Source organism: Arachis ipaensis, chromosome B10 (assembly GCF_059453495.1).
Source record: "Arachis ipaensis isolate K30076 ecotype BB chromosome B10, ASM5945349v1, whole genome shotgun sequence".
Classification (NCBI taxonomy): domain Eukaryota; kingdom Viridiplantae; phylum Streptophyta; class Magnoliopsida; order Fabales; family Fabaceae; genus Arachis; species Arachis ipaensis.
In genome coordinates, this window is record NC_142435.1 from 72,317,940 (window position 1) to 72,390,028 (window position 72,089).

The 72,089-nt window shown below is 37.4% G+C and overlaps 1 non-coding gene across 1 annotated transcript; it reads left to right on the forward strand.

Moving 5' to 3' along the window:
- Positions 1–6,547: 6,547 nt before the first annotated feature.
- On the forward strand, positions 6,548–6,651 carry LOC148580398 (small nucleolar RNA R71). The gene has a single exon (XR_015896882.1). It is a non-coding gene; the product is annotated as a small nucleolar RNA R71 (small nucleolar RNA).
- The last annotated feature ends 65,438 nt before the right edge of the window (positions 6,652–72,089 follow it).

Here is a 72,089-nt window from a genome sequence, read left to right on the forward strand (position 1 = left end):
ACTCAAGTCAGGTGGAACGTCATCAAAAGATAGAACATCATCTGCTACTCCTCTGCACAATCAGACTTTTCCACAGGACGTCTCTCTGGTACCTCATGAAGTAGCCACACAACAGGAATCTCGTTCACAGGATTTAGGTTAAAGTGCGCATACGAACGGGGTGCAGATGTTGGCTGGTCTCACAGTATATACATATAAATAGAAATAGAGTTCACTCTAGACTCAAAAGGCTACCTAGAGCGGAATCCTTTTTTGCGTACGATCGTCAGCGAATTATGGAAGGGAACTCGTGCTTCCATCTGAAGGGGGAAGGGAGAGAGAAGGGGTGAGAATTGGGGAGTTCTTAGTAGGGTCAGGGTTATTAGTTACGTTCATTAATTCTATGTTGTTTAACAGACTATTAGCAGAATACAAAGAAGCAGTAATTAGAAAACACAGATAAGTAGAGAAGATAGAGAAAACAAATAGCAGAACACAAATAGAAGAATACAAGAAAATAACACAAGCACAGAGAATGGAATACAAACAAGGTAAGCATACATTCATACCACAATCATAACAAAGGAAATCGCAACCAAGTATGATGCATGTCTAGCTCTAGCGCAGGTAATGAGCTCATCTGTCGGTTTCTACCCGCTCCCAACGTAACCCAAAGCAGCTGAAACGGGTATAGTTTTCCAGTCAGCATAGGTATAGTTCTCACTAACCGACGTATGCGTCATATCCTCTGTAAGCAAACTCTGCCTTACAGGTGGCGGCATTCCAGCCGTGTATGAAATCATATTCTCTGTAAGCAATCCTTGCCTTACAGGTGCGGCATTCTAGCCGTGTATGAATTAATATCCTCTGCAAGTGATCCCAGGTTATCAGTTGCAGGTACAACTCTCAATAGTTGTGTAACACTGGAAAATGTTCTGTGGTCGTACCACTATCTATCTGACTGCCTTCACGCAGCAGATCATTACATAATCATTCTCATTATCATCATTCATCATCATTCTCATTATTCATCATCATTTTCACATTCTTATGCAGTACCTCTTTCTTTCTCTGTTCAATCATACTGTACAAACTTTACATCTTTCACTTTTAAAATATCCTGGCTCAGACCATTTCTCTTTATCATATTATTCTTTTCTCTTTGTATCTCTTTACTTTACTCTGGTTACTCTGTGCTCTGTGTTACTTTATTCTGCTTTGATTTCTCTATTTAACATGTGTATTTAAAGCTTATGTAAATTTCAGTATGAATAGTTAGCCTGTCCCAGGTATAGGTTCATTAAGTCTATACTGAAACAGTTTAACTTTTCAAATAACACCTAACCCTAGTCGCAACTCAAGTACTAACTAAGTTGCCTTAGTTCGTTCACTAGTCTCTGTCTGTTTTTCTGTCATTAAAATTTTACAGACTTTTTCTTTGGTTTTTATCTTTTCTTTAACTTTTTATCTTTTCTTTATCTTTGCCTCACTATCATGTTATTACCACTCCCTAAGTGTTTTATGAAGGTAATTATGAGATTCAGCACTTAAAGTTATCTTTCTAAAGCTTTTACAGAAAACTGCCTTTTCTGCATTATTTTATTATTTTTATTAAAATATTATTTTTAATTAAATATTATTATTTAATATTTTATTATTATTTATTATTTTAATACTAAATTTTCGAAAATTAACTTATCTTTTACTTTTAACCTTTAAAATTCACTTTTTACCACCCGTAACTTTTAATATTTCTACTTTTACCACCCTAACTTCTAGAAATTACCATATAACCCCTTAAACACCAAAAATTTTACTTCCTTGCCCTTTTAAGGATCTAAAGCCTGTTCTTCATTGTTCTTCATCACACTCAAAGTGTTCTTGATGTTCTTCATAAATTCTTCAGATTCTTTCTCTGTTTTTACCTGTTTTTCAGTCTTTTCAGTAACCAATTTTTACCAAAATTCAAAATAAATTTCCAGCCACTAAAACCCCATCTTTTCTACATAATTTTAACACAAATTGAACCTCAATTTATGCTCTAGGATTTCGTTTTTCCAGCTGTCCCAAGAACATGAACTTTAAAGCTTGAATTTCATCAAATTTCATCAAAATTTCACCAAATTTTCACCAAGAATCAATCATATATGCAACCAATTTTTAGCACAGCCAATTTATACAACATTCAAACAACTCAAACACAAATAATCAAGATTAATTTCGTGACACCCTACCTTGATTTGCTGCTCCAAATCCGGTTACTCTTTGAAGTGTTCTTAAAGCACTTTTTCCTCCTAAAACACATCAAGAACAACTTTAAATCCAAAAACTCTCAACTGACCAAATCTTACTCAGTATGTTAGGAAGAGATATATCACCTTAGACTTGCTGGAAATTCATGTTTCCTGGCCCTCAAGTCAAGTTAAGCATGATTCCTAAGGAAGAACATCAAGAAAATACCTGTTTTGCATGGTTTTCCTTGAAAACCGAATTTAAATGGGAGGGAGACAGCCATCTCACCTTATTTACATCCTTGATAAGTTACATGGTTATGTAGAGGAAGAAGAGAGGATCATTTTGGTGAAATTAGAGTTTTGATTTGAGTTTTAGTTCAGAAGAAATCAAGCTTTGAAGATTAAGTGTTCATGAAAGTTTCTCTCTTTTCTCTCTTGTTATTTTCGGCCAAAATGATGAAATGAGACAGCCTTGGAGGTCTTGGGGGTGTAAGGTGAGTTGTGATTGGTTGGCTTGGAGGTGGGTTAAAATAATATTAAAATATCTCAGGTGTATAACCACTAAAACTAGATGTATCGGAACACTCGTAAAAACATCTCTAAAAATTATTTTCTGAGCTACTAGCATAAATGACACTAGTAAAATATTCATTATGAGAATAGAACATGTATAATGAGGCCTTAGCATTGCTAAATTCATCAGAGAGTGCTGGTGCTAAGCTGCACTAGTAAACCGTAAACCCGGTTAAACCGATTTTCTATTTTTAACTAAAACAGACCAGGTAATCTTATAATATCATTCAAGCATATTCTAATACTAATATAATGATAATATTATACTATTATCTCTCTTCTCTCATGAATCGAGTCCGGTTCGTCAAATTGAGACTACTTACGAAAAACCGAATCAAAACTCCTAACCGATACGGTTCAAAAACTGGGTTTTTCGTGACTACGTTATTGAGCGTGCCTCAGAAAAAGTTTTAGCTTAAGGATGACATAATGACAATGAGTATCGAGATACTTGTTGATATAGAAGAGGTGTTCTCTTTACTGATCTTCCAGAGAAATCCGTGCCTTTAGAAATGATCTCGCGTACTCGAAAATCAGGGTTGTTACATCTTGCCTCCTGGAGAGTAATTCTCCTGGGTTCTGCCATGTCACCTGCACGTGAATCAACTGAATCAGTAGTAAATGAGCTTGTCTCGCTCTCAGATGGCGGTTCCGATTCGCCCTCAGATGAGACTGGTGAATCGATAACAATCACTTCACCACCCTCAGAGGCTAACCGACGTCGAGTTCATCTAATATGTGAAAGAGTTCTTTCACTTTCAGGGTCAAACGGGACTAAACTCGGATCAGGCAATGAACGCGACATTCAATGAGAAAGACATGAAGCTCATGGTAACAAAGCAAAAATAAAATATGCAATTAAAAATAAAATATGTACACTAATCAATAATTTAGCACACTATTGCAACTCCCCGGCAACGGCACCAAAAATTGATGCATGGCAGAAGTTAACCAATTAAGAGATTCCAAATAAGAGAATAGCGTTGCACGTATAGCTCTTAACCAGCTAAGATCTGCCTCACCAATTTAAAAAAGGTTGTCACAAATTTTTGAAATAAAAATGCTGGGAGTATAAGTCCCAGGTGGTCTCCCAACGAGTTACAGGGAAGAGTACTAATTTATTAATCAGAAAATTTCCAGAAAGTTTAAGTTGGATTATGAGTAATTAAAAGTAATTGTAAATTAAAGCAATTACCTAAGAATTATTATTAATATTAAAAGGTCTTGACTTGGGGAATAATTAATTGGAAGTTCTATCCTTGTTGGAATCTTCTCAAGTATAGTGTAAAGAGGTTGGTGTTTCACTTGGTTAACCCTTACTGAATAAGGAAAAGTATAGTGATTGAACTAACTCTTACCCGTAATTCCTAGTCCTTTCCCTTAGGGAGGTCTAGTGTTAGTAGGTATATAATTAGCCTACAACATCCAATTCAACTAATCACTTGAGCATTCCAACTCAAGTGTCTCCTCTTAATCAACCCCCATGTCAAGTGGAGAGTCTACTCTATTCACATGGAATTAATAATCATAAAAATATAAGAAGACATAATTAAATAAAATTAAATAGAGAATTAAAATCAATTAAAAATAAAAATAACTCTATATATTAATAAACTCAAAATGTAACATACTTAATTGAATAGAGTCAATAATCAACTGAAAGGAGTAAAGGATAAAGGAACAAACTAAAGTAGTGTCTTCACGGAGGTAATGGCTCTTCAACATCGACAATGCAAAACAAAAGCATAAACTATCGACGTAACACTAATCTCGATTCAGATCTAAAATTAAAGTAATCCTAATGTGATGAATCTCAATGTGTGTGGATGTGTGTTGAATCTCTGCATGTTCTCTCGTTTTATTCTGTGTTTCTGGGCCGAAAATTAGGTTAAAATGCGACCCAAAATCACCCCAGCGTATTCTATAATTTTTGCAGATCGCACATGTCACGCGTATGCGTCGTTCAACAATTTTTCTTGTCACGCGTTCACGTCGTCCACGCGCTCGCGTCATTCGTGCAGATTCTAATCCACGCGTTTGCGTCAGGCACGCATTCGCATCAATACGATTTCTCCAATTCGCGTGGTCGCGTGAGCCATGCGCTTGCGTCAGTGTTTGCTGGTCATCTCCTTAGTTTCTTATGTTCCTTCCATTTTTCAAGCTTTCTCTCCATTCTCTAAGCCATTCCTGCCCTATGAAGCCTGAAACACTTAACACACAGATCACGGCATCAAATGGTATAAAGGAGGTTAAAAATACATAATTAAAAGATCTCTAGGAATCAAGTTTTCAACCATGGAACAATTTTGGGAAGGAGTTGTAAATACATGCTAATCATATGAATAAGTGGGTAAAGACTTGATAAAACCACACAATTAAACACAATATAAATCATAAAATAATGGTTTATCAACATCATATATATACAATGGCATAATACTGTGCACACCCCCAATGGTACAGTTAACCATGCATGGACTTGGATCACTACATTTTTCAGGTATACCTCCCATCAAAGCAGATATAGAACTACCTAAAGGAATAGTTTTTAATTCATTAATTTTATCTTTATGTATGCATAAATATTTCAGAAACTTTGCATATTTAGGTACTTGTTGAATCACATCAAAAAAGGGAACAATTACCTCAACCTTTTTGAAGATTTCTATCATTTTGGGATCAAGTTCCATCTGCTTCCTGGACTTCCTTGCAAGGTTTGGAAATGGAATAGGAATTGTGCCACTTGCAGCTTCTGCATCCTTTGGTGCTCCATTCCTTGGCTGAGCTACTTCTTCTTCAACCATGTCTTGTACTTCCTCTTCCTCTTCAGCATCTTCCACTTCAACTATGTCTTCAACTGGGGTGTGTTTTTCTGGGCTTGGATCCTCCAGATTCCTCTCTTGCAGTGTGATTCTAGATCTCAAAGTGATGGCATTGATGCCACCCTTGGGGTTGGGTAAGGGTTGAGAAGAAATTCCACTGGAGCTTGAAGGCTGATTATTGGAAGTATTCATTGATCCAATCTGTGAGGCAAGAGCTTGTACAGCAGAGGTCAGACCATTCAAGGTGGAGCTAAGTGTGTTCTCTATGGCCTTTTGTATTTGCTCAATAGATTGAAGCATTTCGTCATGAGAAGAAGATGAAGGGTAAGTGATCTGAGGAGCCTGCTATTGGTGGTTCTGAGGTGCTTGGGATTTCCTTAAGTGAGGTGTTTTGTAGGGCTGGTTTTGGTTCTGCTGTCTGTTGTTGTTATTCCACCTCTGATTTCTATTGTTGCCTCTGCCTCCTCTGTTGTAGTTGTCCCTCCAACCTTGGTTGGAATTATCTCTCCATCCCTGGTTGGAATGGTCTTGCCAACCTTGGTTGTAGTTTCCACCTTGGTTGTAATTGCCGCCTTGTTGATTGTACCCATGATTCGGGCGGTCATAGAAATTGTGAGTAGCTGCCAAGGTGTTATCTTCTTATTGGAGCTGCGGACACTCATCAGTGTAATGACTATAATCAGCACATATTCCGCATACTCTCTGAGGAACCAACTGTTGACTTTGTTGTGGTAGGGGAGGCTGAGGTTGTTGTTGAATCAGCTGCATCTCCTTCAATAGGTTGGTCATCTCACATATAGCCTGTGTGAAATCAGTTGCCACGCTTCATTTGCGGTCTTGTACTTTTTTAGAGAACCATTACTTGCACCATCTAATGTAGTGTTATCCCAAGGCTTTATGCCTTGAATGAAGTAGCTGATCAATATAAACTTGTCAATCATGTGATGGGGGCATGCGTCCAGAAGGTTCTTGAAGCGCTCCCAGTACTCATAGAGAGTCTCCGATTCACCTTGAATAATACAGGAGATCTTTTTCCTCAATCTATCTATAACTTCAGCTGGAAATTATTTTTCCAAGAATTTTCTCTTAATCGTATCCCAGTTGGTAACAGTTGCTTCAGGTTGGGAGTACTACCACTCCCTCGCCTTTCCCTCAAGAGAAAACGGGAAGGCGGTTTAGCAGAATAGAAGTTTCATTTGCACCGTGACGCCTAACAGTAGAACAGGCTGTCTGAAAATCCCTGAGGTGCTTGATAGGCTCTTGAGCAGGTAAGCCATGAAACTTGGGCATTAAGTTGATTAGCGTAGTCTTCAGTTCAAAATCTGTAGCCAGATTTGGATGACGCACTTGATACGGTTGCTTTGTAAGATCTGGGGCTCTAGCTTCCTGGAGAGTAATCCTCCTGGTGCTGCCATATTATCTGCACGTGAATCAACTGAATCAGTAGTAGAGGAGCTTGTTTCTCCCTCAGATGGCAGTTCAGATTCGCCCTCAGATGAGACTGGTGAATCGATAACAATCACTTCACCACCCTCAGAGGCTAACCGACGTCAAGCTCACCTAATACGTGAAAGAGTTCTTTCAATTTCAGGATAAAATGCGGCTAAGCTCGGATCAGCAATGAATGCGTCATTCAATGAGAGAAACGTATAGCTCATGGTAATAAAATAAAATAAAATACGCGAAAATAAAAAATATGTACACCAACTAATAATTTAGCGCGCTATTACAACTCCTCGGAAACGGTGCCAAAAATTGATGGGTGGCGTAAATTGGCCGATTAAGAAATTAATATGGAAATACGTTGTGAGTATAGTTCTTAACCAGCAAAATTCTGCTCATTAATTTAGAAAGGTTGTCACAAAATTAGAATAAAATTACTGGGAGTATGAATCCCAGGTCATCTCCCAACGAGTTGACAAAAGGGTGCTATCTTATTAATTAGGAGTTTTCTGAGAAAATTTGAGAGTTGAAAGACAGAAAATAAATAACTGTAAATTAGAGCAATGAAAATTAAAAGAGATTATATATATTCAAACTAATTTATTAATTGGAAGTTCTATCCTTGTTGGAATTCTCTCAAGTGTAGTATAAAGAGGTTGTTATTTTCACTTAGTTAACCCTTACTAAATAAAGGAATGTCAAGTGAATGAGCTAACTCTTATTCGCAAATCCTAGTCCTCTCCCTTGGGAAGGACTAGCGTTAGTAAATAGAGAATTAGCCAACAACTTCCAATTTAACTAATCACTTGAGCATTCCCACTCAAGTGTCTCCATTTAATCAACCCCCAAGTCAAGTTGGGAGTCTACTCTATCAACATGAATACCATCTTCGTTGTTTTATAAGAGAAGTAAAAAGGGAACATAATAATTAAAATCAATTAGAAGCAATTAAACAAATAATAAGATTTAAATAGAAAAGTACCTCTTCCATTAATAAATTCTAAAAACAATCCAATTGTAACTCTAAACAAGAATTAAGAATATGGAAGATTAAGGGAATAAGAAAACAAACTAGAATAATAACTTCAACGGAGGTGATGACTCTTCTCAATATCCAAAAGCAAAAGCATAAAACTAGAAATATATGAATGTAAAGAAAACCTAGAAGAAGAGTAATTTTTCTCTCTAGATTCAGATCTAAAACTAAAACTATGCTAATGAGAATGTGTGTTGAGTCTCTGCATGTTCCCTAGCTCTAGTCTGTGTTTCTGGGCCGAAAACTGGGACAAAACTCGGCCCGAAATCGCCCTCAACATTTTCTGTTATTTCTGCAGATCGCGCATGTCACGCGTACGTGTCAGTCATGCGTATGCGTCGCTGGTCATCTTTGCGTGTCACGCATACGCGTCATGCACGCGCACGCATCGTCTTGCAGAACTCCAATCCAAGCGTACGCGTCAGGTACGCGCACGCGTCGCTGTAAAATCTCCAGATCACACGCACGCGTGAGCCATGCATGTGCGTCAATGCTCGCTGGTTGTCTCCTTTATTTCTTATGCTCCTTCCATTTTTTGCAAGCTTCCTCTCCATCCTCTAAGCCATTCCTACCCTATAAAGCCTAAAAACACTGAACACACAGATCACGGTATCGAATGGTATAAAGAAGGATTTAAAATACACAAATTAAAGGCTTAGGAAGCAAGTTTTCAATTATGGAACAAAATTAGGAAGGAATTGTAAAATCATGCAATTTGTATGAATAAGTGGGCAAAGACTTGATGAAACTACTCAATTGAGCACAAGATAAACCATAAAATAGTAGTTTATCACCTCCTCCATAGGAACAGTTGTTCTGCACCAGAGTAATAAGTTGAGGCTTCAACTCAAAATTGTTTGCATGAACATTGGGAGTTAGTATGCTGCTCCCACATTTTTTTGGATTGGGGAAGGTGTAGGAAGCTATAATTCTCCTTTGAGGTGGGCCATTGTTGTTAGCCACATCCTCAAGTGGATTTTGGATGTTATCCTCCATCTCTTGATCCTTTTCTTCTGATGCTTCTTCTCCAATAATTCCCTTTCCTCTTGCTTCTCTTGTTCTTCTCAGTAATGTTCTCTCTGGCTCAGAATCAAAGGAATTGGATTCACCTCTCCTTCCTCCTGGCATAGAACATAAACAAACACCAGAAACCAAGAATAAAACACTCTACTGCTAGAGTGTGGTTAAGGTCAGTTTAAACTAAGAAATCTCAAATAGTTAGTATAAAATAAAGAAAAATTGCTTAATCTAGATTATCACCTACTTAATCATTATCAATCTAAATCAATCCTCGACAATGGTGCCAAAAACTTGATGAGGGAAAAATGATTACACAAAATCACCGGCAAGTGTACCGCGTTGCATCAAGTAGTAATTACTCATAAGAGTGAGGTCGATCCCACAGGGATTGATGGATTGAGCAACTTTAGTATGGTGATGAATTTAGTTAAGCGAATATTTGATGATTTGAGTGAAATTTAATTAACAGAAGTGAAATTGCAAGTAAACTAAAGAGCAGAAAGGAAATTGCAGAATCTTAAATGCAGAAGAAGTAAAATTGCAGAAACTTAAAGTGCAAGAAATCAAAAGAGCTAAAACTTAAATTGCAAGAAAAGTAAATAACTGAAACTTAAAGTGCAAGTAATGTAAATTGCTGAATCTAAACTGCTGGGAAACTTAAATTGCATGAATAGTAAAGGAATTTGGGTATTGGGAATCAAAATAGAACTAGAAATGTAAATTGCAGTGAACTAAAGAATGCTCAGAGGAAGAAATTCAAAAACAGATCAGTTAGGATTTTAGTACCAAAACAGAAATTGAAACAGACGAGTTAAAGCAGAATGAAAATTTAGGCCGATTCTACAATTATAAAAGAGAAATTGACAATTGTAGAAGAATAACAAAAACAGAAAAAAATGTAGATCTCAATTGCTTTCTTAACAAAACAGAAAATAGGAAATTACAAATGAAATAAAAATGGGAGGAAAGCTAAGATCAGATCTCCAATTCTTCAAAATACAAAAAGGGAAGGTAAAAGATGACTTCAGATTGAAGGAATTCAGAAGAATTATTCAATCCAAGTTCCAGATCCAAAACAAAAAGTAAAAGGTTGTAGAAGAGAGAAAGTGAAAACAGAAAGGAAAATTTCAGATCTCCTTTACCATCTAAAATTCTAAAATTGAAAACTAAAAGAGAGAGCTCCCTTTGAAATTAAATTCCTATCTATATATACACTTTCTATTTCAGGTCTTCAACACTTGGAGTGGGCTTTTTAGTCTTGCATGAAGTGGATCAAAATGGCCATTGGTTGCAGCTTCAGGTGAACGTAGCATTCTTTCACCGACACGTGCGCGTCCTTAGTGCATGCGCGTCCCTTGCGCTTTTCCCCATCGACGCGGGTGCGTGCTGTGCACTAGCACGCCCTTGAGCAGCGTTCATTAACTGAATGCTCTGTTCGCACCATGCACGCTACGTCCGCGTGCGTGCCTTCTGCGCTTGCACGTGTATAGCAACATATCATTTCTGCGTTCCAGCGTCTTGTACGCGTCTGCGTCCATCACCACTTTTATTTCATCGGCGCGGGCGCGGCATGTGCGCGTGTGCGTTCACTTAGACTGAACGTAGAATTCGTTATGGGTGAACGCTAATCCTTAATGCGTGCGGGCGCGCCATTTGCGCGTGCGCGCGGATCTCCAAACTTGCTACGTCTCGCGGGGGTGGCTAGTGCGTGTATGCGCCCTTGTGAACGTAGCGTTCATTGAGTGAATGCAGTGTTCTCCTGCACGTTGCTTTTCTCTTTGTTTCTTCTTCTCATTTCTTCACCTGTAATCAATTAAACATGCCATCAAAGTCTCACCAAAATTATAAGGTTTTGCATCATCTATAATAATCAAATAAATTGTACATAAATCTCATGATTTTATACAAAAATCAACAATGTTTAATTGAGTCTAGGCAACATGAAATTCTACTCCAATCACTTACTTATTGTGCAAGAAAGTGCATAAAACCTAATTAAACAAATGAAAAATGCTTGTGAAACTAGAATAAGATGACTTGTCATCAATACAATAACCAATAACATAACACCATTGCAATCCCCAGCAACGGCGCCATTTTGATGAATTAGTAAATTGATGGTATAGAATTTCACAATAAGTTCTCGTTGCAAGTATAGTTTCTAAACCAACAATAATCCTTTCATACAAAAATTTGGTTGTCACAAGTAGCAAACCCATGAAATAATAACCGAAATATTCAAACCTCAGGTCGTTCTCCCTAGGAATTCCAATAAAGTGTTCTTGTTATTGGTTATGGAGTATCTTTTGGGGTTTTGGAATAGAAACAAGAAAAGTAAATTTAAAGGAAATCAAATGACAAAAAGAGGTCTTGGCAAGGTTTGGTGGTCAAGGATCTCTATCCTTATCACTAACCACAACATGATAATTGCAAGGATCAATCTCATTAAGTCATCCTCTAACAAGTAAAGGAAAGTCAAATGAGCTATATCAATCCAAGTCCATAAGTCCTAGCCACTCACTAATTGAATTAATGAAAGCTAGAGTCAATGGCTACCAACTATCAATCACTTGGACATTAGTAACTCAAGAATTCCTAAGTTACCTTCCCAAGCCAAGAACATAAAATTCTACTCTAACATCCTTCCAAACATTTTATCAAACACTTGGAAGGCATAAAAGGAAAACAAAATCAAATTGCAAGAAATATAAATCTACACTATCAATTACAAGGAATTAAACAACAACAAAGCAATTCAATAATAAAGGAACATGAATCAAAAATTGCATTAAAGAGAAATAGAAGAAACAAAAGTGCATCAACATAAAAGTAGAGGATTACAAGAATTAAATGCTAAACTAGAAAGAGGAGATGTAGAAGAACAAGAATTACAAAAGGAAAAGTAAATCAAAGCATGAAATTAACCTAGATCTAAGAAATCTTAATCTACCTCTAACCTAATTCTAGAGAGAAAAGAGAGCTTCTCTCTCTAGAAACTAACTTTCCCTCCAAAACTAAAACTAAACTAACTAGTTGACTAGATGATTGATCCCTCTTCATTCCTTGGGTTAAATAGCATCAGAAATGAGTTGGATCTGGGCCTGGGAAGCCCAGAAATTGCCCCCAGTGGATTCAATTTAAGTGGGTCACGTGCGAGCACCGACGCGTGCGCGTGGATCATGCGTACGCGTCGCTTGACAAATTGCTATCCACACGTACGCGTCATGTATGCGTACCGTCACCTTGCGACGTCACTTTCCACGCATGCGCGTCTTCTGCGTGTGTGTATCGATCTCAGCATCCCAAATCCTTGTTTCTTCATGAGTTCTCCACTTGCATGCTTTTCCTCTCCATTCCTTTGATCCATTTCTAGCCTTTCCAATCTGAATTCACTAACAAACATATCAAGGCATCTAGTGGAATCAAAGGTGAATCAAAATTAACCAATTAAGGGCTTAAAAAGCATGTTTTCACTCTTAAGCGCAAATTAGGGAGAATATATAAAACCATGCTATTCTAGTTCATAAATGTGGGAAAAGGATGAAAAAATCCCCTAAATTCAACATAGGATGCACCCCCAAATAGCGGTGCATCAAACTTTCTATTTCCATGCCAAATAACATTCTTCTCTTCACCATCCACTACTCCAAGAAAGGTTTGAAGTTGACAATCCGTCTCCAAGACGGCATATTTTTTTCGGGCCTAGAAAGCTTGTTGGAGAAGTCTTCACCCGCTCAATTCATTCTTGCACAACTATCTTTACTTTTTGGTGAATAGAATCTTCCTCAACCTCCTCTAAAGCTTCCTCATCATCACTCAAGTCAAAAATTGGAGGCTGTGTGAAGTCCACATCAACACCTCCTTCCAAATCCAATAAGGGAGGCTCGTGAAGGTCATTGGCGGGGTTGACCAAGTTGGACAAAATATCTTGAATGATAGAATCCTCTTGATCACTTTCCCACAATTCTTCATTTGTTTCCTCTTGTGCTTCGTGTTGTGACTTGATATCTTCCACTTGATTTTGCAATTCTTCGCTTACTCCACACTTTTCAAGAGGGTTCTACACCTTCATCCACTAGAATTTCTTGGTCATGGCATGAACGCAATGAAGCTAACCGGTCAAGAGTTTCCGCTACTGTAGACATGACTTGCTCTTGCTTCTTCCAGAACTCTTGTTGTTCTTGAATGAGCATAAAAGGTATTTCTTGTGTGGCTTGATTCATATGTGAAGATGAAGATTGAGGTGATGAATATTGACAATCAAACTCATGAGGGTAAGGGTTATGGTTTTGTATGTAGTGAGGTGATGGTGTATAGAATTGGTGACTAGAAAGGTAAGTGTTTGGGTTCCAGTGGGGTTCATTGTGGTAATAGTGTGAAAAAGTACTATTTACACTATTAACATATTCACAACAACTAAAAGATATAACACCGTTTGCAGTCCACGGCAACGGTGCCAAAAACTTGATGAGTTAAGATTTGCACTAGTTTGAAATTTCTCAAAGGAAGAAGAAGCGATTCGTTGCAAGTATATCCCAAACCGGCAATTCAATCCCAAACATCAAAGTTTAATTCAAATCAAATATAAACCAAGAGTCTTTCAACCTCAGGTTGTTCTCCCTAGGACGCAATTGAGAGTGTTTCTCTTTCGGTTGTTAAGGGGACAAAAGGGGTTTCACAATCAAAGAACAAAAGATTAAGAGAACTTAAGAAATCAAAGAACCAAGAGATGATCAAAATTGAGATTAATGCAATTAAAGAGAAGATGAGGTCAAAACTAGTAAAAGTGCTAAGATATGCATAAAAGAGCCTTGACTTGGGAATGAGGGTCCAAGGAATCCTATCATCGCCATAACCACAACTATGGTAATTATGATGAGTCAATCTTGCCTAGTTAAACCCTTACATCGAGGAGTAAGTCAAGAAAGCATAATTGACCTTAATCCATAAGTCTTAGCTGACTCACCAAACTAGTTGATAAAAAGCTTGCGTCAATGGAAACAAGAGTCAACTAACTACCCAAGAATTACCACTAAATGTCAGACATTATGACTTTAGTACCCTAGGAACTCAAATCCCAAGCCAAGGTGTAAAAATCTACTCAAAACTCATAATTGGCATTTTCACAAACACCTTGTGTGCATAAAAGTAAAACATGAAAAATTGTAAGGGAAAAAGGAAAACTATAACCAACCATTCATAAAATCAAATATAAACAAGCAATGAAACATAAAGAGAGCATAAAGCATTAAATTCATCAATCAAAACTTCAAGAAACTCAAAATTGCAATTATGAACAAGTAACTTGAACCAAAAGGAAATGAAAGTAAGAGTGCTATAATTTAAGAAGAAATTGAGAGTACTTACAATCAAAGAAGCAAAATCCAAAATCAAACTTGCTATAAAATGCTACATGAAGATGGAAATGAAACCCTAAGAGAGCAATTCTACTCTACTCCTACTACTACTCCTATGGAAGCTTCCTAAGCTGATTCTACCTAATGAAAACCTAATCATACCTAATGTGTTGTTATCCCCTTCATATAGCACTGCAATTCAGCATTGGAGCCTCCAAAATTGGGCCAAAAGCCCTCAGAAATCACGCAGCATGTGTTTCATTAATGAAATCACGTGCAGGGTCCTATGCGTACGAACAGATGTGTGCGTATGCACACTTTGCTGAAAGTCCTCCTATGCGTATGCACAGGTGCTTATGCGCACGCACACATACAAATTTCCTCTTGTGCGTACGCACGCAAAATTGTGCATATGCACACTTGTCTGTGTGTGCTTTTCCTTGTTTTCTTCATGTTTTCTCCTTTAGAAATGCTTTCTTCCACTTTTGGCTATCCATTCTTGCCTCTAAGGCCTGAAATCACTCAACGAACATGTCATGGAATCAAATGGAATAAAAGTGGAATTAAATTGCTCATTTCAAGCACAAAATTGCATGTTTTCACATTTAGGATCAAATTGGGGACAAAACACAAAAGTATGCTATTTTGATGCTTAAGTGTGAGTTCATGTGCTAGAATCTATTCAAATTGAGTCGAAATATATCATCAAATATGGACTCATCATGGGCATGAAATTGGAGCACGAACAATAGGCATCTTTAAGCCCCAAAAACACCAAGACCAAGTCAACCTAGAAGCAATTTTCTTTTGGGGGTTGGAAACGCCACCAATGTTGCCCAATAACGCCAAGTCAATCCGAAACCTCAATTTGGATCAAATATTTCACTCCAAGTCCACTTAAAACTTAAGCAAGCAAGCCCACAATTACCAATAAATAAAGGCCACAAGAATCATCTAGAATAGTTAATTTTCATTTGATTGTAATTTTCTTTCAATTTCATTTGAATTGTAATTTAGGAGAGCCTATATAAAGGCCTTAGTTTCTACATTCAAGGCATTCTAAATTGGAGGGGGAGTCCGGAATCACACACATACATCCCCTGGCACACACCACTGGGAGTGGGCCTTTAGACCCATCCCTTCCACACTTTTCCTCTCTTCTATTTCTTCCATAACTTTGTAAATATTTTAGTTACTAACTCTTTCCATTTGGAGAAGGAGCTCTATCATAATTCAATGGGTTGATTATTTTCATTCTTCTTCTTCTCTTCATATCTCTTTGATTTACTAGAAAGATTTCAATCTTCATTCAAGCATTCAACTATCTTGGGAAAGAGGTTTAATGTACATGGATCCCATTTAAGCCTTGGAAGAGGAATAATGGGATCTTACAAGAAATCCTTTCTTATGCTAGACTAGATTGGGGGTTGGACGGATATAGTGACATGTAATTCTCCCAATACATTGATCTAAAAAGGTATGTGGTATAATCAGTGACCACTCTTCATCTCTTTTCATGAGCAACTAGATCAAGAAATTAGCAATTATTCAAGTCTAGAGATAGTGAATTGCCAAGGAATTGGAATTCACTCACTCTTTATTGCCAAGAGATTAATGGGTTGCATCATTGAAGATGACATGAAAGCAATTGATCCGGAGAATTCAATATCTCTTTGTCCCAATGCTTATTTTATCTTTAGTTCTTCTATTTACTTTATAGTCATTTAATTTTTTGCACTTTACTTTCCCATACTTTACTTTTCTTGTCATTTACTTTCCTGCACTTTATTGCTTTCTTTACTTTTATGTTGTTTACATTTTTTGTTGATTATCTCTCCTTAATGTTTGTCTAACTAGAATAATCAATCAACTATTGTTTGCTTAATCCGTCAATCTCTGTGGGATTTGACCTCACTCTATTGTGAGTTTTTACTTGACGACACATCGGTATACTTGCCGAAGGGAGATTGTAGAGATACAAAATTTCACGTACCAAGTTTATGGCGCCGTTGCCGGGGATTAATCGTGATTAACAAACTACCGGTTGATTGATTACCTAGATTAGACATTTTTTATTTTGTTTCTATTACTTTCATTCCTTTATTTTCTCTTGCCAATCAACAGTTTGTGTTAATGCCTCACTAAGAATTCCTTGGTGACAAAAGGAAATTATCTGCTTCTTGGTGATTGTGTTATTGACACATCACAGTTTCTTTATTTGCTTAGTTTACTTTTAAATAAATTGAGATGAAATTGCATAAGATAAGTTTGGTGATGCCTTGCAACAATTTATTTCCAATCTTTACTGGGTACTTGCATCAATTCCAATTGAAAGTGTCACACTAAGTTTGGTGTGCCACTCATCTTCCATGCAGAGTATCATGCACACCCCACTTGTTTATGCAATCACAATGTCTCTATTTCTTGTGCCTTTATGGTATCCTTAATTTTGCTTGCCTAACCACATGCATTACTCACAATCTATTGTTTTAAGACATTCATGACCCATCATGAACCTCATCACTGCTGTTTTATTTGTTGCTTGAAGACAAGGAATCATCCTAAATTGGTGTGTGAAGGGGAAGAATAGAAGGAAAGTGACAACAAAAAGGAAGATGAACTACAAGGTGATAAACTTCCTTTCCTCTTATTTATTCCTAGTATATTCTATTGCATGAGTATCTTCTATTTTCTTGTATATGCATGTGCGTTGTGAATAAGCATAGCTTGATTACTGAATTGTAACATGTTGCTATGATATCATGATTATCATCTTGAGTTTTGTGAGTTCAAAGTAATTAAGCATCATGATCATAAACAAACAAGGTAACTCAAGAAGAAGTTAGCATGAGCTTATAAGTATTGGAAAACTAGCATGACTATTGTTGCTCAATTGCATTGGAATTTATTTAATTGAAGTTTTCATCTAGGACATTTTATGAAATTTTTTAAATCATGAGAACCTTGAAGAAGCAAATGCAAATAAGGCAAGAAAAGAAAAAGGGAAAGAATGAGAAAGCTGAAGGCTCTGAGTACCAATGACAATTCATTTGTCAAGTACTTGTGGTGTTTATGTATCAAGCAAAAATCTTGAAAACAAAACACTTAGAGTCAAGGTTAGGCTCAAACGCAAAAGCACTCCCTCAAAACTCAAGGCTCTGAGCATCAATGATTAGAGAGTAAAGAAAAGAAATAAAGGAGCTTAAAGAAGTCCTCTAATCAAATGCTTGTAGTGCTTATGTATCAAGTGGTAATACTTGAAAACAAAGTATTTAGAGTCGTAGCTTTCAACTCATGATGCAAAGTACCCAAAAAAAATAAGCCAAGAAGAGAATAAAAAGCTTGTTTCAAGGAAGGAATATAAATAAAATATTTCATAAAGTGAGCTAGATAGAAACATCAATTATTTGAATTTCTTTTGTGATTGTTGCATGCATAGAAAACTAGCTAACCATGAATACTAATCATGTTTTATTTGGCGTTGTGATGATTGTGCATCATGTTTTATTTTTCTATGCTTTTTAACCTTTAATTTTCACTAATCATGCTTAATTATTGAATACTTTTGTGCTTAAATCATAGATTACATTCAATTCTTTGATTTGGTTTGAATTTATAGAAATTGGTGGAAAAGGAAGTAAAAAGCACAAAACAAGCATGAAAGAAGAAAGGAGCTTAAAAGGTGAAGCAAAGAAGAGAAGAAGCAATGATAAGGCAGCATTCATGGCACCAACGCTAGCATCAACGCCAATCAGGGTAGCGTTAGTGGCACTAACGCCAGAGGAGCAAGAATTTGTGGCGTTAGTGGCAACATCAGCCACAGTAACGCCAGCGCTAACGCCGGCCAAGGAAGATTTATGGCATTAGTGGCAGCGTTAACCACACTGACGCCAGTAATAACACTGAGCCAAGGATGAATTGTGGTGTTAGTGGCAGCGTTAGCCACACTAACGCTAGCACCTGGTAGCGTGACCGTGTCTTCTTCAAACACGAATAACTTGAGCTACAAAGCTCCAAATGAAGTGATTTCAGTGGCATTGGAAAATAGGAATCTAGAGCTTTCCAAGAATATATGGCGCTACGTGATGGACATCAAATTTGAAGGAGAAAACTTACCCCAAAAGTGCAAAGATGAATATAGTATCAACCTATAGTAAGGCTAGCTGACCTCTTCATCTTCCATGGAGTATAACTCGATCTGTAAAGCTTTAAATGATGCGCTTCAAAAAACATTAGAAAGTAGACATTCAGGGCTTTCCACCAATATATAATAGGATGGGGTGGACATTAAGTTTGAGCTTCAGAATCTGGCGTCATTAATGCCACTAACGCTGCCAACACCAGGTCTTAGCGTTAGTAACGCTGGTAACGCCAGCAATAACACCTGGGACCCTCGCAGGCTGACCTTGTCCCCTTCAAAGGAGCATAACCTGAGTTATGGAGGCAAATTGAGGTGCTTCCAGTTGCGTTAGAAAGCTGACATTCAGAGCTTTCCAACGATGTATAATAGTTAATAGTGGGCATAAAATTGGAGCACGAACAATAGGCATCTTTAAGCCCCAAAAACTCCAAGACCAAGTCAACCTGGAAGCAATTTTCTTTTGGGTGTTGGCAACGCCACCAATGCTGCCCAATAACGCCAAGTCAATCTGGAACATCAATTTGGATCAAATATTTCACTCCAAGTCTACTTAAAACTCAAGCAAGCAAGCCCACAATTACCAATCAATAAAGGCCACAAGAATCATCTAGAATAGTTAATTTTCATTTGATTGCAATTTTCTTTTAATTTCATTTGAATTGTAATTTAGGAGAGCCTATATAAAGGCCTTAGTTTCTACATTCAAGGCATTCTAAATTGGAGGGGGAGTCTGGAATCACACACACACACATCCCCTGACACACACCACTGGGAGTGGGCCATTAGACCCCTCCCTTCCACACTTTTCCTCTCTTCTATTTCTTCCATCACTTTGTAAATATTTTAGTTACTAACTCTTTCCATTTGGAGAAAGATCTCTATCACAATTCAATGGGTTGATTATTTTCATTCTTCTTCTTCTCTTCATCTCTCTTTGATTTACTAGAAAGATTTTAATCTTCATTCAAGCATTCAACCATCTTGGGAAAGAGGTTGAATGTACATGGATCCCATTTGAGCCTTGGAAGAGGAATAATGGGATCATGCAAGAAATCGTTTCTCATGCTAGACTAGATTGGGGGTTGGTCGGATATAGTGATATGTAATTCTCCCAATAATTTGATCTAGAAAGGTATGTGGTATAATCAGTGACCACTCTTCATCTCTTTTCATGAGCAATTAGATCAATAAATTGGAAATTGTTCAAGTCTAGAGAGAGTGAATTGCCAAGGAATTGGGATTCACTCACTCTTGATTGCCAAGAGATTTATGGGTTGCATGATTGAAGATGACATGAAAGCAATTGATCTGGAGAATTCAATATCTCTTTATCCCAATGCTTATTTTATCTTTAGTTCTTCTATTTACTTTATAGTCATTTAATTTTTTGTACTTTAGTTTCTCGTACTTTACTTTTCTTGTCATTTACTTTCCTGCACTTTATTGCTTTCTTTACTTTTATGTCGTTTACATTTCTTGTTGATTATCTCTCCTTAATGTTTGTCTAACTAGAATAATTATTCAACTATTGTTTGCTTAATCCTTTAATCTCTATGGTATTCAACCTCACTCTATTGTGAGTTTTTACTTGACGACACATCGGTATACTTGCCGAAAGAAGATTGTAGAGATATAAAATTCCACGTATCAGGTGGTGGGAGAAGGGAAAAAGAAAGTGTGGATGGTGAAAAGGAAGGAAGAAGGATAGAAGAGTATGAATGTGTTGAAAATGGAGGAAGATGGGGTAATTATAGGTGTGGGTCATGGTTTCGTTTATGGGGAGGGGTGACGGGAAAGTGAAATTTGAATTTGGTTTGTTGGAAGGAGAGATAGATGGGATTAATGAGAGGTGATTGGGTAGAGTGAGAGTTGGGTTGAGGGAATCTAGGGGAGTGTTGGTTGATGGAATGGATAAATGTGGATGGAAAAGTGGGTGAAAGAGGAGAGAGAATGGATAAAGTTTGAATGGGTAAAAGGTGGTTGGGAAGTGGGGTAAACCATTGGCCAAAATCAAGCTCCCATTCTTGAGACCCCCATGGGCATTAAACACTGGTCCAGCGATCAACCCCAGCAGGGGGGTATACCCTCTTTTTTTTTTCTCGGCGTTTAATGCCACTAATGGGTGTTAAACGCCCTAGGGAGAGCAAAAATTTTATTGGTGAGCTCCCTTTTGGACGTTAACCGTCCAAACCAAGAATCCCTCTCTCGGCACTAAAGGCCCTCCCTGGCGTTTAGCGCCTGCAATATGTCCTCTCCAGGGTGAGCTGTTTTCTCACCCAAGTGTTCCAGTTCTTATTCTAAGTGCTATACATGATCACAAACATAAAAAAAACTAGGAAAACTACGAAAATCAATGAGAGATAAAATGATAGAAATTCAAAACAGAAATAACATAAAAGTAAACTAAATGATACTAATGGCTGGGTTGCCTCCCAGCAAGCACTTTTTTACGGTCATTAGCTTGACGGGAAGCTCCTCTAAAGAGGAGGATCATAGGGTCTCAGGTCTTCACCCCTCATGGTGAACTTCTTTCATGTGCTCTCATGAATAAGTTCAACATGCTCTAGAGACAGGATTCTGTTCACAGTGTGTGATATAACGGGACTCTGAGTGAAGACTACTCTCATGTCAGGTGAGAAGTCCTCAGTAGGAATCTTCTTATTACTCCAGTCTTTGGGTACTTTCTTCTTAGGGCCTCCTCCATTAATGTTGGGTGGTGAATTCCCAACACCAAACTTAGGTTTGGTGTCCAGGGATACTGTATAGCTTTCCACCAAGTGGGAGGGCTGAAGTTCTGAACTCTGCATAGAAATACCTCGTTTGTCGGAGAGTGGGGGAGGTTTAAAGATCTTGAACAGCATATGGTCCTCATGCATCCTCAGGACTAATTCTCCTCTCTCCACATCAATCAAGACTCTTCCAGTTGCTAGGAATGGCATTCCTAGGATGATGGAGTTGTCCTTCTCCTCTCCCGTATCAAGTATCACGAAGTCTCTAGGGAGGTAAAGGTTTTTAACCTTTACAAGGACATTCTTCACAATCCATATGCCCGCTTTAGGGACTTATCCGCCATCTCTAGTGAGATCCTTGTGGGCTGTGCCTCTTGGATCCTCAGCTTTTTCATCATAGAGAGGCATCGGATTTATGCTTGATCCAAGGTCGCACAGTGCCTTCTCAAATGTGATTGTCCCTATTGTACAAGGGATCAGGAAACTCCCGGGGTCTGGCTTCTTCTTTGGTAGCTTCTTCTACACCAGTGCACTGTACTCCTTTGTTACCACCACAGTTTCATCTTCGCTTAAGGCCTTTTTCTTAGAGAATACACTTTTCAGACAGACTATATAAGGAGGTTTCTTCTTCTGTAGTAACTTCTTAAGGATTTCCAAGAATTGAGTGAGTTTCTCATCCTTGGTCTCTTCTTGCAATTTTCGAGGTTGTTGTCCTTCAGGCTCCTTCACCACTACTGGGGCGTGCATTAATGTACTGCTAGTCTCTTCTTGAGCCTCTTTCTCTTTCAGTTCCTCAGCAACATTCTCCTCTTCGAGCATGGCCTCCTTGCCCCTGGTCAGGGCCTTGCATTCTTCCCTTAGATTTATCTCTGTGTTTCTTAGAAGAGTGTTGGGAGGTCTCTCAGGTATTCTCTTGCTCAAATGACCTATTTACACATCTACGTTCCGAATTAAAGATCTAATCTCTTGTATAAAACTGTGAGTGGTCTTGGAAAGGTCAGAGACTATTGTGGCTAAGTCAGAGAGGCTATGTTTTGAGGTCTCCTACTGCTGCTGATAGGGTTAGAACTGTCTGTTATTGAACCTAGTTTGATTGGTCCCACCCTGATTATTCTTGAAGCTCTATTGAGGCTTCTGCTATTGCTCCCTCCACCCAAAGTTAGGGTGATTCCTCCATCTCTGATTAAAGGTATTTGAATAAGGGTCATTGTTGGGATTTCTAGAGGAATTTTTCGTTTAATTAATGTGCTCCATAGTGGGCTAAGCAATGTCAGAAGCGTCCCCTTCAGTGTAGCTTCCATTAGTGCCATAGGATGCATCTTGAGTGTTGACAGCTAAAACTTGCATCCCATCCAAGTGTTGAGAGATTATGCTAATCTGCTGGGAGATGATCTTGTTCTGAGCTAAGATGGCGTCCAGTGTGTCCACCTCCATGACTCCTTTCTTTTGAGTAGTCCCAGTGTTCACAAGGTTCCTTACAGAATTGTATAGATATTGGTTGTTAGCAACCATCTCAATAAGCTCGTTCGCTTCTTCAGGCATCTTTTCCATGTGCAAGGAACCACCAGCAGAGTGATCCAATGATCTCTTGGCCATCTCATAGATACCATCATAAAAGATCTGCAGTCTAGTCCACTCAAAAAATATGTCAGGAGGACACTTGCTGATCATCTGCTTGTATCTCTCCCAGGCTTCATAAAGGGACTCTCCATCTTTCTGTCTGAAGGTCTGGACGTTCACCCTAAGCTTAGTTAGCTTCTGAGGTAGAAACCATTTGGTCAGAAATCCAGTGACCACCTTATTCCACGTGTCCAAACTCTCCTTGGGCTGAGAGTCAAGCCACTACTTTTTTCTATCCCTCACAGCAAAAGGGAAGAGCATGAGCCTGTAGACCTCTAGATTCACTTCATTCGTCTTTATAGTGTCACAGATCTGCAAGAAGTTAGAGATAAATTTGTTGGGATCCTCCTACGGGAGTCCATGGTATTGACAATTCTATTGCACCAAAGTGACCAGTTGAGGTTTCAGCTCGAAGTTATTGGCACCAATATGGGGTATAGCTATACTGTGCCCATATAAGTCGGGCGTTGGTGCAGTGTTTGAGCCAAGCACCTTCCTTGCTTGCTCCCCAATGCTTCCATCATTATTCTCTTTGGTGGATTCTTCAGCTTCCTTCTTAAATATTTCCTTGAGATTTTCTCCGGTTTGTAAGCTCTAGTTTGTTGCAAACGCCACCTTAAGGTCCTCTAAGGCTCACGAACAAAATCAAGAAGGGGTTCTTTGTCCCTATTCCTGCTCATAAACAAATAAGAAACAAGGAAAAAGTGGGAGTCTCTATGTCAGAGTATAGAGAATTCCCAGTGAGATATCTTATGTAAAAGAAATAAAGTAAAACAAAGTAAACAATTAACCTAAAAAAATTCAAAACAACAAGTGAGAAAATAACATTCAAAATTTTCAAAAACTAAAAAGACAATAACCCTAAAATTTTCAAAAATAAAAAGAAAAGAACAACCCTAACAGGACACCAAACTTATAATTAAAAATTATATGAAGATAAATAAGATAAAATTTGAAAATTAAGAAAAATAAGCAAAATAGAAATAAAAAATTAAAAATAAAGGTAAATAAACAAAAACTAATAAAAATACATAATCTAAGCTATAAGACAACTGGTAGTTGTCAATCACAAAGAATCTCCGGCAACGGCGCCAAAAACTTTGTGCACTAATTGTGAACTTGCACAACTTAACCGGCAGGTGCATCAGGTCATCCAAGTAATACCTCAGGTGAGTGAGGATCGATCCTACGAGGATTGTCGAATTGAGCAAGCAATGGTTATCTTGTTGGACTTAGTCAGGTGAATCAGAGAAAAAAGGGTTTTGGTTGTTGAAAACGCATAAACAATAAGCAAGAGAAATAAATAAAGCAATAAATAGCTTGGGGTGAAAACAACATGAGAAAACAACTAAGGCTTCGGAGATTGATGCTAGGGTATCTTGGCTAGTTTCACAAGCCATTTTTAGTTTGTTTTAGAGTAGTTGATGAGCGGATATTTTATACGCTTTTTGGGGTTAATTTCATATAGTTTTTAGTGTGTTTTAGTTAGTTTTTAGTTTATTTTTAGTAGTTTTTAGGCAAAATTCATATTTCTGGACTTTACTATGAGTTTGTGTGTTTTCTTTGTGATTTCAGGTATTTTCTGGCTGAAATTGAGGGAGCTGAGCAAAAATCTGATTCAGGCTGAAAAAGGACTGCTGATGCTGTTAGATTCTGACCTCCCTGCACTTAAAGTAGATTTTCTGGAGCTACAGAACTCCAAATGGCACGCTTCTAATTGCATTGGAAAGTAGACATCCAGGGCTTTCCAGAAATATATAATAGTCCATACTTTGCTCAAGGATAGATGACGCAAACTGGCGTTCAACGCCAGTTTCATGCTGCTGTCTGGCTTCCAGCGCCAGAAACAAGTTACAAGTTGGAGTTCAACGCCAGAAAAGGATCCAAAGCTGGTGTTGAACGCCCAAAACAGCCCTATGCACGTGATTAGCTTAAGTCTCAGCCTCAGCACACACCAAGTGGGCCCCATAAGTGGATTTCTGCACTATCCATCTTAGTTTACTCATTTTCTGTAAACCTAGTTTACGAGTCTAGTATTTAAACAACTTTTAGAGACTTGTTTTGTACCTCATGATATTTTAGATCTGAACTTTGTACCTTTTGACGGCATGAGTCTCTAAACTCCATTGTTGGGGGTGAGGAGCTCTGCTGTGTCTCGATGAATTAATGCAAGTATTTCTGTTTTCCATTCAAACATGTGTGTTCCTATCTAAGATACCCACTCGAACTTCAATATGAATGTGATGAACGTGACAATCATCATCATTCCTCCACGAACGCGTGCCTGACCACCACTTACGTTCCACCATAGAATGAATGAATATCTCTTAGATCTCTTAATCGGAATCTTCGTGGTATAAGCTAGATTGATGGCATCATTCAAGAGAATCCGGAAAGTCTAAACCTTGTCTGTGGTATTCCGAGTAGGATTCAGGGATTGAATGACTGTGACTAGCTTCAAACTCGCGAGTGCTGGGCGTAGTGACAGACGCAAAAGGATAGTAAATCCTATTCCGGTACGACTGAGAACCTGCAGATGATTAGCCGTGCGGTGACAGCGCACCTGGACCCTTTTCACTGGAAGGATGGATGGTAGCCATTGACAACGGTGATCCCCCAACACACAGCTTGCCATAGGAGGACGTGCGTGCGTGAATCAGAAAACAGAGGAAAGCAAAGTTTCAGAAGACAAAGCATCTCCAAAACTCCAACATACTCTCCATCAGTGCATACAAGTATAATTTGTGTTCTGCCCTTTTATTCCTTGCAATCAAATTTGATAAGTGAATTATTTTATTGTTTTCCTAACTAAGAGTTACAAGATAACCATAGATTGCTTCAAGCCAACAATCTCCGTGGGATCGACCCTTACTCACGTAAGGTATTATTTGGACGACCCAGTACACTTGCTGGTTAGTGGTACGAGTTGTAAAAAGTGTGATTTACAATTCGTGCACCAAGTTTTTAGCGCTGTTGCCGGGGATTGTTACAATTTGAACAACTGACGGTGAACCTTGTTGCTTAGATTAGGAAATTTTTGCCATTTGGGTCAAAGTCTTTTATTTTCTTTTCAAAAATTTTTCAAAAATAATTTTTCTGTTAAATCTCGTGCCAAACTTTAAGTTTGGTGTTTTCTTGTTGGTTTTCCTTTGTTTTTCGAAAATTTTATTTTGGTTTTCTAAAAATTTTAAGTTTGGTGTTCTTTCTTCATGTTCTTGTGTTCTTGTGAGTCTTCAAAGTGTTCTTGAGTTTTCCGTTCGTCTTGATCTTAAAATTTTTAAGTTTGGTGTTCCTTGGTGTTTTTCCTCCAAATTTTCGAAAACAAGGAGCATTAGATCTAAAAATTTTAAATCTTGGGCTATCTTACTGTTTCTCTCTTTCCTCTTTAAATTCAAAAGTATCTTTTCTCTCTATTTTTAAAAACAAATTTTCGAAAATTATTTTTAAAATTCAGATTTTTTTTCAAAAATTTAAAATCTTTTTCAAATCATATCTTTTTCAAAACTTCCTGATCACTTTCTCTCTCCTCATTTTTTCGAAAAATCTTCACCTATTTTTATTTATTTTATTTTAATTTATTTTATTTTCGAAATAATTAAATAAATAAATAAATAAATAAAAATAAAATTTTTATTTTACATCATCTCCCTTTCTCCATCATGGATCTAAGTGGAAATGAACAGTCCAGGAGGACTCTGGGGTCATATGCTAACCCCTCTACTGCTTCATATGGGAGTAGTATCTGCATACCCTCCATTGGAGTCAGTAGCTTTGAGTTGAATCCTCAGCTTATTATCATGGTGCAGCAAAGCTGCCAGTATTCCGGTCTTCCACAGGAAGAACCTACAGAGTTTCTGGCACAGTTTTTACAAATTGCTGACACAGTACATGATAAGGAGGTAGATCAGGATGTCTACAGATTATTACTGTTTCCATTTGCTGTAAAAGATCAAGCCAAAAGGTGGTTAAATAACCAACCTAAGGCTAGCATAAGGACATGGAAACAGCTGACAGAAAAATTCCTGAATCAATACTTTCCTCCAAAACGGATGACACAGCTAAGGCTGGGCATCCAAGGCTTTAAACAAGGAGATAATGAATCTCTTTATGATGCCTGGGAGAGATACAGAGAGATGGTACAAAAATGCCCCTCTGAAATATTTTCAGAGTGGGTTCAGTTAGACATCTTCTATTATGGGCTTACAGAAAGAGCTCAGATCTCTTTAGATTGCTCAGCTGGTGGATCTATCCATATGAGAAAGACAATTGAAAAAGCTCAAGAGCTCATTGATACAGTTGCTAGAAATCAGCATCTGTACTTAAGCAGTGACCCTTCCATGAAAGAAGAGGCTACAACAGTAACTGCTGAACTCAATCCTACAGAGCAAGCTGCTGAATTCAATCAGCAATTGGATTTTCTAACAAAGCAATTGGCTGAATTCAAGGATAAACTACAAGAGACAAGGATGGCTAATATAAACATGAAAGTACAATTAAAGCAAACAAAGCAGCAGCTGTCAAAACAAATAACAGAAGAATGCCAAGCAGTTCAATTAAGAAGTGGGAAAGCACTAAATACCCCACTTCAAAGCAGCAGGAAACCAAGAAATGAGCAAACCACCCAAAATCCATCTGAAGACAGTAAGAGCCCAGGGAAAAATAATTCTGGCATTAAAACGCCAGAAGTTGGGTGGAAGGCTGGCGCTGAACGCCCAGACCATGCTCAGGACTGGCGTTCAACGCCAGAAACAAGCAAGGATCTGGCGTTGAACGCCCAAAAGAAGCATAGTTCTGGCGTTCAAATGCCAGGAATAGATGAGGAGCTGGCGTCTAACGTCACTCCAGCTTCTAACTCTGGCACTCAATTGCCAGTGAGGGATCAGACACACACAAGTGATGATAACAACCATTCTAAAAAGGCTTCTTCAACCACTTCTGTAGGAAATAAACTTACAGCAACTAAGGTTGAGGAATATAAAGCCAAGATACCTTATCCTCAAAAACTCCGCCAAGAGGAGCAGGATAAGCGATTTGATTGCTTTGCAAATTATCTCAGGACTCTTGAAATAAAGATTCCATTTGCAGAGGCACTTGAGCAAATACCTTCTTATGCCAAGTTCATGAAAGAGATCTTGAGTCATAAGAAGGATTGGAGAGAAACTGAAAGAGTTCTCCTCACTGAAGAATGCAATGCAGTCATTCTGAAAAGCTTTCCTGAAAAGCTTAAAGACCCTGGGAGTTTTCTGATACCATGCACATTAGAAGGTAATTGCACCAAGACAGCTTTATGTGATCTTGGGGCAAGCATCAACCTAATACCTGCATCCACTATCAGAAAGCTTGGTTTAACTGAAGAAGTTAAACCAACCCGGATATGTCTCCAACTTGCTGATGGCTCCATTAAATACCCATCAGGCGTGATTGAAGACATGATTGTCAGAGTTGGGCTATTCGCTTTTCCCACTGACTTTGTAGTGCTGGAAATGGAGGAGCACAAGAGTGCCACTCTCATTCTAGGAAGACCCTTCCTAGCAACTGGACAAACTCTCATTGATGTCCAACAGGGGGAAATAACCCTGAGAGTCAATGATGATGAGTTTAAGTTGAATGCTGTCAAAGCCATGCAGCATCCAGACACATCAAAAGACTGCATGAAAGTTGATCTTATCGACTCTTTGGTAGAAGAGATCAACATGGCTGAGAATCTCGAATCAGAGTTGGAAGACATCTTTAAAGATGTTCAGCCTGATTTGGAGGATTCAGAGGAAATGAAAGAGCCTCTGAGATTTCCTCAGAAAGAGGAAAAACCTCCTAAACCCGAGCTCAAACCATTACCACCATCCCTGAAATATGCATTTCCAGGAGAAGGTGACACTTTTCCGGTGATCATAAGCTCTACTTTAAATCCACAGGAAGAGGAAGCACTTATTCAAGTGCTAAGGACACACAAGACAGCTCTTGGGTGGTCCATAGGTGACCTTAAGGGCATAAGCCCAGCTAGATGCATGCACAAAATCTTATTGGAGGATAATGCTAAACCAGTGGTTCAACCACAGAGGCGGCTAAATCCAGCCATGAAGGAAGTGGTGCAGAAAGAGGTCACCAAATTACTGGAGGCTGGGATTATTTATCCTATTTCTGATAGCCCCTGAGTGAGCCTTGTTCAAGTTGTACCCAAAAAGGGAGGCATGACAGTGGTTCATAATGAAAAGAATGAACTGGTTCCTACAAGAACAGTTATAGGGTGGCGCACGTATATTGACTACAGAAGGCTCAATACAGCCACCAAAAAGGATCATTTTCCTTTACCATTCATAGACCAGATGCTAGAAAGACTAGCAGGTCATGATTATTACTGCTTTTTGGATGGCTACTCAGGCTATAACTAGATTGCAGTAGATCTCCAGGATCAAGAGAAAACAGCATTCACATGTCCATCTGGAGTGCTTGCTTATAGAAGGATGTCATTTGGGCTTTGTAATGCGCCTGCAACCTTCCAGAGATGCATGCTCTCTATTTTCTCTGATATGGTGGAAAAATTCCTGGAAGTCTTCATGCATGACTTCTCAGTATATGGAGACTCATTCAGCTCCTGTCTCGATCACCTGAAACTAGTTCTGAAAATATGCCAAGAGACCAACCTGGTTTTAAACTGGGAAAAATGTCACTTTATGGTGACTGAAGGGATTGTCTTTGGGCATAAAATTTCAAACAAGGGAATAGAGGTGGATCAAGCAAAAATAGAGGTAATTGAAAAATTACCACCACCTCCCAATGTTAAGGCAATCAGAAGCTTTCTGGGGCATGCAAGATTCTATAGGAGGTTTATAAAGGATTTTTCAAAAATCGCAAAACTTCTGAGCAATCTGCTAACTGCTGACACGCCATTTGTGTTTGATACAAAGTGTCTGCAGGCATTTGAGACGCTGAAAGCCAAGCTGGTCATAGCACCAGTTATTTCTGCACCAGACTGGACATTACCATTTGAGCTAATGTGTGATGCCAGTGATCACGCCATTGGTGCAGTACTGGGACAGAGGCATGACAAGCTTCTGCATGTCATTTATTATGCTAGCCACGTTTTAAATGATGCCCAGAAAAATTACACAACCACAGAAAAAGAATTGCTTGCAGTGGTTTATGCCATTGACAAGTTTAGATCATACATAGTAGGATCAAAGGTGATTGCGTATACTGACCATCCAATACTTGTCCTATAAACCTGAAATCACTCAACAAATACATCAAGGCATCGAATGAAATCAAAGTGAATTGAATTTAGCTATTTTAAGGCCTAAAAAGCATGTTTTTATATTTAAGCACAAATCAAGGTAGAATTGCAAAACCATGCTATTTCATTGAATAAATGTGGGAAAAGGTGATAAAATCCCCCCAAATTAAGCAAAGATAAACCACAAAAATGGGGTTTATCACGAGGTTCAGATGATAAAGACAAGAGTCAAATGAGTCTCCATAAACAGAGAAGTCATCCATGAATACTTCAAGGAATTTCTCTACCATATCAGAGAAGATGGATAACATACATCTCTAGAAGGTGGCAGGTGCATTGCACACACCAAATGTCATTCGTCTATAGGCGAATACGCCAGGTGGACATGTAAATGCTGTCTTCTCTTAATCCTGTGGATCCACTGCTATTTTATTGTACCCGGAATATCCATCCAGGAAATAATAAAAAGCATGACCTGCTAGTCTTTCTAGCATTTGGTCAATGAAGGGTAAAGGAAAGTGATCTTTCCTGGTGGCGTCATTGAGCCTTCTGTAGTCAATGCACATGTGCCACCCTGCAACTGTCCTTTTTGAGGTCATCTCATTCTTTTCATTATGAACCACTGTCATCCCTCCCTTCTTAGGGACAACGTGGACAGGGCTCACCCAGGGGCTGTCAGAAATGGGATAAATAATCTGAGCTTCATAGAGCTTAGTGACTTCCTTCTGCACTACTTCCTTCATAGCTGGTTTCAAACGCCTCTATGGTTGTACCACTAGTTTGGCATTATCCTCCAAAAGGATTTTATGCATGCATCGGGCAGGGCTAATGACCTTAAGGTCACTTATAGTCCACCCAAGGGCAGTCCATTGTGATTTGAGCACTTTAATGAGTGCTTCTTCTTCTTGTGGCTCTAAGGTAGAGCTTATGATCACAGAAAAGTTATCTCTATCTCCTAGAAATGCATATTTCAGGGTGGATGGTAGTGGCTTAAGCTCAAGCTTTGAAGGCTTCTCCTTTTTCTCAGAGGTTTCCAGAGGTTCCTTTGAATTAGGCTGAGTATCCTCAAGGATATTATCTAGCCTTTCTTTGAAGCTTTCGGCCATGTTGACTTCTTCCACCAGGGAATCAATGAAGCCAATGCTCACGCATTCCTCAAGAATGTTTGGATGCTATATAGCCTTGACAGTATTCAGGACGAACTTTTCCTCATTGACTCTCAGGGTTACTTCCCCTTTTTTAACATCAATGAAGGTCCATCCTATAACTAGGAAATGTCTTCCTAGGATAAGGGATGCACTCTTGTGCCCCTCCATGTCCAATACCACAAAGTTAGTGGAAAAGGCAAAGGGTCCAACCCTGACAATCATGTCTTCAACTACTCCTGATGGTATCTTAATAGAACCATCAGCAAGTTGAAGACACATGTGGTTTGGTTTGACTTCATTAGTCAAATTAAGCTTCTTTATTAGTGAAGCAGGTATTAGGTTGATGCTTGCTCCAAGGTCACATAAAGCTGTCCTTGTACAAGCATCACCTAGAGTGCATGGTATCATAAACCTTCCAGGATCTTTAAGCTTTTCTGGTAAGCTGTTCTGAATGACTGCACTGTATTCTTCTGTAAGGATGACTATTTGTGTCTCTCTCTAATCCTTCTTATGACTTAGAATATCATTCATGAACTTTGCATAAGAAGGTATCTATTCAAGAGCTTCTGCAAAAGGGATCTTTATCTCTAATATTCTGAGATACTCCTCAAAGCGGGCAAACTGTTTATCCCTGTTCTCTTGACAGAGTTTCTGAGGAAATGGCATCTTAGCCTTATAATCATCAACCTTGGTTGATGAAGGCCGAATGCCTTGTATGTTGGAATGGGGGACAATAGCTTACTTAGGAGGGTTGTTATCAGTGTGTGACTCACCTCCTTTGCATGGGCGTTCAACGCCCATGCTGCTGCCCCCTTGGGCGTTTAAACGCCCACTCTCTGCCCTTTCCTGGCGTTCAACACCAAAAGGCATGTCTCTCTGGGCGTTTAAGCACCCAGAGTCATTTTGTGCAGAGACCTGGGTATCCTCAATGGGCTTTTTATTTTTATTGTACTGAGGTTGGGTGCTTAAGGTTTTCCCACTCCTCAGTTGGATGGCCTGGCATTCATCTGTTATCTGCTTAGATAAGTGCTGCCTTGTTTGACTCAACTGTGTTTCTTCATTTCTATTAGAAGCCTGAGTTTCTCGCAGAGCCTCTTGCAGTTCCAGCATTTGTTGGGCAAGGGCTTACAGTTGCAGAGTCAGTCGGCCATCCTGCTGATGAAAGATTTTTAGTTGATGGTTTAGAATTTCTCTTATAAAAAGAATTTCTTCGTTGTAAGCATAGCTTCCAAACCAACAAACCATCCTCCCAATCAAAAATTTAGTTTTGTCACAAGTACAAACCCCAATAAGAATTAACCAAAGTATTGAAATCTCGGTCGTCTCACAAGGAATTGCAATGAAGTGGTCAATTATTGGCTATGAAGGAACAAGGGGTTTAGTTTATAAAAGGGACAAGAAATTAAATGGGCATAAATTTAAATGACAAGAAGAGTAAATCAATAATTAATAAAGGCAAGGTAAAGAGCTCTTGGCTAGACATAGGTAATTGAGGTCACCATCCTTGTCTACAGACCATGTATTGACAACTATGAGGAACCAAGCTCATTAAGTCTACTTACAAAAGCCTTAAGTGAAGTGTGCATTGTTGGAATGAGGTGAATCACTAGAATGGAGTGAGTGAATTAGTGTGACATTAGTGAAAAATAGGTGTGTGAATTCTAAATTAGGCGCCCTTTAGAACATACACACTATTATAGAGAGATATGTCAGAATTACGCAAAGAAAGTATGCACGTCACTCATTCTAGTGTGCTTGAGATACTTTGAGGAGAACTTGTAGGTTAAGACAACCAGACAAGCAATAAGGAAGCATAAAATCATTCAAGCAAAGTCAAGCAATTGTGAATTGGATAATGGATGGACATTGATTGATGTGCAAGATAACTTTAATGAACAAGATGGAATGTGAAACTTACACATCAAACGATGACACATATTGAAGTTTATTTGCAACTCCTAAGTGACATAGAAGTGGAGCACATAGATACTATGGAACTTAAGAAAGAGAATATAAAAGTGAAAATCAATCACATAGAAAGCATGGTCCACAAAGCTTAGAGAGCTCAAAAATATGTCACTTAGGTAAGTTTTCGATCCAATTTCACAATTCCACAATCTCAATGCATGAAATAGGTGAGCTAAATAAGGCTCAATCATGAATAAGCAACACATAAGAAACAATGCATCAATAATATACAATTGCCTAACAATAGATGATGAATGCATGGTGGCCAAAACATGCAATTCAAAGAGTTAAGATGCATGAAGGCAATGTAACATGTACTTGGTATTCAAAAATATTAAGCATGAAAAGTTCCAAACCAAGTAACCAAATATAACCTCAACAAAGGATCCAACAAGGAATATAAACAAAATTGATGTTAAGATAACATCCTATTAGTAGTCCGTAGTAGTAAATAGTAAACAAGATTAGTAATCCAACACTTATAATGGAAAACAAAAGTTAAACAAAAATTAAACTAACTAACTAACTAAAAGAAATGGTGTTACATGGTGTTTGGTAGCGTCGGATGACGGGAAGATAATGGAAGGAGAAGGGAAGAAGAAAAGAAATGGAAAGGAGAGAAGAAAAGAAGTGTGTAAAAAAAGGCGACCCACGCGTACGTGTGAAACAATGCGTGCGCGTGGATGGGGTGAAATGGATGCGACGCGTACGCGTGATTCACGCATGCGCGTCGATGGGTTATTTCGAGAGCAACGCGTACGCATACGCATGAGTTCACTTGCGCGAAAGGCACAAAACGTGCATAGTACAGGCGCAACTCTCAGGAAAATGGCTTGGAGATGAAAATTTTGCATCCACACGTACGCGTGGTTGACGCGTGTGCGTGGATGGTTGAAAATGCTTGAGTCACGCGTACGCGTGGATTGGTGCTCTGTTTTTCAAAATTTTTCAAGTTCTTGCACCAAACCAAGTATTCCTAGCCTCCAAACAGCTACCAAAATATCATAAAACCTTATTTAACCTACTAGACTCCCAAATAAACTCAACTAACTAAACAAAATATGAAATTAAACCTAAATTACCAATATTTATAAAGAGGAAAAAGGGAAAGATTTTACCATGGTGGGGTGTCTCCCACTTAGCACTTTTGTTTATTGTCCTTAAGTTGGACTTATGGGGAGCTCTTCATCAAGGTGGCTTGTGCCTGAATCCATTCTTGAACATCCACCAATGCTTGGACTTCCATCGTGCTTCATCATTCAAAGTTAATAACTCCAAGCTTTGATGGAGTTCTTCACAAACCATAGGCTCCCAAAGTTGATCCACACCTTGTAATCCGAGATCCCATACTTTGTTTTCACACCCGTCTTCAATTTGATCACTTTGATTCCATTCGGGTGGTGGAGAAGACAAATTCTCATGAAGGGACCAAACTACCCTCCTAGACCCATCCAATTGAGCACCACACCAATCCATGCTCCTTAATTTTGAGCTTCCCACCATAATGAGCCTAGACTTACAATGCCAACCACTAAACATCCTCCTCTTATGCTTAATTCCACAAAGCACCCTAAGTTGGCCATCCGTTTCAAGCAAAGCAAATTCAACTGGGATAATAAAGCTAAGAGTTAGGATTTTTACCCACTCAAATGAAGGATTAAATGGCAACCTAGGTGGAGGAGTTCCCAACGGTCTTGATAAAGTGCATTCCACTCCTGTCCATCCTCTTCTAGAGGCGTCCACCACTTGGCAAGATTCTTCAAGCTCTACCTCTTGCCAACCTTCCTCAAGTTCACATTCTTCTTCACCAAATTCTTCTATCTCTTCTCCATCACTCAAATCATAAATAGGAGGTTTAGTGAAGTCCACCTCATCATTAATTTCAAGCATAGTGGGGAAGGAGTCAACATGCTCAAAAAGATCATATGTTGATGCAGAATCATCAGAGATAGGAAGGCTTGTTGCTTGGAACACTTCTTCTAATTTTTCACTCACAACATGCTGTGGAGGTTGCACATCCCCCTCAACATTGCTTTCTAGTCTGATCGGAGAAGGCTCAACAAGATCATCCAGGGAATTGATCAATGTGGACAAAAAATCACTAATGGTGGAATCTACTTCTTGATCAATTTCCCTCAACTCTCTATCCACATCCTTAACATCACTCTCCTCTTTAACATCCCTTCCAAACTCCGTGGAAAAAGGCTCTTCAGCTTGAGATTTCTCTATGTGCTCAATATATCCTAAACATCCAATCACTACTTCCTCTTGTTCAATAATCTCTACCTCCTCCTCTTGTTGTACTTCTTGCTTTAACTCCTCTTCTTCCCCCTAAAGCTCCAAATTCACTTCCTCACTAAACTCTTTGGGTTCTTCTCTATATTCAACAATGGGAGTGCCTTGATCGCATTGGCTTAGGCGGGATGAGACCGTGTTGCTAACGGCTTCCGCTATGATAGCCATCTTGGCTTCTAGCTCCTTGAACGCTTCTTCATGATTCGTACACCTAGCTAGAAGTTCTTGTTGCTTTCGTATTAGGTCTTCCAATGAAGGTGGTGGTGGAAGAGGGGGTTCATTGTTGGATGGGGAGGTATTATAGTTGGAAGGTGGTTCATATTGGTGAAAGCCTTGAGGTGGTGTGCATGAAATTTGTGGTTCTTAGGAGTATTGGTGTTGGAGTGGTGGTGGCTCTGGATATGGTTCATATGGTGGTTGGTATGGTGTATATGGGTTGGAGTCATATGGAGGTGGATGGTGGTATGAAGCTTGTGAGTATGGTTATTGAGGGCTATGTTGAAGGAAGGAGTCATATGTATGTGGTGGTTGTGGTTGACAATCACAATAAGGGTCATCACATACATTAGATTGGTATGCATTAGGATTTGGATTATACTCATAAGAATCCGGAGAGTAGTCATGTTGGGGTGACGCTTAAACGGCTTAGATGAAATAAAATGCCTTTTGGTCCTTGCGCATCTCCGTGAGGAGAATAGTCATGTCCCCAAGCACTCTTGTCAAACTTGATTCGGAAGGAGGTTGTTGCCAAGAAGGTTGTCCATAAGCTTGGGGCTCCTCCTACCGTTGATTTCCAAAATGCTTGATGCACATCCTCATTGAAGCTTCCATTTCCTACAACATAGTTTGAACCCAACTCATAGCCAAAGTGATGAGAATTCATGGTGACTAGAGAAAATAAAAATATAACTAAATAAAGAAAGCAAAGTCCTACAACTAGCAACAACTAACAAAGAAGAAAAAGGCAAACATATTCACAATATATACAATAGCCAATAACATAGCACCATTGCAGTTCCCCAGCAACGGCACCATTTTGATGAAAGGTTTTTAGTTGATGGTTTAGAATTTCTCTTATAAAAAGAATTTCTTCATTGTAAGCATAGCTTCCAAACCAACAAGCGATCCTCCTAATCAAAAATTTGGTTTTGTCACAAGTACAAACCCCAATAAGAATTAATCGAAGTATTGAAACCTCGGGTCATCTCACAAAGAATTACAATGAAGTGGTCAATTATTGGCTATGAAGGAACAAGGGGTTTGGTTTATAAAAGGGGCAAGAAATTAAATAGACAAGAATTTAAATGACAAGAAGAGTAAATCGAGAATTAATAAAGGCAAGGTAAAGAACTCTTGGCTAGACATAGGTAATTGAGATCACCATCCTTGTCTACAAACCATGTATTGACAACTATGAGGAACTAAGCTCATTAAGTCTACTTACAAAAGCCTTAAGTACGTAATATCTACTCCTAGGCTCGACGTACGTCAAATGGCTTGATCAACATCAATCCATAAGTCCTAACCTAGCTACTAATTAACTTAGTAGTAGGCTAGAGTCAATGGTTATCAAATTGATCACTAAGAGTTCTCAAATCACCAATTCAATGAGACCCAATGACTCAAGGTCACTCAATTCCCTTTGCCTAGGCCAAGAGTAAAGGAAACTACTCAAAAATTAGAAGAAACATTCTATCAAACACCTAGTGTGCAATAAAAGTAAACATCACAAAATGCAAGAATTAACATGATCCATAATCATCATGAGAAAAAAATTAACAATAGCAATAAAAATAAACATAAAAGAAGACATGGAAACATAAAATTGCATTAGAACAAATCAAGATCCAACAATGGTTCATCAACATAAAAGAGAGCATGAAAATGGAAATTAACAAAAGCACCAAGAAGAATTGAAGTATTAGAACAAGGAATTGTAGAGGAAATAAGATGAAATCAAGTAATCAAATCTAGATCTAAGAGAAATTAACCCAATCCTAACTAAATTCTAGAGAGAAGAGGGAGCTTCTCTCTCTAGAAAACTAACTAAAGGCTCATCATGACTAACTAAGTGCTCCCTCTTTGCTCAACCTTGAATTTTGCATGAATACCCTCATAAACGAGTTGGATTTGGGTCTGGGCAGCTCAGAAATCACCCCCAATAAGTTCACTTTAAGTGAGTCACGTGCCAAGCGTCACGCGTAAGCGTGGTGACGCGTGTGTGTCGTTGGCCAAAACTCCTCGCGTGGGTGACGCGTGCACGTGGCTTACAAATCTTCAATGCATGCGTACGCGTGCATGATGCGTGCGCGTGGCCCTCAATTCTCCAAAAGCTCAGTTCTTCATGAATTTTTCACTTTGCATGCCTTTCTCTTCACTTCTTCCATCCAATACTTGTCTTATGAACCTGAAATCACTCAACAAACACATCAAGGTATCGAATGGAATTAAAGTGAATTAAAATCACCAATTTAGGGCCTAAAAAGCATGTTTTTACACTTAAGCACAAATTAAGGGAGAATTACAAAATCATGCTATTTCATTGAATAAATGTGGGAAAAGTTGATAAAATCCCCTAAAATAAGCACAAGATAAACTACAAAATTGGGGTTTATCACCTGTTTTGGAGGGTTAGGTTCAGCAAATACCACCTTAACCTCTCCTTCTATAGAGGTCTCAAGAGATGAGTACAGATGCTGATTAGTGGCAACTGTCTCAAAAAGCTCTCGAGCCTCTCCAATGGTCTTTCTCATGTGCATGGAACCACAAGCAGAGTGGTCCAAGGACATTCTAGCCATGTCTAAAAGCCCATAGTAGAAGATGTCTAACTCTACCTATTCTGAAAATATTTCAGTGGGATATTTTCTTTGCATCCTCTTATACCTCTCCCAAGCATCATAAAGAGATTCACCATCTCCTTGTTTGAAGACTTGGATGTCCAGTATTAGCTGGTTCATCTTTCTTGGGCGAAAGTATTGGTTTAAAATCTTGTCCTCTAATTGTTTCCAAGTTTTTAAACTAGCTTTAGGCTGGTTATCCAACCATCTTTTTGCTTGGTCCTTTACTGCAAAAGGAAAAAGCAATAATTTGTAGACTTCTTGATCTACTCCCTCACTGTATACTATGTCAGCAATCCTTAGAAAATCTGCCAGGAATTCTATAGGTTATTCATGAGGAAGCCCAGAATACTGGCAGTTTTGCTGCACCAGAGTAATAAGTTGAGGATTGAGTTCAAAGCAACTAGCTCTGATGTGAGGTATGCTAATACTTCTTTCATAGAAGTCAGCAGTGGAATTTGTGTAAGATCCCAGAGTTCTCCTGAACTTCTCATTCCAACATGGGTTCATGATTAAGAAAGGTAGAAGATGAAGAAGGAAGAAGATAGAAGGAGTAGAAGAAGAGATAAAAGTAGAAAAGATAAATAATAATTAAATTGTTTTTTTATTTAAATCGAAAATAAAAAAAGAAATTAAAATTTAATTACTAAATTTTGAAAATAGAAGAGAGAGAAGAAGAAGAGATTTTTCGAAAATTAGAAAAGAGAAGAAGTTAGTTAAGAAGTTTTGAAAAAGAAGAGAGAGAAAGAAGTGATTAAGAAAAGATTTGAATTTAAAAATAAGATAGAAGATAAGATAAAAAAAGATTTGAAATTAATATTTAATAAGAAATTAAAAATATTTGAAAAAGATTTAATTTTAAAATTTAAAAAGAAAAGATAAGATAGAAACGATAAGAAAGTTAATAAAAGATAAGTTTTAAAATTAAAAAGATTTGAATGTAAAATTTGAGATTTGAAAATTAAATTTTGAATTTTGGAATTTTGAATTTGAAACAAAATAAGCTGAACATTTGAAAAATATTTGAATTTTGAAAAGGTTTAATTTTTAAAATTGAAATTTGAATTTTAAATTTGAAATAAGATAAGATAAGATTTTGAAAAAGATATGATTTTTGATTTTGAAAAGATTTTATTTTTGAATTTTAAAATTAAGATAAGATAAGATAAAAATTTTAAAATTAAAATCTGAATTTTTAACTTAAAATTTTGAAAATTACTTAAAATAAAAATAAAAAAGATATTTTTTATTATTTTTTTATTTTTGAATTTTATGATGTAAGAGAAAAACACAAAAAAGACACAAGACTTAAAATTTTTAGATCTAGTGCACCCAAATTTTCGAAAATTTGGAGGGAAACACAAGGAGACACCAAATTTAAAAATTTTAAGATCAAAACACATACAAAACTCAAGAACACTTTGAAGACTCACAAGAACACAAAAAACAAAATTTAAAGACTCAAAGAACTCAAGAACATAAAAAGAACACCCAACTAAAAAATTTTTAGAAAACCAAGACAAAATTTTTGAAAAACACAAGAAAATTTACAGGAAAATACCAAACTTAAAAATTAAAACAAGATTTAAACAAAGAAAAATTATTTTTGAAAAATTTTTAGAAAGAAAGACTTGAAGAAAATGAAAATTCTAGCAAGAACAAACACAAAAGACTCAAACAAAGAAAAAGGATTAAACAAATAAAATAAAAATTATTTTTGAAAAGCTTTTAATGTTTTCGAAAATTTAAAGAAGAAGAAAATAAAATTAAAGGATTCAAATAGAATAAAAACTCAATTAAAAATGATCAAAAAATAAAGTACCTGATCTAGGGAGCAAGACAATCCTTCAGTTTGTCCAAACTCAACAATCCCCAGCAACGGCGCCAAAAACTTGATCCGTACGAACCCCATACCTTCGTACTAGTGTACCAGCAAGTGCACTGGGTCGTCCAAGTAATACCTGAGTGAGTCAGAGTCGATCCCACGAGGATTGTGGTTTGAAGCAAGCAATGGTTATCTTACAGGTCTTAGTCAGGCAGATCAGAAGGTTGTTGATTTGAAGTTGCAATAGCAATGTATAAATTAGTTTTTATATCAAATATTTGGATGTTAAGTAGGAATAAGGAATTAAATGGAATAAAGAAAAAGAGCAATTAGAACTCAAAAGTTGTGTAAACTGTGAAAAGAGTGATAGGAATATAGTTGAGGATTGGAGTTGCTTTGTCTTTCTGAATTAACTCTGGTATTACTGCTTCCTTTGCTTGTGAGTGATTTCTTCAATGGCAGGCTGTATGTGATTGACACTGGTTTGAGAAGCTGCCAATACTCCTTCAGATCTGAACCCCAGGTTTAGTGCGGATCCATTCTGATTGAGGGTGAAGCTCGTACTGGTTCTAGTCTCTACAACAAAGACCCTAATCTCTCCGAAAATCGGCTGAATTGATGTCTCGAGAAGTCCCCAACGAAGTCGTGGATTAGCCGTTTGAGAGACGTATATTCAGGCTGGCGGTTCATCATTGTCCGAGGACAGACGCACTCTGCACCCATGTAGAATGTGATAACCTTATGCTAGTTCAACATATTCATAGTGATGAAGAACGAATATACATCTTATAATTAATCAAATACGGATCGAAGAGAAATGGTAGTACTTTTATTAATTCATAGGACTCAGCAGGGCTCTTCCTCTCAACCTTGGAGGTTTAGAAACTCATACTAAAAGTAAAATACAATGGTGAAAATGAATATAGGGCTGAAGATCCTTAACAAAGAGTAATTTTCTACTTTAAATACTAAACAGAGGACTAGTAGGGGTAAAACAATCTATTTAGTGCTAAAATCCACTTCTGGGACCTACTTGGTGAGTGTTTGAACTGAGCTTTAATGAGATCCACGTGCTATGAGGTCTCTTGAAAGTGGAACGTCAGCTAGTGGGTCGTCTTTGGGTGTTTATACATTGGTCTCTGCTCTTTGGGCGCTGGACGCCTGGAAAGAGGCAGGTAGCTGGCGATGGACACCAGTTTTGGGCTTTCTAATCCGAAGCAAAGTATGGACTATTATATATTGCTTGAAAGCTCTAAAAGTCAGCTTTCCATAGCCATTGATAGATCACAATTTAAACTTCTTTAGCTCCTGAAAAGCTCTTCTGAATGCAGGTAGGTCAGATCCAGACAGCATCTGCAGTGCTTTTTCTATCTCTGAATCAGACTTCTGCTCCAACTTCTTAATTTCAGCCATAAAATACATGAAATTGTCCAAAAACACAAAAACTCATAGTAGAATCCAAAAATATGAATTTAACACTAAAACCTATAAAAACTTAATGAAAACTAAATAAAAAACACTAAAAACTATATGAAAGTGATGCCAAAAAGTGTATAAAATATCCGCTCATCACAACTTGACCGAGTCTTCTTCAAACAAGAATAACTTGAGATAAAAAGCTCCAAATGAAGTGATTCTAGTGGCATTGGAAAGTAGGAATCTAGAGCTTTCCATGCATATATGGCACTACATGGTGGACACTAAATTTGAGGGAGAAAACTTACCCAAAAGTGAAAAGATGAACATAGTATCAACCTGTACTAAGGCTAGTTGACCTCTTCATCTTCCATGGAGTATAACTCGATCTGTAGAGCTCCAAATGATGCTCTTCGAAAGGAAATGGAAAGTAGATATCGACTTTCCACCAATATATAATAGTATGGCGTGGACATTAAGTTTGAGCTTCAGAATCTGGCATTGTTAACGCCACTAATGCTGCCAACGCCAAGTCTCAGCGTTAGTAAAGCTGGTAACGCCAGTAATAACGCCTGCGACCCTGGCAGGTTGACCTTGTCCCCTTCAAAGGAGCATAACTTGAGTTACAGAGGTCCAATTTGAGGTGCTTCTAGCTACGTTAGAAAGCTGACATTCAGAACTTTCCAACTATGTATAATAGTTAATAGTGGGCTGATGAGTTAATATTTGCACCAGTTTGAAATTTCTCAAAAGAAGAATAAGCGATTCGTTGCAAGTATAGCGCAAACCGGAAATTCAATCCCAAACATCAAAGTTTAATTCAAATCAAATATAAACTGAGATTCTTTCAACCTCGAGTCGTTCTCCCTAGGACACAATTGAAAGTGTTTCTCTTTCGGTTTTTAAGGGGACAAAATGGGTTTTGCAATCAAAGAACAAAAGATTAAGAGAACTTAAGAAATTTAACAACCAAGAGATGATCAAAATTGAGATTAATGCAATTAAAGAGAAGATGAGGTCAAAAATAGTAAAAGTGCTAAGATATGCATAAAAGAGCCTTGACTTGGGAATGAGGGTCCAAGGAATCCTATCATCACCATAACCACAACTATGGTAATTATGATGAGTCAATCTCACCTAGTTAACCCCTTACATCGAGGAGTAAGTCAAGCGAGCATAATTGACCTTAATCCATAAGTCCTAGCTGACTCACCAAACTAGTTGATAAAAAGCTAGCGTAAAAGGAAATAAGAGTCAACTAACTACCCAATAATTACCACTAAATGTCGGACATTATGACTCTAGTACCCTAGGAACTCAAATCCCAAGCCAAGGTGTGAAAATCTACTCAAAACTCATAATTGGCATTTTCACAAACACCTTGTGTGTATAAAAGTAAAACATGAAAAAATTTGTAAGGGAAAAAGAAAAACTATAACCAACCATTCACAAAATCAAATATAAACAAGCAATCAAACATAAAGTGAGCATAAAGCATTAAATTCATTAATCAAAACTTCAAGAAATTCAAAATTGTAATTATGAACAAGTAACTTGAACCAAAAGGAAATGAAAGTAAGAGTGCTATAAATAAAGAAGAAATTGAGAGTACTTACAATCAAAGAAGCAAAATCCAAAATCAAACTTGCTATAAAATGCTACATGAAGATGGAAATGAAACCCTAAGAGAGCAATTCTACTCTACTCCTACTCCTACTCCTATGGAAGCTTCCTAAGCTAATTCTACCTAATGAAAACCTAATCATACCTAATGTGTTGATATCCCCTTCATATAGCACTTTAATTCAGCATTGGAGTTTCCAAAATTGGGCCAGAAGCCCTCAGAAATCGCGCAGCACGTGTTTCATTAATGAAATCACGTGCAGGGTCCTGTGCGTACGCACAGATGTGTGCATACGCACACTTTGCTAAAAGTCCTCCTGTGCGTACGCACAGGTGCTTGTGCGCACGCACACATGCTAATTTCCTCTTCTGCGCACGCACACAAACTTGTGTGTATGCACACTTGTCTGTGTGTGCTTTTCCTTGTTTTCTTCATGTTTTCTCCCTTGCACATACTTTCTTCCACTTTTGGCTATCCCTTCTTGCCTCTAACGCCTGAAATCACTCAACGAACATGTCATGGCATCAAATGGAATAAAAGTAGAATTAAATTGCTCATTTGAAGCACAAAATTGTATGTTTTCACATTTAGGATCAAATTGGGGACAAAACACAAAAGTATGCTACTTTGGTGCTTAAGTGTGAGTTCGTGTGCTAGAATCCATTCAAATTGAGTCAAAATATATCATCAAATATGGACTCATCAATTTCCCCACACTTAAACAATAGCATGTCCTCATGCTAAACCAAAGGAAGACAAGAAGGGGAATCAACAATTTTTCAATGTAACTATCTATATGCAATCTATCTATATGTATGAAATGTATACTATATACTATCTATACCTATATATCTATCTATATAATAATTTCCTATGAAATTGGTGAAAACAAACAAATAAATATCCAAGCAAGAGTATAAACATATAGGGCTTAAGCAAAGTGGTAGCTCAATGCAAACAAAATCTAAGGAATTGATTCAACTTATCAAAAAGAAGCAAACTTGCAAGAATGCATGATAAGAATTACGGAGACATAGAATTGAGTAATTGAACCTTCACTAGCTGCGTATACACTCTAATCACTCGGTCTCTAAGGTCGAATCACTCAAGTCTCTTCTAATCATGCTTTCAAGGAATTGCTTTTCATCCAAGAATCAACAAACATATGATGAATGAAAGCAATTATCATGAGGACTTATCAGGGTTGTAATGGGGTTAGGGCTAAGGTAGGATAAATATGGCTAATTGGACTAATTCAATTGAATCCTTGATTAGTTTAAGTATCCAACTCAACCTTTATCAATCCAAATCACAAAATATGCAACCTAACTTCCAATTCTCACTTTTTTACACATATTCATGTATGCTCTTTCATTTACATCACATATGCATTTATTATTTGTTTCCTTTCTCTTTGGGGTAAATTTTGTCCCCTTTTTGATTAATTGTTGTTTTTTTTTTCTTTTTTTAATAAAGATAAAAGCATATGGTTCAATATCTCATACATGAATGCATCCATTTTCAAAATTTTCAATGAAAATACCCAAAACAACATTTTCATTCACCACCAATGTTTCCCAAAATTCCCCCCACACTTAAATGACACACACTCCTCAACCTAAGCTAATCAAGGATGCAATCCAAGGTAAATTCATGGTTTTCTGCTTAAGCTTGTAATGTGGTAATATTACAAACAATGGGGGTAAATAAGGATCAAAAGGGTTAACAATGGTAGATACAAAGGGTAGGCCTTATGGGTAAAGTGAGCTTTTATCAAAGACGACCTCAATCATGCTCAATGCAATTCAAAACATCAATCATTGGAAATAAGGAATTAAGCAAAACCAAGATTACAATCATAGAAAAGATATAACACACAATGAACAAAATTAGTGGTTAAAAAGTGTAACCACTCAATATAGCTCAAAAACTCACAAGGTATTTGTTCTTTACTCTTCTATGTTCCATAAAGAAATCATTCAAGCAAGTTTGAAAACAATTTTCTCAATCAATTTAATAGAATGCCCTTGAAACAAAATTCTTGAAAAATTTGTTGTTCTTCACCAAAACTTATTTCCTATATGTATGTATGTTATGACGGATGCAAATTTTTTCAAAATTTCCTAATTCTTTCCCTAATTTTCAACAAGCAAAATGTGACATGAACAATTAGGATCAAAATAAACTAGGCATAAGCTATTCACATCATCCAATCACAATCCATATCTATACTATATACCAAGCAATATAAAGATGCAATATGTATATATATATATATATATATATATATATATATATATATATATATATATATATATATACATACCAAAACGAAAGTTCAATACTAAAGATGGCTAGAAACAACTAATATATATATACCAAAAGTACTAAACAGTAGTGCATAAGTCAAAGTACTACAAATATCCACAAAAAGCATAATAAAACTTAAAATAACTAAATGACAAGTGTTAAGGAGAGAATGTTTAGACCCAAAATATCGTAGATCCTCCCCCACACTTAAATCATGCACGGTCCTCCGTGCTCAAAAGAATCAAACGGTGGGGTCAACTCTGAGTAGCTCCACCGTCAGATGGTGGTGGGTGGTGATGACGCTGATAAACAATGATGGCTTGGGATGTCTTTGTGGTGGTCTCAGCTGTCGACTCCTCAACTGCATGCCTGGTCAGCTGGCTCTGCTGCCATCTTTACTATCTGCTCGGCTTCAGCTGTTGGCTCCTCAACTCTCTGAACTACTGCCTCCTCAACCATGGGCTCTACCGGTCTCTGCTCAGGGGGCTCAATTGCCTAGCCAGCTTCAGCTGCTGGCTCCTCCGATGTAGGCTCCTCGATCTCGGCCTCAGGCTCTGGTGTATCTAGAGGAGGTGGCCCAGGGTCTCTACCCTCAAACTTCACCACTATCCACTGGAAGCGGAGCGTTATGGCGCTCAAAACGGTAGAGGAGTTGAATGATCTCCCAACCCAGCTCATAAGGTGTCTGAAGTCGGGGTGTGGGTGCGGGAGCTGTAGGAGGTGCTGAGGGCTCCGCTGCGGATGGTGGCTCAGTCATTGGTACGCGAATTGTTTGTTTTCCACAACGGTGCCAAAAACTTGGTGCGCGTAACATGATCTCAACACTTCTTCACAAATCCGCGTAACTAACCAGCAAGTGTACTGGGTCGTCCAAGTAATACCTTACGTGAGTAAGGGTCGATCCCACAGAGATTGTCGGCTTGAAGCAAGCTATGGTCATCTTGTAAATCTCAGTCAGGCAGATTCAAATGGTTTTAAGGTTTAGATAATTAAAATATAAATAAAATACAAAATAAGATAAAGTTACTTATGTAATCCACTAGTAGGAATTTCAGATAAGCGTTTGGAGATGCTTTGTTGCTTCTGAACCTCTACTTTCCTATTGCCTTCTTCTAACCATACTTTACCTCCTTCCATGGCAAGATGTATGATCCTTGATGTGTATTTTTCGGAAAACGAATTCCAAACACACAATTCTAACCGGCAAGTGCACCGGGTCGCATCAAGTAATAAAAACTCACGGGAGTGAGGTCGATCCCACAGGAATTGAAGGATTGAGCAATTTTAGTTTAGTGGTTGATTTAGTCAAGCGAATCAAGATTTGGTTGAGTGATTTATGATTTACAGAATTTAAATTGCATGGAAAGTAAAGGGAATGGATAAATTGCATGAAATTAAAGAGGACAGAAAATAAAGGGCCGAATCTTAAAGAACAAGAAATTAAATGGCAGAAACTTAGAACGCAAGAAATGTAAATTGCAAAATCTTAAAGTGCAAGAAATGTAAATGGCTTGAATTGTAAAGGGAATTGGGAAGTGGATTTGCAGAATTTAAACAAGGAAAAGTAAAATTGCAACAAACAGGGATGTAGAAGATGGATTCGATTGAACCGGATCTTTGATAAAGATGGGAATCAGCTTGGTGTAGCAACGAAACAAGGAAACTGAAATTCAAAGCTGTAGATCTCAGGACTCAAGAGACTAGATAACCAAATCTAGATCTCACTGCCTTCCTAGATCCAGCAAGAACAATTGCAAGGGAAATGTAAATTGCAGAAAGAGTAGAAGAAGAAGAAGCAATGAACAGAAATTGAATTTTGATTATGCAGAAAATTAAACAAGATCCGAAGGTGAGATTGAAACAGAAGTTCTTCAATTCTCCACCTAAGATCCCAAGCAAGAAAGGTAAAGAGTGCTCAACAAGAACCAGGAAGAAGAGAGATCAATTCTTCTCCCCAATTCTCTAGAATTCTAAAATAACAAAGCAAAAATGTAAAGTGAGCTCTCTGTCAGTGTTCTAAGAAAAATGCCAAAGGTAAAGCTCCCTCAAAACTTAAATCCTAAGCTATTTATACACTTTCTTCAAATGGTCTTCAAACCTTGAATTGGGCCTTTATTCTTGATGGAATTGGGTTGATAAAGGTCTTGGTTGATTGCTCTTGGAGTTGGAGAAAGATCCATTGTGAACCGGGTTGAAAAACATAAAAGCTTGAGTAAAAGTTTGAGTAAAAGTTTGAGGTCAAACTTTTACTCAAACTTTTCGCATCAGCTAAGCTTCCTTGCTGCTACCAACGTTTGAGCCAAAGTTTGAGGTCAAACTTTTGCTCAAACGTTGGCCCCCTTGTAAATGTGTGTTGCGCCAACGTTTGAGCAAAAGTTTGACCTCAAACGTTGGCGCAAGCTTTTTCCTCCAGGGTGTGCAAGTGTGGCGCCAACGTTTGAGCAAAAGTTTGACCTCAAACGTTGGCGCAAGCTTTTTCCTCCAGGGTATTGATTTTGTGATGCCAACGTTTGCCAAAAAGTTTGAGGCAAACGTTGGCTCAAGCTTTTCTCCCAAAAGTTTGAGCTAAAGTTTGAGGTCAAACTTTTGCTCAAGCTTTTTACCTCTGGAGTGTTTTCAACTCTTTTAAAAGTTTGAGCTAAAGTTTGAGGTCAAACTTTGGCTCAAACTTTTTGTTTTCTCTTGCTCCTAGCCCTTCCTTCTTTCTTCAACCTTCTTCAAAACTCTTTTCACCTATCATTAATCAACCAAACACATCAAAGCTTTGCTCAAAATCATGAGTTGTTATTCTTTCATAATATATGACAATTATAGCATAAAATATCATGAAATTGCATTAATTCATACATGGTTGATTAAATCAAAGGAGACATGGAAATCTACCCAATTGGCTTGCTTATGGGTCAAGAAAGTGCATAAATCAATTGAAAACAAAAGAAAAAGGCTAGTGAAACTAGGCTAAGATGACTTGTTATCAATCCTCTCGGATGAAAACAAATCTATATGCGCTGTCATCGCACGGCTAATCATCTGTCGGTTCCCGCTAGCGTCGGAATAGGACCATTGTCCTTTTGCACACTGTCACTGCGCCCAACATTCGCAAGTTTGAAGCTCGTCAGAGTCATCCCTTCCCAGATCCTACTCAGAATACCACAGACAAGGTTTAGACTTTCCGGATCTCAAGAATGGCTGCCAATAATTCTAGCCTATACCACGAAGATACTAATCTCATGGACTCGGTCCGTGTATTAGATATCCAAGAGAGTATACTCCAGCTGTCGTCCAATGACTATGTTGAACATCATGTAGATCGCTTTGTGGTTGTCAGGCACGCGATCTTGGCTAAGCGAGTAACGAATATTGGGTGATTGTCACGGGTCACCCCTTCATTTTGACTTAACTGAATTAAGAACAAGAGTATATCTTGGAGAAGAAGTAGGCATGAATTGAAGGAAAAACAATAGTACTTGGATTAATTCATGAAGAACAGCAGAGCTCCACACCTTAATCTATGGGGCGTAGAAACTCCACCGTAGAAAATGCATAAGTGAAAAAGGTCTAGGCATAGCCATGAGGCCAACCTCCAAACGTAACATCAAGTGATCAAAAGATAAGAGACTCCTTTAAAATAAACCTCTAAAAGTAGTTTTTATACTAAACTAGTAACTAGGGTTTACAGAAAATGAGTAACTAAGTGCAGATAGTGCAGAAATCCACTTTCGGAGTCCACTTGGTGTGTGCTTGGGCTGAGAATTGAAGCTTTTTCGTGCATAGGCTGTTCCTGGAGTTAAACACCAGCTTTGGTGCCAGTTTAGGCGTTTAACTCCAATTCTGGTGCCAGTTTGGGCATTTTACACCAAGATGTTTTAGCCTGACTTTGAACGCCAGTTTGGGCCATCAAATCTCAGGCAAAGTATGAACTATTATATATTTCTGGAAAGCCCAGGATGTCTAATTTCCAAAGCAATTCAGAGCGCGCCAATTGAGCTTCTGTAGCTCCAAAAAATCCACTTCGAGTGCAGCAAGGTCAGAATCCAACAACATCTGCAGTCCTTTTTCAGCCTCTGGATCAGATTTTTGCTCAGATCCCTCAATTTCAGCCAGAAAATACCTAAAATCACAAAAAAATACACAAACTCATAGTAAAGTCCAGAAATGTGATTTTTAAATAAAAACTAATAAAAATATAATAAAAAGTAATTAAAACATACTAAAAACTATGTAAAAACAATGCCAAAAAGTGTATAATTATCCGCTCATCACAATACCAAACTTAAATTGTTGCTTGTCCCCAAGCAACTAAAAATAAAATAGGATAAAAAGAAGGGAAAATACAATGAATTCCAAATATCAATGAAGGTCAGTTCTAATTAGATGAGCGGGACTTATGGCCTTTTTGCTTCTGAATAGTTTTGGCATTTCACTTTATCCTTTGAAGTTCAGAATGATTGGCATCTATAGGAACTAAGAATTCAGATAGTGTTATTGATTCTCCTAGTTTAGTATGCTGATTCTTGAACACAGTTACTTTATGAGTCTTGGCCGTGACCCTAAGCATTTTGTTTTCCAGTATTACCACCGGATACATAAATGCCACAGGCACATAACTGGGTGAACCTTTTCAGATTGTGACTCAGGTTTGCTAGAGTCCCCAATTAGAGGTGTCCAGAGCTCTTAAGCACACTCTTTTTTGCTTTGGACCACGACTTTAACTGCTCAGTCTCAAGCTTTTCACTTGACACCTTCACGCCACAAGCACATGGTTAGGGACAGCTTGGTTTAGCCGCTTAGGCCAGGATTTTATTCCTGTGGGCCCTCATATCCATTAATGCTTAAAGCCTTGGATCCTTTTTACCCTTGCCTTTTGGTTTAAATGGCTATTGGCTTTTTCTGCTTGCTTTTTCTTTTTCTCTTTCTCTTTTTTTTTTTATTTTTTTTGCCAATTTTTTTTTCGCAAGCTTTGTCTATTCAGTGCTTTTTCTTGCTTCAAGAATCAATTTTATGATTTTTCAGATTATCAATAACATTTCTCCTTTTTCGTTATTCTCTCAATAGCTAACAATTTTAACGTTCATAAACAACAATATCAAAAATATGCACTGTTCAAGCATTCATTCAGAAAACAAAAAGTATTGCCCCCACATCAAAATAATTAGATTATTTTCAAGATAGAATTTGAAATTCATGTACTTCTTTTTCTTTTGCAATTAAAAACATTTTTCATTTAAGAAAGGTGAAGGATTCATAGGACATTCATAACTTTAAGACATAGATACTAGACACTAATGATCATGTAATAAAGACACAAACATAAATAAAACATAAGGCATAGGAAATGAAAAATAGAAAATAAAGAACAAGGAAATTAAAGAACGGGTCCACCTTAGTGATGGCGGCTAGTTCTTCCTCTTGAAGATCTTATAGAGTGCTTTAGCTCCTCAATGTCTCTTCCATGCCTTTGTTGCTCCTCCCTTATGGCTCTTTGGTCTTCTCTAATTTCATGGAGGAGGATGGAATGCTCTTAGTGTTCCATCCTTAGTTGTCCCATGTTGGAACTCAATTCTCCTAAGGAGGTGTTGATTTGCTCCCAATAGTTTTGTGGAGGAAAATGCATCCCTTGAGGTATCTCAGGGATTTATTGGTGAGGAATTTCCTCATGCTCTTATTGAGGTCCATGAGTGGACTCTCTTGTTTGCTCCATCCTTTTCTTAGTGATGGGCTTGTCCTCTTCAATTAGGATATCCTCCTCTATGACAATTCTAGCTGAATTGCATAGGTGACAAATGAGATAAGGGAAGGCTAGCCTTGCCAAAGTGGAAGACTTATCCGCCACCTTGTAGAGTTCTAGAGATATGATCTCATGAACTTCTACTTCCTCTCCATTCATGATGCTATGGATCATGATAGCCCGGTCTATTGTAACTTCAGACTGGTTGCTAGTAGGAATGATAGAGAGTTGGATGAACTCCAACCATCCCCTAGCCACGGGTTTGTGGTCAAGCCTTCTTAGTTGAACCGGCTTGCCTCTTGAGTCTCTCTTCCATTGAGCTCCTTCCACACAAATGTCCCTAAGGACTTGGTCCAACCTTTGTTCAAAGTTGACCCTTCTAGTGAAAGGGTGAGGATCTCCTTGCATCATTGGCAAGTTAAATGCTAACCTCACATTTTCCAAACTAAAATACAAGTATTTCCCTCGAACCATTATGAGACAATTCTTTGGGTTCAGGTTCACACTTTGGTCATGGTTCTTAGTGATCCATGCATTGGCATAGAACTCTTGAACCATTAATATCCTGACTTGTTGAATGGGGTTGGTGAGGATTTCCAAACCTCTTCTTCGAACTTCATGTCGGATCTCCGGATATTCACTCTTTTTGAGCTTGAAGGGGACCTCGGGGATCACCTTTTTCTTGGCCACAACTTCATAGAAGTGGTCTTGATGCACTTTTGAGATGAATCTCTCCACCTTCCATGACTCGATAGTGGAAGCAATTGCCTTCCCTTTCCTCTTTCTAGAGGTTTCTCCAGCCTTAGGTCCACAGATCCCGAGGTGCCAAGGAATTCTGTTGCCTGCACCATTCTGGCATTCAAACGCCCATTCTGTGCCAATCCTGGTGTTTAATGCCAGCTCTGCTACCTTTTCTGGCGTTAAACGCCAGTCTGCTGCCCATTTCTGGCGTTAAACGCCAGTCTGCTGCCCATTTCTGGCATTTAACGCCAACCAGATGCCACACATCCCTTTCTGGCATTAAACGCCCAGAGTGCTGCCCATTCTGGTGTTTAACACCCAGAATGCTACCAGGCTGGGCGTTAAACGCCCATTCTGCTATCCTTACTGGCGTTTAAACGCCAGTAAGCCTGTCCTCTAGGGTGTGCTATTTTTAATGCTGTTTTTCATTTTATTTTTGATTTTTCAGTTCTTTTTGTGACTTCACATGATCATCAACCTAAGAAAACATAAAATAACAATGAAAAATAAAATAAATATAATTAAATAACATTGGGTTGCCTCCCAATAAGCACTTCTTTAATGTCAATAGCTTGACAGTGAGCTCTTAGAGAGCTTCACAAAGACTCAGAGCTTGATGATGGCCTCCCAACACCAAACTTAGAAGTTGAGTGTGGGAGCTCTATTTGACTCTATGTTGAGAGAAGCTTTTCATGCTTCCTCTACATGGTTACAGAAGAAGATCCTTGAGCCTCAAACACAAGGTAGTCCTCATTCAATTGAAGGACTAACTCTCCTCTGTCTACATCAATCACAGCTCTTGCTGTGGCTAGGAAGGGTCTTCCAAGGATGATGGATTCATCTTCATCCTTCCCAGTGTCTAGGATTATAAAATCAGCAGGGATGTACAGGCCTTCAACCTTCACCAAGACATCCTCTACAAGTTCATAAGCCTATTTTCTTGAATTGTCTGCCATCTCTAGTGAGATTCTTGCAGCTTGCACCTCAAAGATCCCTAGTTTCTCCATTACAAAGAGGGGCATGAGGTTTATCCCTGACCCCAGGTCACACAGAGCCTTCTCAAAGGTCATGGTGCCTATGGTACAAGGTATTAAGAACTTTCCAGGATCCTGTTTCTTCTGAGGTAATTTCAGTTAAACTAGATCATTTAGTTCATTGATAAGCAATGGAGGTTCATCCTTCTAAGTCTTATTACCAAATAACTTGGCATTCAGCTTCATGATTGCTCTTAGATATTGAGCAACTTGCTCTTCAGCAATAGCTTCATCCTCTTCAGAGGAAGAATACTCATCAGATCTCATGAATGGCAACAATAAGTTCAGTGGAATCTCTATGGTCTCTATATGAGCCTCAGATTCCTTCGGTTCCTCATTAGGGAACTCCTTGGAGGCTAGTGGACGTCCATTGAGGTCTTCCTCACTGGAAATCACTGCCTTTCGCTCCTCTACAGGTTTGGCCATGTTGGATATGTAGATGGCCTTGCACTCTCTTTTTGGATTCTCTTCTGTATTGCTTGGGAGAGTACTGGGAGGGAGTTCAGTAACTTTCTTACTCAGCTGACCCACTTGTGCCTCCAAATTTCTAATGGAGGACCTTGCTTCAGTCATGAAACTGAGAGTGGTCTTAGATAGATCAGAGACTATGGTTGCTAAGTCAGAGTGGCTCTGCTTAGAATTCTCTGTCTATTACTGAGAAGATGATGGAAAAGGTTTGCTATTGCTAAACCTGTTTCTTCTACCATTATTATTATTGAAGCCTTGATTAGGCTTCTGCTGATCCTTCCATGAGAGATTAGAATGATTCCTCCATGAAGGATTATAGGTGTTTCCATAGGATTCTCCCATGTAATTCACCTCTTCCATTGCAAAATTCTCAGGGTCACAAGCTTCTCCTTCAGAGGAGGCTTCTTTAGCACTGCGGGATGCAGCTTGCATTCCAGTCAAAGTTTGAGAAATCATATTGACTTGCTGAGTCAATATTTTATTCTGAGCCAATATTGTATTTAGAGTATTAACCTCAAAAACTCTTTTCTTTTGAGTTGTCCCATTATTCACAGGATTCTATTCGGAAGTGTGCATGAACTAGTTATTTGCAACCATTTCAATGAGTTCCTAGGCTTCTACAAGCGTCTTCTTCAGATGAAGAGACCCTCCAGCAAAGTGGTCCAATGACATCTTGGACAATTCAGACAGACCATCATAGAATATACATATGATGCTCCATTCTGAAAACATGTCAGAAGGACACCTTCTGATCAATTGCTTATATCTTTCCCAAGCTTCATAAAGGGATTCACCTTCCTTCTGTCTGAAGGTTTGGACTTCCACTCTAAGCTTGCTCAACTTTTGAGGTGGAAAAAATTTGGCCAAGAAAGCATTGACCAACTTTTTCCAAGAGTTCAGGCTATCTTTAGGTTGTGAGTCCAACCATGTCCTAGCTTTGTCTCTTACAGCAAAGGGGAAAAGTATAAGTCTGTAGACCTCAGGATTAACCCCATTGGTCTTAATAGTATCACAGATTTGCAAGAATTCAGCTAAGAACTGATGAGGATCTTCCAATGGAAGTCCATGAAACTTGCAATTCTGCTGCATCAGAGAAACTAATTGAGGCCTAAGCCTCCAAGTTGTTTGCTCCAATTGCCGGAATTGAGATGCTCCTTCCACAGAAGTCAGAAGAGGGTGCAATAAAGTCACCAAGCATCTTCCTTGCATCTCCACCATTGTTGTTGGGTTCGGCTATCTCTTCTTATTTTTCGAAAAATTCTGTCAGGTCCTCTCCAGAGTGTTGTGCTTTAGCTTCTCTTAGCTTTCTCTTTAGAGTCCTTTCAGGTTCCGGATCAGCTTCAACAAGAATGTTCTTATCCTTGATCCTGCTCATATGAAAAAGAAGAGAACAGAAAAGAATAGGAATCCTCTATGTCACAGTATAGATATTTCTTTATGTGAGTAGAAGAATAGAAGAGAAGAATGAAGAAGAGAGAAGATGAATAATTCGAACACAGAGGAGAGAGGATTTGAATTATAAGAAGAAGAGAAGGGTTAGTTATAAATAAAATAAATAGAAAGAGATGAGAGAGAGAGAGAATTTGAATTTTAAAATTAAAATAAAAGGAAAATATTTTTATTTTTATTTTAATTATTGGTTAGTATTCAAAAATTAAGAGAAGAAATAGAATAAAATTTGAAAACTAAATAAATTAATTAATTAAAAAGATTTTTGAAAAAGTGGTTAGTGATTTTTGAAAATTAGAGAGAGAAAAGTAGTTAGGTGGTTTTGAAAAAGATATGATTGAAATAGAAAACTTTTAAAATCAAACAAAAAGTCAAGTAGTTAATTGAAAAAGATTTGAAAATCAATTTTGAAAAGATAAGAAGTTAGAAAAGGATTTTGAAATTAAAGTTTGAAAAAGATATGATTGAAATTAAAAAGATTTGAATTGGAAATTAGAAAGATTTGATTTTTGAAATTAAAGTTGATTACTTGACTAACAAGAAAGTAAAAGATATGATTTTAGAATTTAAAGATTGATCCTTTCTTAATAGGCAAGTAACAACTTGAAAATTTTTGAATCTAAACATTAATTGTTAGCATTAATTATGAAATAAAAGTAAGAAAAAGATTTTAAAAATAAAATTTTTAAAGTTTTCGAAAATAAATAAAAAAATGAAAAAGATTTGATTTTTGAAAAATATTTGAAAAAAATAAAGTTTTTAAATTAAAATTTTGACTTGACTAACAGGAAACAACTAAATTTTAAAACTTTTTGACTTAATCAATTTAAAATTTCGAATTTTATGAGGAAAAAAAAGGAAGATATATTTTTTATTTTTTAATTTTTAATGAGGAGAGAGAAAAACATAAAAATGATGCAAAATATAAAATTCAAGATCAAAACAAAAATGCATGCAAGAACACTATGAATGTCAAGATGAACGCCAAGAACACTTTGAAGATCATGATGAACATCAAGAACATTTATTTTAAATAATTTTTAAGAAAAGAAAGATATGCAAGACACCAAACTTAAAAATTTTTAAACTATAGACACTAATCATTCAAAAAAAATGCATATGAAAAACAAGAAAAGACACCAAACAAGAAATATTTAAAGATCAAACAGAGAAATTCATCAAGAACAACTTGAAGATCATGATGAAACTCAATGCATGGATTTTCGAAAATTTTAAAGAAAAAATAAAGCATGCAATTGACAACAAACTTAAAATTTGACACTAGACTCAAACAAGAAACACAAAATATTTTTGGTTTTATGATTTTATTAATTTTTTTTGGATTTTTTGAAAATTAATTTGGAAAAGGAAAATAAAAAAATTCAAAATTTTTAATAAGAATTCCAGGAATCATGCAGTGTTAGCCTAAAGCTTCAGTCCAAAAATTTAGACATGGCTTAATAGCCAGCCAAGCTTTATGTGAAAGCTTCGGTCCAAAAGATTAGACATGGCCAAATGGCCAGCCAAGCTTCAACAGAGCATTACATACAATAGCTAAATTGACGAGAAATCCAAAGAAGCTCTTGTAAAGATAAGTGGAAACCTCGGTCCAAAAGATTAGACATGGCTTAACAGCGAGCCAGGATTCAACATATCTCATGAAACTCTAGAATTTATTCTTAAAAATTCTGAAGAACGAAATTTTTTTTTTTCGAATTTTTTCTGAAAATAAAAATAAAATAAAATTGCCTAATCTGAGCAACAAGATGAACCGTCAGTTGTCCAAACTCGAACAATCCCCGGCAACGGCGCCAAAAACTTGGTACGTGAATTGTTTGTTCTCCAGCAATGGCGCCAAAAACTTGGTGTGCGTAACATGATCTCAACACTTCTTCACAACTCCGCGTAACTAACCAGCAAGTGTACTGGGTCGTCCAAGTAATACCTTACGTGAGTAAGGGCCAATCCCACGGAGATTGTCGGCTTGAAGCAAGCTATGGTCATCCTTGTAAATCTCAGTCAGGCAGATTCAAATGGTTATGAGGTTTTGATAATTAAAATATAAATAAAATATAAAATAAGATAAAGTTACTTATGTAATCTGTAACAACCCTAGTTTTGAAAAATCAAATAATTAGTTATTTGTGATTTATTTTATTTGTTGATAATTTTATTTTAAGAAAATTATTTTACTAAAGGTAATTAAATGGAGTTTCATAATAATTGAAGTTTAAATTAATTAGAATTTTATTACAATCTTTATTATAATTGAGTATTTCACATAATTTCAGTAATTAAAAAATAAGAAAGAATTGTATAATTTAATTTAAATAAATTCTATTTTGAATGAATTATGTTATTAATTTGAACTCCTAGAAATTATTTTATTAGAAATGATTAGATTGATATTTATAAATACTTTAAGTTTAAGTCAATTAATATTTATGTATAATTTTTATTATAATTAATTATAAATTGAAATTAAAGTTTCAGAGATAGAAAAATAATAGAGATTTGTATGATTTAATCTAGAAAATTGATATTTGAATTTAAATTGTACTTTACAAAATATAATTAACTTGTTCATTTTATAATGTAAATGAGAAATAATTAATTGAACTTAGCAATATGATGATAAATAATGTTCCTAAATATTTTTAATAGAGTATATTTGATTTTAAAATTACTCTACCCTCTAATTTTATCAAAATATCTATTCATATCTATCCATATTCTTTTATAAAATCCTAATTTCTAACACTAATTCCCAAATTGAATCAGAAACCCTAATTCCCAAATCCCAGAAACCCTAACCCAGCTACCCTCTTCCCCAAGACTCAGCAGCAGCTATGCAGCCCTATCCAAAACACACACACACGGTTCCCTGAGCCAAAGGAAAAAAGAAGAACGGGAATAGAAAGAAAAGGGGGACCGAGGAAGGAAGGAGAGGGGGGAGAAGAGGGAGGCGGCACGGTGGGTGTCACTGCCACCGTCGCCGCCATTGCTAGCAGAAGAGAGGGGAGATCTGAGCGAGGAGAGCTCTCGAAACAGGGAGAGATCGACCCACGCCTCGCCGCCGTCGCTCGCTCCATCCACGAGCTGCTGCTAGAACCGTGCGAGGAGGAACAACGCGGCCCCTTGTTGTGATCGAAGCTCGCTGCCGCCGCGTTGCTCTGGTCTGTCACGCCGCCACTGTCGTCCAGGGAAGACCGCCGCTGCTTCTGTGTCCTCTAACGGCGCCGCTGCACGAGCCAGAGGAACTTGTCCCTGCTTGAGCCTCTGCCGCCATCAGAGCTACCCTTGAAGCTATTGATTTGGTTCCAATTCCTCCATTTTCAAGACCGTGAGCTTTAATCCTTGTTCTGCTTCTATCCTATTCCTATGTCTTTCACCTGTTCTAACTAAGGAAACCTATGTTTTTGTTCAGTGCTGCTACTCTATTTTCCCTGTTTACTGCTAGAACTATCACAAGGGATACTGTTGATGCCCCCAGGAAACTGTTAGAGCTGCTGTTGTTGTTGATGGCAGTTAGAATGAAGTTGGAGTCACGTTTAGTTTTGTGGATTTCGACTAACTGAGGTAGGGGATTTAAGGCTTTTAATTTAGAATGCCTACAAAGTTATTTGGATAAGTGTAAATAGTTAACAATGGTTAAGAATTTCTTAATCGACGTGAATGACTTGAAATGCATTTGAAATTGGTTGGTTGTTGTGATTATTCTGAGCTGTGTCTGAAATTAGATGCTGCTGTGAATAATGATTAATTTACTGTAATTTATTAAATTAAAATATGCTGAGCTAATTATTAAAAAGCTGTTGAATGGATAATTGATGAATTGAGTTTGGATTGTTGCTGTGAATGTATGGTTTTCTTATGAGAAATTGGTTGTTGGAATTAAGTTTGGAATGAGGTTGTGGGAGTAAGATTGGTGTGGTATTAAAACTGATTTTGATTTGATGCTGTGAATTGTGATTTATGAGCCATGATTGAATTGTTTGAAAGTGACTAATTATTCGAATTCCTGGTTATGCTGATTTCTTGATTTAGTTGTGAAATTGAAATGTAATTGATGATAGTGGATATTGTTGCAAGCTTGTTTGAGAAATTATTGGTTACTGGATATGTTAATTTGACTGGATAATATTGTACTGAGTGTTGAACTGATTCAAGCTTGTGCTCGGTTTGGAATTGTTGTGATAAACTGATAATGGTTTAATTGTGACTGCCTTCTGATTATTTCAGAGTTGTTGGAAATTCAGATTTTAGTTGATTATGTTGAGTTGGTTGTTATTGTTAATTTAAGGTTAACCAGAGTTGATTTTGAGAACGGTTAAAGGATTGAAGTTGATTACTAAAGTTTTTTCTTAAAGTACGATCTTTAGAATAAATTTGTAACTTTGCTAATAACTAAATAACTTTAAAAATATTTGGAAATATGAAAGGATGGTGTTTGGAATATTAGTTATGAATTTTCGAAGCTGGATTGATTTACTTTTAAAGAATGGTTTATGAAAACTCTGATTTTAATTGGTGTTAGAATGTCGATCATTAAACTGATTTATGATGAAATGATTATTGAGATTTTGTAGTTGTGATAACTACTGATAAAAGGGCTGGTGATTTGTTGAGAAAGAAGGAACCCGTAAGGGTGGCTAAGTCCGAGTTTTAGGGGAGGTGCTGCTGGAATTTTGTAAAATATGAGGTTTTATTTGAGAAGTTATTTTAAAAGAATTAGATTTGAAAAATGATATTATTTAAGTTTTATTTAGTGAAGAAATAAATTATTCTATTTTAATTTCGATTTACCAAAGAAAGGTTTATGTTTCAAAATTAAATTATTTAAGAAAGAAACTATATTTCAAGATTTATTTAATATGAAAAGAATTGTTTTAAGCTTGAAATAAAGGATTACTTTTCAGGAGTTTGGTGAATTTATAAGGTTTGAATCCGAATGATAAAGATAAATGGTTTGAGCCAAGATGTTACAAAATTGAGAGATGTAAAGTTTGTATAGTATGATTGAATAGGGAAAGAAAGTGGTAATGCATAAGAATGTGAAAGTGATGATGAATAATGAGAATGATAATGAATGATGATAATGAAAATGATTATGTAATGATCTGCTGCGTGAAAGCAGCCAGATAGATGGTGGTACGACCACTAAGAGCGCTTCCTTGGTATACTTAGCTATAATGCTATTCTGTAAGTCAGAGGACTCTTACCGAGGTATCGAGAAAATACATAACTAGCATATGCTCCTGTAAGTCAAAAGACTCTTACAGTGAGTGTATGTGAGTGTGCTCCTGTAAGTCAAAGGACTCTTATAGTGAGTGTGTTGGGCAGACTAGCTCCACCCTACAAGTCAAAGGACTCTTGCAGTGGGTTGCTAGTGCCGCCATGCAAGTCAAAGGACTCTTGCAGTGGTTTGCCCCGCAAGTCAAAGGACTCTTGCGATGGGTGTTGCCAACAGGGAAGCCTTACCTGGTCAAAGGACTCCGGGTAACGTCGGGAGCAGGTATGTAACCGACAAATGAGCTCGTTACCTGCACTAGGGCTGGACATGCATCATCCTTGTTTGTGCATTTGCATTTGATTGGGCTTGCTCGTTGTACTTCCCTGTGATTGTGCTGTTTGCCTTGCTGTGACTTGTTTGTATATTGAATTGAGTCTCTTGTTAGTGCTATTGGTTGACGAATATATGAAGGTGATTGAGAATTGATGTTTTGATTGAAATTTAATTATGTGACTGATAGATGGTTAGTGTGACTAGTTTCATATTTAGAATTTGTTTTGAGTTTTGAGATTTTGAAGGAAGTAGTTAATTAGCTAATGTAAAACCAAAAGTATTTCCAAGAAGATTTGATAAAAATATAGTCTCCTTGAGTATGTTAATTATTTGCATATTAATCATTACTTTTACGGCATTCCCATTCCCTACTGAGAACGTGTGGTTTGTTCTCACCCCAAAATCTTCCACTCTTTCAGTGACACAGGTTCGAAGACTCCGTTTGAAGCTGCGGGCGATTATAGAACTTATTTATGAGTTAAGTTTATGACTTGAATTTCTTTCATAAAATTCCCTCGCCTTTGTAGCTTTAGTTATTATTTTATGCAGAGGGATAGGAGTTGTACCTGGTTTTATTTAAATTTTTTTGTATAATATTTATTATTAATAATAATTATGTGATTATTATTACTAGGTGATGATTGCTATATTATTTTTAAAAAAAAATAAAAAAACAAAATTTTCTGGAATTTTCTATAAAACTAAATCGTGATATCGAACTAAAGGCTCAATAGTAAATAGTTAATAAAGGAAAGCAAGTTAGTAACGCCTTACTTTCGGTACGATCATGACGTTCTGGAAGTTGGGTCGTTACAAATGGTATCAGAGTAGTTCGTTCCTGTTAGAGCCTTGGGAATGGACTGGCTATGCTTCATTGTATACTCTGAGTGTCTGTCATGCTTAGTAACTTGTTCTGATAACAAGAGTTTGTGTTTTATTTGCATGACTGTCTGATGATTAACGCTGTTAGTTTACCATTGCATGCCTCATGGTATTAGGTCTGACCAACTTAATACTAATGATTTATGTATATGGCAATACTAACAGGTTATCTTAGACGAAATAGAAATAATAAGTAATACGATTCACGAGGTTTGGGAGCGTTAGAGGTTATGAAGTTAGCTTCGATTCGACGTATAATCTTTAATCGTGCCACGCGAACTGAAGCCTTCTTTTTCTTCGTTGCTTCCATTGGGATTCTCTTGTTTGAATTTTCTTCCCAGAATGTGATTTGATTGTTTCCCAACCATGCCTTGTCATTCTTGTATACCTTTGCTTGCCTATGAATCAGATTTCTTACGTAACTCTTTGAATTTTCATCTTGTGCAATGCCTATGTCTCTGTCCATATATTCTGCTTTCTTTGATTTCAGTTGGAACTTATTTTATTCTAGCAATTTTCGAGGGCGAAAATTTTTCTAAGATGGGTAGAATGTAACAACCCTAGTTTTTAAAAATCAAATAATTAGTTATTTGTGAGTTATTTTATTTTTTGATAATTTTATTTTAAGAAAATTATTTTACTAAAGGTAATTAAATGGAGTTTCATAATAATTAAAGTTTAAATTAATTAGAATTTTATTACAATCTTTATTATAATTGAGTATTTCACATAATTTTAGTAATTGAAAAATAAGAAAGAATTGTATAATTTAATTTAAATAAATTTTATTTTGAATGAATTATGTTATTAATTTGAACTCCAAGAAATTATTTTATTAGAAATGATTAGATTGATATTTATAAATACTTTAAGTTTAAGTCAATTAATATTTATGTACAATTTTTTATTATAATTAATTATAAATTGAAATTAAAGTTTCAGAGATAGAAAAATAATAGAGATTTGTATGATTTAATCTAGAAAATTGATATTTGAATTTAAATTGTACTTTACAAAATATAATTAACTTGTTCATTTTATAATGTAAATGAGAAATAATTAATTGAACTTAGCAATATGATGATAAATAATATTCCTAAATATTTTTAATAGAGTATATTTGATTTTAAAATTACTCTACCCTCCAATTTTATCAAAATATCTATTCATATCTATCCATATTCTTTTATAAAATCCTAATTTCTAACCCTAATTCCCAAATTGAATCAGAAATCCTAATTCCCAAATCCCAAAAACCCTAACCCAGCTACCCTCTTCCCCAAGACTCAGCAGCAGCTATGCAGCCCTATCCAAAATACACACACACGGTTCCATGAGCCAAAGGAAAAAAGAAGAACGGGAATAGAAAGAAAAGGGGGACCGAGGAAGGAAGGAGAGGGGGGAGAAGAGGGAGGCGGTGCGGTGGGTGTCGCTGCCACCGTCGCCGCCGTTGCTAGCAGAGGGGAGGGGAGATCTGAGCGAGGAGAGAGCTCTCGAAACAGGGAGAGATCGACCCACGCCTCACCGCCGCGCAACCGTCCCTGTGCTGTCGTCGCTAGCTCCATCCACGAGCTGCTGCCAGAACCGTGCGAGGAGGAACGACGCCACCCCTTGCCGCGATCAAAGCTCGCTGCCGCCGCGTTGCTCTGGTCTGTCACGCCGCCACTGTCATCCAGGGAAGGCCGCCGCTGCATCTGTGTCCTCTAACGGTGCCGCTGCACGAGTCGGAGGAACTCGTCCCTGCTGGAGCCTCTGCCGCCATCAGAGCTACCCTTGAAGCTATTGATTTGGTTCCAATTCCTCCATTTTTGAGACCGTGAGCTTTAATCCTTGCTCTGTTTCTATCCTATTCCTATGTCTTTCAATTGTTCTAACTAAGGAAACCTATGTTTTTGTTCATTGCTGCAACTCTATTTTCTCTGTTTACTGCTAGAACTATCACAGGGGATACTGTTGATGCCCCCAGGAAACTGTTAGAGCTGCTGTTGTTATTGATGTGAGTTAGAACGAAGTTGGAGTCACGTTTAGTTTTGTGGATTTTGACTAACTGAGGTAGGGGATTTAACGTTTTTAATTTAGAATGCCTACAAAGTTATTTGGATAAGTGCAAATGGTTAACAATGGTTAAGAATTTCTTAATCGACGTGAATGACTTGAAATGCATTTGAAATTGGTTGGTTGTTGTGATTATTCTAAGCTGTGTCTGAAATTAGATGCTGTTTTGAATAATGATTAATTTACTGTAATTTATTAAATTAAAATATGCTGAGCTAATTATTGAAAAGCTGTCGAATGGATAATTGATGAATTGAGTTTGGATTGTTGCTGTGAATGTATGGTTTTCTTATGAGAAATTGGTTGGTGGAATTAAGTTTGGAATGAGGTTGTGGGAGTATGATTGGTGTGGTATTAAAACTGATTTTGATTTGAGGCTGTGAATTGTGATTTGTGCGCCATGATTGAATTGTTTGAAAGTGACTAATTATTCGAATTCCTGGTTATGCTGATTTCTTGATTTAGTTGTGAAATTGAAATGTAATTGATGATGGTGGATATTGTTGCAAGCTTGTTTGAGAAATTATTGGTTACTGAATATGTTAATTTGACTGGATAATATTGTACTGAGTGTTGAACTGATTCAAGCTTGTGCTCGGTTTAGAATTATTGTGATAATGGTTTAATTGTGACTGCCTTCTGATTATTTCAGAGTTGTTGGAAATTCAGATTTTAGTTGATTATGTTGAGTTGGTTGTTATTGTTAATTTAAGGTTAACCAGAGTTGATTTTGAGAACGGTTAAAGGATTGAAGCTTGATTACTAAAGTATTTTCTTAAAGTATGATCTTTAGAATAAATTGGTAACTTTGATAATAACTAAATAACTTTAAAAATAGTTGGAAATATGAAAGGATGGTGTTTGGAATATTAGTTATGAATTTTCGAAGCTGGATTGATTTACTTTTAAAGAATGGTTTATGAAAACTCTGATTTTAATTGATGTTAGAATGTCGATCGTTAAACTAATTTATGATGAAATGATTATTGAGATTTTGTTGTTGTGATAACTACTGATAAAAGGGCTGGTGATTTGTTGAGAAAGAAGGAACCCGTAAAGGTGGCTAAGTCCGAGTTTTAGGGGAGGTGCTGCCGGAATTTTGTAAAATATGAGGTTTTATTTGAGAAGTTATTTTAGAAGATTTAGATTTGGAAAATGATATTATTTAAGTTTTATTTAGTGAAGAAAAGAATTATTCTATTTTAATTTCAATTTACAAAAGAAAGGTTTATGTTTCCAAATTAAATTATTTAAGAAAGAAACTATATTTCAAGATTGATTTAATATGAAAAGAATTATGTTTTAAGCTTGAAATAAAGGATTACTTTTCAGGAGTTTGGTGAATTTATAAGGTTTGAATTCGAATGATAAAGAGAAATGGTTTGAGCCAAGATGTTGTAAAAGTGAGAGATGTAAAGTTTGTATAGTATGATTGAATAGATAAAGAAAGTGGTACTGCATAAGAATGTGAAAGTGATGATGAATAATGAGAATGATAATGAATGATGATAATGAGAATGATTATGTAATGATCTGCTGCGTGAAGGCAGCCAGATAGATGGTGGTACGACCACTAAGAGCGCTTCTTTGGGATACTTAGCTATAATGCTATTCTATAAGTTAGAGAACTCTTACAGAGGTATCGAGAAAATACATAACTAGCATATGCTCCTGTAAGTCAAAGGACTCTTACAGTGAATGTGAGTGTGCTCCTGTAAGTCAAAGGACTCTTACAGTGAGTGTGTTGGGCAAACTAGCTCCGCCCTGTAAGTCAAAGGACTCTTGCAGTGGGTTGCTAGTGCCGCCATGCAAGTCAAAGGACTCTTGCAGTGGTTTGCCCCGCAAGTCAAAGGACTCTTGTGATGGGTGTTGCCAACAGGGAAGCTTTTCCTGGTCAAAGGACTCCGGGTAACGTTGGGAGCGGGTATGTAACCGACAAATGAGCTCATTACCTGTACTAGGGCTAGACATGCATCATCTTTGTTTGTGCATTTGCATTTGATCGGGCTTGCTCGTTGTACTTCCTTGTGATTGTGCTGTTTGCCTTGCTGTGACTTGTTTGTATATTGAATTGAATCTCTTGTTAGTGCTATTGGTTGACGAATATATGAAGGTAATTGAGAATTGATGTTTTGATTGAGAATTAATTATGTGACTGGTAGATGGTTACTGTGACTAGTTTCATATTTAGAATTTGTTTTGAGTTTAGAGATTTTGAAGGAAGTAGTTAATTAGCTAAAGTAAAACCAAAAGTATTTCCAAGAAGATTTGATAAAAATATAGTCTCCTTGAGTATGTTAATTATTTGCATATTAATCATTACTTTTACGGCATTCCCATTCCCTACTGAGAACATGTGGTTTGTTCTCACCCCAAAATCTTCCACCCTTTCAGTGACACAGGTTCGAAGGCTCCGTTTGAAGCTGTGGGCGATTATAGAACTTATTTGCGAGTTAAGTTTATGACTTGAATTTCTTTCATAGAATTCCCTCGCCTTTTTAGCTTTAGTTATGATTTTATGCAGAGGGATAGGAGTTATACCTGGTTTTATTTAAATTTTTTTGTATAATATTTATTATTATTAATAATTATGTGATTATTATTACTAGGTGATGATTGCTATATGATTTTAAAAAAAAATAAAAAAACAAAATTTTCTAGAATTTTCTATAAAACTAAATCGCGATATCGAACTAAAGGCTCAATAGTAAATAATTAATAAAGGAAAGCAAGTTAGTAACACCTTACTTTCGGTACGATCATGACGTTCTGGAAGTTGGGTCGTTACATAATCCACTGGTGGGAATTTCAGATAAGCGTTTGGAGATGCTTTGTTGCTTCTGAACCTCTGCTTTCCTATTGCCTTCTTCCAACCATGCTTTACCTCCTTCCATGGCAAGCTGTATGATCCTCTCGGATGAAAACAAATCCATATGCACTGTCACCGCACGGCTAATCATCTGTTGGTTCCCGCTAGCATCGGCATAGGACCATTGTCATTTTGCGCACAGTCATTACGCCCAACATTCGCAAGTTTGAAGCTCGTCACAGTCATCCCTTCCCAGATCCTACTTGGAATACCACAGACAAGGTTTAGACTTTCCGAATCTCAGGAATGGCTGCCAATAATTCTAGCCTATACCACGAAGATACTAATCTCACAGACTCGGTCCGTGTATTAGATATCCAAGAGAGTATACTCCAGCTTTCATCCAATGACTACGTTGAACATCATGTAGATTGCTTTGTGGTTGTCAGGCACGCGATCTTGGCTAAGCGAGTAACAAAGATTGGGTGATTATCACGGGTCACCCCTTCATTCTGACTTAACTAAATTAAGAACAAGAGTATATCTTGGAGAAGAAGGAGGCGTGAATTGAAGGAAAAACAATAGTAGATGAATTAATTCATGAAGAACAGCAGAGCTCCACACCTTAATCTATAGGGTGTAGAAACTCCACCCTAGAAAATACATAAGTGAAAAGGGTCAAGGCATAGCCGTGAGGCAAGCCTCCAAACGTAACATCAAGTGATCAAAAGATAAGAGACTCCTTTAAAATAAACCTCTAAAAGTAGTTTTTATACTAAACTAGTAACTAGGGTTTACAGAAAATGAGTATTTAAGTGCAGATAGTGCAGAAATCCACTTCTGGGGCCCACTTGGTGTGTGCTTGGGCTGAGCACTGAAGCTTTTTTGTGCATAGGCTGTTCCTGGAGTTAAACGCCAGCTTTGGTGCTAGTTTGGCCATTTAACTCCAATTCTGGTGCCAGTTTGGGCATTTTACACCAAGATGTTTTAGGCTAACTTTGAACGCCAGTTTGGGCCATCATATCTCGAGCAAAGTATAGACTATTATATATTTCTGGAAATCACAGGATGTCTACTTTCCAACTCAATTGAGAGCGTGCCAATTGGGCGTCTGCAGCTCAAGAAAATCCACTTCGAGTGCAGGGAGGTCAGAATCCAACAGCATCTGCAGTCTTTTTTCAGCCTCTGGATCAGATTTTTGCTCAGGTCCCTCAATTTCAGCCAGAAAATACTTGAAATCACAGAAAAACACACAAAGTTATAGTAAATTCCAGAAATGTGATTTTTGAATAAAAACTAATAAAAATATAATAAAAAGTAATTAAAACATACTAAAAACTATATAAAAATAATGCCAAAAAGGGTATAAATTATCCGCTCATCAGTCGTCTTCCTCTTCTTCTATGGCGGTCCTTCATAGTCACCATATGGTAAGAATGGCTGCTTGCTGATGAAGACAGAAGTCCGGTCTGTTGGGCGTCTCTCCACTCCAGATAAAGCGGCTAATCTGGTGATTATCAATGGGAAGGAAATGTTGTATTTCTGTTGTTGGTTCACCTTCCACATCGAATCTCTTATAAGGAGAAGAACAGAGATCCTCTTCCCCTCCAGAATAGCCCAAAGCAAAACCGCCACACGGACCCTAATGTGCGTGGCATGTGTGCTCAGTAGAATGTAGTCGGCAATGATCTCCTGCCAGATCCTTGCCTCAGGATTTAGGTCAGTGCATGCAATGCTCAATAGAACCATATTCTCTCATCTGCTGTACTCCCATCTAGCCTCAGGCAGGCCAATCTTTTTCAGAACCACATCCAAAGAAAGCTTGCCCATTGTCAATTCTTTCACTATTTGAGGATAAGCGTCACGAGCTGGAGGAATGTGCGGAATATCTAAGAGGGCCTCTAAAGCAGTATCAGAGGTGTCCAGTGTGGCACCCCTGATGAAGAAAATTCTTGTATAGTTTGGAATCAATCAAAACAAGAATCAATTCGTTGGTAGCATAGTCCAAGCCAAGAATGAATTCTCAAGATCAAATATTAAATCCAATGCAAAATAACCGAGATCAAGAGTAATTCAACCTCGGGTCGTCTTTCCTAGGAGTTGCAATGAAATGTACATTTATTGGCTATGAGAGAGAGCATGGGGAATTGAGAATGAAAGCAAGAGAGCAAGCAAGAAATGTAAATAGCAAGGAATTGAAACAAGCATGCAAGGAATTGAAAAGAAAGCAATTAAAGGACTCTTGGCAAGAAGAGGGTAATCTAGATTTCCTATCCTAGTTGTGGATCACAAACATGGCAATTGTGTAGAATCAATCTAAATTAGTCAATCCTCCTTGAGAATTAGTCAAAGGGTGTATTGATCTCAATTCATAAGTCCTAGTCAACTCACTAATTACTTAGTGAAAGACTAGCGTCAATGGAAACCAAACCAATTAACTATTCTCACACAATGCGGAATAGACATCCACAACTCAATTCCACCCAAACATCCAAATTTCTCAACTAAGAGTGTGAAAACTAAACATGCAAGAAATTAAATATCAAAGCAATTAAATAAATATGCAAGAAATTAAATGAAAGCAAATAAAAGTCAAAGCCATTAAATGCAAAGGAAAGAAACTGAAAATGCAAGAAAACCTCTTGGCAAGTAATTGAGAGCTAAGGCTACCTGTCCTAGACATTGAACACAAACATATGATGATTATGAAGAGTTAATCCTACCTAGTCAACTTTACATCAAAGATAGGTCAAATAGGCATAGTTAATTTCAATCTCTAAGTCCTATGTCAACACTAAGGGGTCACATAGAGTCAAGGGAGACCAAATCAACTAATTACTCTAATATATCAAACAAGAATGGACATCAATGACTCGAGGAACACCAAATTCAACAATTTCATGCCAAGAGTTAAGAAAAACTATGTAAAGACTAAGTCAAGCATTTTATCAAACACTTGGTGTGCATAAAAAAAATAATATTAAAATGCAATAAAATAAATTCTAAAGCTACCAAAGCAAGAAAATGACAATAATAACCAAGGAAAGCAATAAATGAACATAAAACATAAATTGCATTAATTTAAAGTAAAATTAACATAGAGTGTTCATAACATAAAAATGGCAAAATAAAGGAAATACAAGAGAAATAAAGAAGATCAAGATGCAAATACAATAAATGATAAGGAAAAGTAAATGAAAATAAGAATTAAAAGTAGAAATTGCAAGAAATTAAACTAAAGAACCCTAATTCTAGAGAGAAAGGGGAGATTCACTCTCTAGAAACTAAGAGAAAACATCATGAAAACTAAACCTAATTGCCCCACTTCATCCTTCTTCAATTTGGCTTGAAATAGCTTCAGAAATGAGTTGGATTGGGCTTTAGTGGCCCAGAAATTGCCCCCAGCGATTTGCAATTAATGACCTCACGTGCACGCATGCGTGCGTACACACGACCTACTGTGCGTACGCATGGTTGCGCAAACTTTCCATCGTGCGTACGCATGACATTTGGTGCGTACGCATCTTTGCAGAAGCTTCCAAACTCCATTTTCTTCATGATTTCTCCCCTTTTGGATGCTCTTTCTTCACTTCTTCAACCCAAACTTGCCTTGAAAACCTGAAATCACTTGACAAATACATCAAGGCACCAAATGGGATCAAAGTGAATAAAATTTAGCAATAAAAAGGCCTAAAGAGTATGTTTTCACTTTCAAGCACAAATTAGGAAGACATCATGAAACTATGCTATTTCAATGGATAAATGCAAGAAAAGTCAATGAAATCTACCTAATTAAAGCAAATAAAAACCATGAAATGTGGATTCATCAACCCCTCATAAAAACAGTTGGGGCGTCCCTCTTTAGGAGATTTCCGTAGAATTCTTTGACCTAGTGTTGATTGACTTCCACCGGATCGAATTCTACGAATTTCCAATGGTAAAAGTTTAATCTATTAAGAATATGATCCGCATATTTCTCCGACAAGTTCAGCTTTTTCTCGTAGTGAAAGGCTGGCTTTTCTAGTTTTTTTTATTGTTCTTGGACTTCAGTATTAATGAATGTGTCCGGTTGGGTACTCGGAGGCACAGGAGGAGGACGAGCCAAAGGATTGGCTTTCTCCTTCCCTTTGCAAGCCATCCTAAAAATACAAAAATAGAGTACAACTCAGGAGAAACAGATAAGAATCACGAAAAAAGAAGGAAACAGTCAAACAATTCAAATAAGAGCCAATAAGGTAAACAACACTCAATTAAGGGAAAACATGTATAAAACAGTCAATTGCTAAAAAAGAAGTGTACTTTCCCAACATCAAGCGACCTAAGTAACATAAAAGAGAATGAACAACAATTAAAGCATATATATGACTTAGGTGTGCAATGCAAGTGAATTGATGCAAACTTGGTTATTGTCTTAGTGTATTCAAAGTATAAGATTGATCAAAATTCAGCACCAAGAGAATAACCAATTTGACAATTAGAAGCTTGCTTATTCATGTTGAGAAGTGGAAGACAATCAAACACATGCAGCCCTTGTTCAGAAAGCAATTAGTTGAAAGAGTTCAATTCGAATTGCTCAAAAAGTTGGAGAAAAACAAGTGGCTATGCATGCGATTATCTATGTTCAGAAACTTCATGAATAGGCAACAGCATCAATTCACTACATGAAATCAGGTTAAGCATTTTTAATGTACCAAACAAGAGGGTCACAGCTGTAAAGTCATTTCAGTTTGGTATTTTAAGCAAAGTCAGCACTGAAATGCATAACCAGCAAATTGTTAACTAAAGTATGGTATGCACAGTAAAAGTTAACATCAACCAGAGTAATCACAGTTGCGCATTTCAAGTTCAGGTTGATGTTCAAGCATAAATAATACAGAGTGCATAAACAAATTTAAGCTCAAGCAGCATCCAAAATTAAAGAAATTGCACAAGTGGAAAATAAAATGCCAAATGAAAGCAAAATCCAAGGTCTATGTTGATCAGACAAAGAAATTGAATAAAAAATTCCATTTAGGCATTTCATCAGGCAAGTTATGTGCAAAAATGATAAGCAGCCTTCTCAGTTTAATGTAGCAGTTAACCAGCCCAGAAAAATTAGAAATAATCAGCCAGCATCAACATTCAATCCAGAAAACAAAAGTCATCTAACCTACAGTCTCCTAAATACTAAAACAGAAATTAAAAGTAGTGAAAGAAAGTAAAGGGAATAGAAGCAGTAGAACTGCAGGTTAGAGAGAAGGAAATGGAACTTGTAATGTAGAAGGAAAGAGAAAGAGAAACCGCTGCAGAAGGAGGGTTACAGTGGCACAGAGGTTCGCCGCTGCTGGTGTCTCACCGGCGCTGGAAGGATGCGACTAGGGCTTGCTATGGCAGACATAAAGTAGCGCAGGGACAGGGGAGAAATGGAAAAATGTAGGAGAAGGAAAGGGGAGAAGGAGGAGAGAAAATGGGAGGAAATGGGGGGCGGTGATGGTGGTGAGGTCGCCGGCGATGATGTGAAGTGGTGATGTAGGTTGAGGGGTGTGGTGCTTGGCTGAGGTGCTGGGGTTCAGAAAAGAAGAAGAAAGGAAAGGGTTAGGGTGTCTGGAGGAAACTGAAGTACGACTCTCTCTCTTTTCGAATTAACATTCGAAAAGTGACATGTACAGACGCACAAGGTCGTGTGCGGATACACACACGAAAGAAGGAAGGGTATGCGCGCGCACAGAGGCATGCGAGTGCTGCGGACAGAAGAGGTAGCACAGCCTGT